The sequence below is a fragment of the Nicotiana sylvestris genome, chromosome 11 (assembly GCF_000393655.2).
Source record: "Nicotiana sylvestris chromosome 11, ASM39365v2, whole genome shotgun sequence".
Taxonomy (NCBI): Eukaryota; Viridiplantae; Streptophyta; class Magnoliopsida; order Solanales; family Solanaceae; genus Nicotiana; species Nicotiana sylvestris.
In genome coordinates, this window is record NC_091067.1 from 6,941,732 (window position 1) to 7,013,820 (window position 72,089).

Here is a 72,089-nt window from a genome sequence, read left to right on the forward strand (position 1 = left end):
ATAAAAAACTTTTTTTTTCAAATTGTAAACAAACTTATGTCCAAATGCTAGCTAAATGTGCAGTAGTTTTGAAATCTTGGGAGCACTATTATATACTCCATATACATTAGAGAACATTTTGAGTGAAGCCCCTAGGTTAAGGGATGAATTTGGACTTCATCATCAAAAAAGTCCCACCTTTCTTTCTGCTTACGGCAAAGGGCCAAATATGTCCCTCTACTTTCAAATATTGTTTATATGTACCCTACGTTATACTAGTGGGTTATCCATATTACTATCGTCATACTTTGAAAGAAAAATACCCCTATTTTGTATGGAGTGCCACGAGACAACACTAGATTAAAATGACTCATTTCCTTTTTTTTACCTAACCCGTTTTACAAAAACCCACAGCCCGAACCATATTTTCATTTTTCAGTTTTTTTAAAGAATTTTCTTTTTGTAAAACTTAAAAAAAAATTGCAAAATATTTTCATTTTTTTAAACAGAGTAGATACTGAAAAGATTTTGCAAAACAAATTGTAAAAACTGAAAAAAATCGTTTTTTTAACAAAATATTTTTTTTTTGTAAAAACTGAAAAAAATTGTAAAAACTGGAGAAAAAAAATTCAGTTTTAACAAAATATTTTCTTTTTTTAAAAACTGAAAAAACTATTTCCAACAAAATATTTTCGTTTTTGAAAAATGTTTTTTTTTTCAGTTTTTTTAAAGATTTTCTTTTTGTAAAAACTGAAAAAACAAATTTGTATAAACTGAATTTTTTTTTTGTAAAAACAGAAGAAAAAAATCGTTTTTTAAAAACTGAAAAAATTATTTTCAACAAAATATTTTCGTTTTTGAAAAATGTTTTTTTTTCAGTTTTTTTAAAGATTTTCTTTTTGTAAAAACAAATTTGTATAAACAGAAAAAAAATTCGTTTTTTAAAAACTGAAAAAATTATTTTCAACAAAATATTTTCGTTTTTGAAAAATATTTTTTTTTCATTTTTTTAGTTTTTTAAAAGAATTTTGTTTTGTAAAAACTGGAAAAATAAATTTGTAAAAACAGAAAAAAATATTTTTTGTTTTTTAACATAATATTTTCGTTTTTTAAAAACTGAATTTTTTAAAAAAAAAACTGGAAAAAAATGAAAATAGGGGTCGGGTTGTGGGTTTTTTAGAAACGGGTCGGGTAAAAAAAAAATGAGTCGTTTTAATCTGCTGCTGCCACGTTGCACTCCATCAAAAAATAGGGGTATTTTTGTTTCAAAGTATGACAATAGGAATATAGATAACTCAATAGTATGACGGTAGGGGTATGGATAACCCAATAGTATAACGAAGGGTACAGGTAAACAATATTTGAAAGTAGAAGGGTATATTTAGCCCTTTTCCGTTCTGCTTAACATGATAAATTAACTGTGCTATTTTCAAAAAGTCAATTATCCAAACTACTAAATCAGCTACATAAATCCTCTGCATTCACTCCACTCTATAATAGTTTTTATTTACGTAAATTTCAATCCATAATAGTTTCTTCTCATATTCTAAAAGATATAGGTATTGTACCATAGCCCTATTTAGAAATAAGTAATTTAAAAGCAAAATGTACAATAAGTTGAACAATGATGTATCTCTCATACTTTGCCTGATTAAATTCGAAAGTCACCCGTCTGGAAACGCTCATCATACAGTTGCCAGTGACCATACCTTTCAGATTCAAACGTCGGAATGTAAAACTGAGGCTTCTTCAAGGTTTTCAACTGCTTCAGATTCGACGAGGCATTTGAAATATCCCGGCTAGTAACATTTGTACATCCAGTGAGATCCAGATGCTCAAGGTTTATACACCCTTCAGATATCAAAGCTAGTCCTTGATTAGTCAAGTCGGAGAAACGAAGCTCAAGTTGCACAAGTTTGAGCATAAATTTTCCAATTGCAGCAGCTTCTGAATCGCCATCTTGAGGACAGGCATCTAGATACTCCCCGGGGATAAAACGTTGTTGTCTGGAACGATCTAACCTATTCGTGAAATTTCGCCTCAGAATTCTCAAATTAGCACAATGATGTCCTATAAGAGCCAAAGACTTGTGAGATATTTGATAGGAGAGGCTGATATCGAGTTCCCTAAGCCAAGGGCACCCATAGGCAATCTTAGACATCGTTTCATCAGTTACGTGTTGACAGCTTTTGATAGAGAGAACTTGAAGGTTTGGGGACCTGTAAGAATATTCATAGCCATTATTCGCTATTCATAAGCACCAAACATGATAACAGATAACATACCCAAACGTAGGAAAAGATCATCTTTTTGAAGCACCAAAGTTATCAGAAAGCAAAACCGTATCTCTGGAAAAACCAACGGGTTTATTTTAAATGGTAGGCGCCAAAAACCAAAAGGAATATCGTATATGTAAATAATAGAGAATGAATCACTACCACCATTAACTACAAACTTAAGGTTGGTGGAAGCAAGTAAAATTTCATTTAATCAGAATAGATCCATGAAGGATGCTTGCATCAGGGTAGCCTGCCTACATCAGATCCTCTTGGGATGCGGCCCTTCCTCGGACCCTGCGCGAACGAGGCATGCTTTGTGCACCAGGTTGCCCTTAGAACATTAGATCCATCAAGTAGAGAGGTTTCAAGTGATACAGCTAACATGAATCTCAGAAATCATCATCCCGTAGTTTCCATGATTCACATTTCACCAGACTAGGAAAGTTAAAATCCAGTCAAGTTCTCCATCTTAAGGAATCAAGAGAGACAGAAAAAATAAAGTCTAAGCTGAAACAAAACTCCATTATTTCTTAAAGAATGGTAGTTTTTTCTTTTTTGATGCATAAAAAGTTAGGCAATTTCTTATCAAACGCATCAGATAACATACCATTTTTTCCAATTTGATCAAATATATTTTAAGATTTAGCCTCCACTGTAAACCACAAGAAAGTAATATCCAGCTCCAACTGCATCAAGTCTTCTTCCTGAGAGGAGTGCTCTAACGTGTGAATTCAGTTTATTCTCCTCTTAAATATGGTTACTTTAATGACACAAACCCCAACCCTGATATCCAACAACAACAATAACATACCCAGTATGATCTCACAGTTGGGGTTTGGGAGGGTAGGATACACATAGACACCCCTACCTTGTGTGAGGTAGAGAGGCTATTTTTGATAGACCCTCGGCTCAAGCCCAACCCTGATACCTACAGAAATTAAACACTTCAGAACCCCAAAAAGAAAAAAAGAAATAAAGTGGTGGTGGCATCCACTGTCATTTTTCACTATTATGGCCACCAATACGACTCTCTTTGCGCTTTAATTACATCAGAAAATAACTTGTAAGCTTTATTATGATTATCCCTCATTGGTTTACGCTCAGTTAACATCCTGAACTTGTCTCCTAGTGTGCTGGACCAAGTTCCAGCCCAGAGAGAGCATAAGAAACAACAATTTTTTAATATAAGTTGATTCCTTTTTTCTTTGCAAAAACATTTCATCACTAATGTTAAAATACCTTTTGTATCCTTTGGTGGTTTCATGAATTCAAAATTTTCTGGCTCTTTTTATACATTGGTCATTGAAACGTCACAGTAAGTGTGGATAAAGCCCAAGTGCGATCTAAACTCTAAAGCAGTACTAAGAAAAGCGAAAAACACAAAAGAGCAACAAAATTCATGAGACTTGAAGCGAAAAGTGAGAAGTAAAACGCACGCTTCTTTTGAATTGAATTAATACTCCTATTCAAGTTTCAGCTTTCAAACGGAACAAACATGACTACACAAGCAGCAGACCTTTTTCACATTCAAAATAATGATTTAAACAGCTAAAACAGATCACCCTACTTGAATGGAAGAAAAAAAACCCCACTTTGTACGGAAGTTACCATAAATCATATTACACCAAGAAATCGGGACAACTGGACCCTTGCAGAAACTTCAAAAAATACCATGTCAAACTGCAAAAGCACTGAACCTTGGATAAACTAACGGAAGGAGGAAAGGAACACAAACTGAAATCGGGTTGTAAATAAGATGTACTATTCTTCTATTTTCTTACCTTAATGTTTGCTATCATATATATGCATAACAATGTTCTATTTCCCTGATTATCTTCTTTATCTATGAAATGACAACATCTGGCCCTTAGTTGATTGACCACAACTTAGCATTTGATCAAATGGACTTGTATATTTTAATAGTGTTGGTTAGATATTTTTCGTTCAAGTCGGATTTGTTTCCAATAGATAATGGAGCTTACATTGTGTTCAATCAGATTAGTCCATGAACAACAACAACAACAACAACAACAAACCCAGTGTAATCCCACAAGTGGGATTTGGGGAGGGTAGTGTGTACGCAAACCTTATCCCTATTTTTAAGAAGGCAGAGAAGCCGTTTCCAGTAGACCCTTGGCTTAGGAGATTAGTCCATGAAAAGGCAATAATTAGCCTTTATTTTCATCCAGCCAAGGTTGTAGCCTAATAGTCAATAAAGTGGGCTAAGAATCATGAGGTCTCATGTGAACTGCTCCTCTTGAGCCGAGGGTCTGTGGAGCCGAGGGAAATAATCTCTCTACCTCCACAAGGTAGGGGTAAGTTCTCCGTACACATTATCCTTCCCAGACCCTACTCCGTAGTAATATACTGTTATGTTGTTGTCGTTGTAAGAACCATGAGATATTAGGTTCAAATACTAGTGCAGGCAAAAACAATAGGTGACTTCTTCCTATCTATCCAAGCCTTCGTAGATAGAGTTATCCAATACCCGAGGTAGTGGATATCATGTGGAATTAGTCGAGGTGAGCGCGAAGAAAAAATTAGCCTTTATTTTCATCAAATAATCTCTTTTGAGATGGCTCAAATACCTATGACCTATCTAAGTTACTTTCAGGAAGCTTCAGTCATATTGTATTTGTTCAAGTTAGATTAGCTTCCTATAGAAAGTAGAGCTTGCATTGTTCAATTTAGTTTTTCCTGTTTATCATACATTCTTATCTGAAACTTCTCAAAACAAAAATATATAGAATAATAATAATTTTTATTATAACACAGTATTTTTAATGTGGATACTTTGATTACCTTTCAGCGACCAAAGCTAGGGAACGATCAGAGCAGTGTCTAACCCGAACGGTAGTAAGAGATCCATCACTCCAAAGTACAACAGATCGAAGCATATTGTCCATTTTGCGCTCGAACTCGGGCGTCCAGTAAAGAGACGACTCAGTGGCCGATTCGAACTGAGTTTCGATGTCGTTTACTGAGTTGAGGTTAGGATCCTTGCAAGCTTGAAACCATGGCTTGCACACAAACATGGCTCCGCGCCATCGGTCTTCGAGGGAGAGGCGAGAGAGGATGTTGATGAGGCATAGCTGAGTTAACTCGGCCCAGTCATGGCTAGGCCCTGACTCGGCTATTTTCTCTTTGTCATCGTCCATTTCTGATGGGAAGTTCCTCTTGAGTTGCTATCAATTTTTAATTCTGGGATTATTAGTAATTTCCCCCAAAAAGAAAAGGAGGAGTGATGCATCTTTACACAATCTAGTATTAGTAGCCGCGCGGAAACTAATTATATCAAATATTTAAGTTATTTCGATTGTATTTAAATCTTAAAATTTACATTTTCTCGGTAAATATAGATAATCATTGGATATTAATTACGTGAAAAAATTAACAATTTCTTTTTTTTTTTAATATCATTCTTGCCGGTGTTATTGGATCCTAAAAATAGTCAGGAATCAAAATAATAACTCATATTTATGGCAAAACAATCAAATATTGAGACAATGAATGACTCTTTGGATAAGACTTAACTCTTTACTACTACTTGAACTCTTATTTGGTGTGTTTATATCTCTTAAAAAATATTTCTTTCTTAAAATTTCAGTTTCTAAAACATTATTTTTCAATAATAATTATTTTTATAATAATGTAATTAAAAATATTATTCTTAATTCAAAACTCATTTTAGTTGGCTATCTAAAAATATAAAGAAATTCTTTAGCTAGTGAATCTTTTTAATCCATTTTGATATTTGACATTAACCATGTTAAATATCCGAGTTATTTGAATTATATGTAAATAACCTTAATATTTAAACCTTCTAAATAACTATAGATAATTGTCAGATATTAATTAAGAAACACTACATGAAAAAAGACTAACATTTTCTCAATTCTCGTAGTGATAATTTTATTTTTGCATTATTCTCATAGGTGTCATTTGAACTTAAAAATAGCCACAAAGTGAAATAATAACTCATATTTATGGCAAAACACAAAGGTTGACACGATATAAACGATTCTTTGATTACGGCGTGACTCTTATACTACGACTTGCACTCTTATTCGGTATGATTTTATCTTTCAAAAAATATTTCTATTTTGAAATTTCAATTTCTAAAACTTTATATATATATTATAATAATGATTATCTTTATAATGATGCAAGTGAAGATATTATCCTTAATTTAAAATTCATTTTAATCGGCTATTTAAAAATTTAAATGATTCTTTGGCCGGATTTATTTCAGTATGACCCCACTTTAAATTTATCGATATCTCTAGACCTAGAATTTGAATTTTTAATACCCTATATATACAAAAAAAATTGTTCTTTAAATTATTAAATGTTAAATTAGTTGATTATTATTATAAAACATTGCATATATTGTCTTAAAATTGTCAAGTAGTTTATTCTTCGACACCATACTTGGCTTAACCTCAATGCAAACTACTTAAATTGCATTCCAATTAAAATTCAAATATCATATCAGTTTGTTAGTAATAGTGACTTTTTAAAAACGACACATAATATAAATTAAAAAAAATATTTTAAGATATCCTTATCTTATAATCTATGTATTTGAGTTGAAAAAAAAAATATTTGAAATCGATGAGATTAACTTTCAAAAATTTTATACTCAACAAAGATGAAACATAAGAAGAAATTTGTAGTCATCTTCAATATTTATTTTCTTTTATCTTTTTTTCATGTCATTATTTCTTTTGTTACAAAAATTAATTTATTTCACTATAAAAGGATGAGTTTTAATAAAAATAATTCTACATAAGAACTTTAATTATATTTTTAGTCTTTGGTTGAAATTATTTCATATTTTTCTTTTGGCTTTATCTAACCAGCATAAATAGGTGCTCGCCCGACCATTTAAATTAGAAAACTGAATGATGTGTAATTTTTATATAATCATGTGTATAATCGTATGTTGTCGGTATATCATTTATTTATATTAGCTATAAAAAGTAAACAATAAATATGGCCAGATATTATGTAAATGTTCCATAAGTTTCGATTTTTTGAGTTTATCCATAATATAAATTCTATTATAATAATTTTAAAACTCTCTACTAATGTTCAAAAATATCTTATATTTTTATTATCTTTGAATTAAAAAAAGTAAAGAGTTTTTTCGAAATAATTTGTTTATATTTTAAAAAAAATATTTCATGTCATACCAATTTGTTTTTTATATATACTCTTTGTTACACTTAAAAGTCACTATAGAAACTATCGGTTAGAAACAAATTTCTCTCTTGTTGAGTTTGAAAAAAATAAATCTTTCACATAATCTAATGATTCCTAACTAATATTCTTTAGCGAAAAAAATATTATACTCTTGCAATATTGGCTTGACTACAGCTAAATGAAGGGGTTTCAGCTTATACCCTTCAATTCCTTGAATGTGCTAAATTCAAATTAATGATAGCAATTGTATAGCTAAAGTTTTGTTATTTGTTTAATGTCCATTTATGCAAATTGACTCTTCAAACAAATTGTCACGACCCAAACTGAAGGGCCATGACTAGCACCCGACCACACTTGCCGAGCACCAACGTACATTTCATCTAACCTTCATTATTATCTTTTAAGGCTGACGAGATCAATATAAATGGTAGACCTAGATCATGGACAACCAGCAATAAAATATGATGGCATGAATATACATAGCAGGGGATGACCAGACAATCAAGAAACTACATGTAAGGTATGAGCTACCACGCTACTATGAAAGACTATACAACAAAAACTAGCCGACAAGGCATACCAAACTATACATGAGCCGACACCTGTCTATGAGCCTCTAAAAGAACATAAGTGTTGCAACATAGCCAGAACAGGGCCCCGACATACCCATAATGTCTATAACAAAAATTGCATACCAAGACCAAGGCAAGTCCGGAGAAGGGATCTCGCCAATCACCGCTGATCTACTGTGGTGGGGGAGCTGTACCTGCCTGTCTATCAGGACCTGCAGCACGACATGCAGCGTCCACAAATAAAAGGACGTCAGTACGAATAAAGTACTGAGTATGTAAGGCAAGGAACCATAAATACGATCAGTAATGTAAGCAAGGATAGAGAATATACAACCTGTAACATCTTAGTACCTCTGAGGGCTACTTACATGAAATGCATGATACATATGTATAAATACATAAACCTTTAAAGCATTCGCCTCTGTGGGCATCATCATCATCATATCGTACCCGGCCATAATAGGCTCGGTAGAATCGTACCCGGCCACGTGGAGCTCGGTAAAACCCAACTGATCAGTGGTTGCACAATAGGTGCCGTACCCGGCCAACTATAGCGTGGCTCGGTAGAGTAAAATAGATACATATATATAATGCATGCTCGACTCATGGAATCACATTCTAAACCTTTCGGAGTGACGTAAGGTCGGTATCCTCTGTACACGTTATTAGGACTAACTCTTCACTATGAACCTTATAAGATTTAGGAAGTACGAACAACATTGATAACATAAGAATAAGAGAAGTAACATTAACATCAATCGTTCCATAAGAGGGAAAACAATGTAAGTACTGCTAGCTTCTAAGAGTAGAGTATCTTTGGAAGCTCGTTCATTACATTATGTACAATCGGAGTCGTGCAAAAGAAGGAAAGGGATAGCCTCACATACCTTGTATATACTGCCCCAATCTCAAGCTATGCAATTGTCAAAACTCCTTAGTCTACAATAAGAGAAACGATACTATCGTTATCATTTAAGCGTCATAACTATTATGTATCGACCACAACCTATTTTACGATGAAACGGACAGCACCTCCCCTATATATATGACCTCACACCATTCAAAACAATCACCAAACAGCCCAAACATCATCAATAATAAACATATTGAGCCTCCCGAAATAGTCCACACACAGCCTAATCACTCCATACATACGACGACCACCGTAGTCGTGTCAAACAACCTGGAAATGTTACGAATAACTATCAGCCCATAAACCTACATATATATGGTGTTTCTCCACACCCTTCCTCCTCCAAAACTCCACAAGATAGTAGTAAAATACGCAGCCCAACAACAACGCAAAACAGTCCACAAAACAATAACACTACTACCAAACCTTTCGATATATATCTCACAAGTTCTAGCTTCAATGGCTTAGCCGCAACTTGGATAATCTTAAATACATATAGAGTAAGAGGTTCCTTACCTTTATACAGAAATAACAACTCCAATTTGACCTTAAATTTCCAAGAAATATCCCTCCAATGCTGCCACAACAACAAAACAATGAAACTAGCGATCAATTAGTGTTTTTCGGCACTAGAATCACTTTAGAAGGCTTGAAATCACCTAGGATTAATATTAAGAACATTAGGGAGTATTTACAGAACATATACCCTTTAAAACAACCTCCCACACGAGTTGGAACGACACAAAAATGAGCAACAACAAGAAGAACAAGAGACTTACTAGCGCCACGGAATTCCCGACACTTGATTTGTGTTGTTTGCCCTTTTTTTGGGTCTTGAATCTTGAGAGAACCTTGAGAGGATGTTCCTAGGGTTCTAAGTTCTGAAAATAGTGAAAAGAAATGACTAAAAACGGGTTGTGGTCATCCTATATAAGTCCAAATATCTTAAACCGACTTAGTGGGCCCCATAGAGAGGTGCTTGGCGCAGTCTCGCGAAAACGCGAATATCTCTCTACTCCGAGATCGTATCGATGAACGGTTTAATGCGTTGGAAACTAGACTCATAGATCTTTAATTTGGTGGGTATATCACCCCGTAATTCCTTGTAAATTATGAGAAAAGATTAGAAACATTTGACCTAATGTTTAAGTAAAATTATGAACCTAAGTTGCGACAACTTTTGTCGACTTTTGTTTCATAACTCGTTTGACTTCAAGACTTATGATACGGATATTATATGATTAAAATACCTTAATAAATGACCTCTTGAGTGTATTAAGCACCGCTAGATTACCTAAAAATACGAGTTACAACATCCTTGATTCGTTTAACTTCTAATATTGGTTAATCACCCTTATACACTCTTGTATCACTTAAGACCAATAGGATTGACTTCTTATCATCTCAAAGATAATTCCTTCTTGGATTTATGTTAACTAATATATGGCATGAACTAACACATGTGGATATGGGTTGTAACACCCTCCCCCCTTAGGAACATTCGTCCTCGAATGTAAGGGTTTATGGGGAGTTTAAATCATCGTGGATTCCAATGGAAATTTCCGATCAATTTTCCCCTATAAAATGGTCACTAGCAAAACTTGCAAGTAATTAAGCCCAACATATGGCTTCACAAGGCTACACAAAGCATTATGCGTATTTACATTATCTACATATCACCATTTTGTATTAAGGAGGAGTATTCTCAAATTATTGCTTACCTCATAGAGCCGTTTCACCTTCCAATGTATCCTGTCTTCCACCAGCATCCTTGTTATCTTCATTCTGGAATAAGTAAGGGTATTTAGACTTCATCTCCTCTTCTGCTTCCCATGTCATTTCTTCCATATTTTTGTTCCTCCACAATACTTTGACGGAAGCTACATCTTTTGTTCTCAGCTTGCGGACTTGCCGATCTAATATCGCCACTGGCACTTCTTCATATGATAGGTCCTCTGTAACTTGTACATCTTTGATAGGGACGACTCGAGAAGGGTCTCCAATACATTTTCTCAACATAGATACATGGAATACCGGGTGGACAAATTCCAATTCGGATGGCAATTCTAACTCATAAGCAACCTGTCCAATCCGTCGAAGAATTTTATACGGCCCGATATACCTTGGACTCAGCTTACCTTTCTTCCCAAAACGCATAATACCCTTCATTGGTGAGATCCTCAGGAAAACCCAATCACCAACCTCAAACTCTAGATCACGACGTCGGACATCAGAATAAGATTTTTGCCTGCTTTGTGCCGTCCTCAATCGCTCCTGTATCACTTTCACCTTCTCAATAGCTTGGTGAATCAAATCTGGCCCATATAATTCTGTTTCACCGACTTCGAACCATCCAACTGGTGATCTACATCTCCTCCCGTATAGTGCCTCGTATGGGGCCATTTTAATACTGGAATGGTAGCTATTGTTATAGGCGAATTCTATGAGTGGAAGATGATCATCCCAATTCCCCTTAAAATCTAGAACACATGCTCGTAGCATATCTTCCAGTGTCTGAATGGTACGTTCAGCCTGTCCGTCAGTCTGCGGATGAAATGCAGTGCTGAGATTTACTTGTGTGCCTAAACCCTTCTGGAAAGACCTCCAAAAGTTAGCCGTAAATTGAGCTCCTCGGTCTGATATAATAGATATGGGCACACCATGAAGCCTAACAATCTCCTTGATATACAACTTCGCATAATCTTCAGCCGTGTAAGTTGTCTTCACTGGCAGAAAATGGGCACATTTTGTAAGTCGATCAATTATCACCCAGATGGAGTCAAACTTATGATAAGAGCGAGGTAATCCAATAATGAAGTCCATATTAATCACCTCCCACTTCCAGGTCGGAATCTCTATATTTTGAAGCAATCCACCGGGTTTCTGATGTTCTATCTTTACTTGTTGACAATTGGGACACTGGGCCACAAATTCTGCAATAGACTTCTTCATATTATCCCACCAATACTGCTCCTTGACATCATGATACATCTTTGTCGAGCCGGGATGGATGGAATATCGGGATTGATGAATCTCATTCATAATCTTCTCTCGCAACCCTGCCACATTAGGCACACACAATCGGCTCTGGTATCTCAGTGCCCCATCTTTTCCGATCCCAAAAGCCATACTTTTACACTGTTGAATGCTTTCTCTTAATCGTACTAAGATAGGATCTTCATATTGTCGTGCTTTTACCTCGGCTACCAAAGATGATTCTGATGTATTCTGTACAGTAACACCTCCGTCATCAGAGTCTAACAATCTGATTCTCATATTGGCTAGCTGATGAAGCTCTTTAATCAACCCCCATCTACCTGCCTCAATATGTACTAAGCTTCCCATTGATTTACGGCTGAGAGCATCTGCCACAACATTGGCTTTACCGGGATGATACAATATCTCGACGTCGTAGTCTTTCAATAATTCAAGCCACCTACGCTGCCTCAAATTCAACTCTTTCTGCTTGAAGATGTATTGTAAACTCTTGTGATCTGTGTAGATGTCAACATGGACGCCGTATAAGTAGTGCCGCCATATCTTCAAAGCATATATTACTGCAGCCAATTCCAAATCATGGGTTGGATAATTCTTTTCATGCTTCTTCAATTGTCTTGATGCATAAGCAATCACATTCCCACGCTGCATCAATACGCACCCCAAACCTATACCTGAGGCATCACAATATACCACATAATCTTCTGTTCCTTCAGGAAGAGTGAGCACTGGTGCAGATGTCAATCGATTCTTCAGCTCCTGAAAACTACGTTCACAAGTGTCAGACCACTGGAATTTGGTAGCTTTTTGTGTTAACTTAGTCAATGGTGATGATATAGAGGAAAATCCTTCTACAAACCGCCTATAATATCCTGCTAGTCCTAGGAAGCTGCGGACTTCTGATGGTGTTGTAGGTCTCGGCCAATTCTTTACTGCATCGATCTTCTGAGTGTCGACACTAATACCCTCATCAGATATCACATGGCCAAGGAATGCTACTGAGTTCAGCCAGAATTCACATTTGGAGAGCTTAGCATATAACTTACGATCCTGAAGCGTCTGTAATACTATCCGCAAGTGGCCCGCGTGTTCCGCCTCCGAACGAGAATACACTAGAATGTCATCAATGAATACAATCACGAACACATCAAGATAGGGCCTGAATATAGTATTCATGAGATCCATAAAAGCTGCTGGGGCATTTGTTAGCCCGAACGACATCACCAAGAACTCAAAGTGCCCATATCTTGTCCGGAAGGCCGTCTTTGGAATATCTTTCTCCCTAACCCTTACCTGATGATACCCTGAACGTAAATCAATCTTGGAGAAATACTTGGCACCCTGGAGTTGGTCAAACAGGTCATCAATTCTTGGAAGTGGATACTTGTTCTTTATAGTAGACTTATTCAACTGTCGATAGTCGATACACATCCGTAACGACCCGTCTTTCTTCCGCACGAATAGGACTGGTGCACCCCAAGGTGAAGTGCTAGGCCTAATAAAGCCCTTATCCAGCAAGTCCTTCAACTGCACCTTCAACTCTCGCAACTCTGCCGGGGCCATTCTGTATGGAGGAATAGAGATCGGTTGAGTGTCAGGCAACACATCAATGCTAAACTCAATCTCCCTTTCAGGAGGAAGGCCTGGGAGTTCATCTGGGAAAACATCTGGGAATTCGTTAACCACAGGGATTGATTGTAAAGTAGGCGGTTTCGCCTCCGCATCCCTAACGCGAACGAGATGATAAATGTAACCTTTTGAGATCATTTTCCTTGCCTTAAGATAGGAAATAAACCTACCTTTCGGTGTAGCAATGTTCCCTTTCCATTCAATGACGGGTTCACCCGGAAATTGGAACCTAACCATCTTCGTACGACAGTCAACATTTGCATAGCATGAGGCCAACCAGTCCATTCCCATTATCACATCAAAATCAACCATTTCTAACTCAAATAAATTTGCCGAGGTTTGACGACTACAAATCATCACAGTGCAACCTCTATATACCCTTCTAGCAATCACAGAATCTCCTATCGGAGTAGATACCGCGAGGGGTTTACTTATCAATTCAGGTTCAATGCCAAACTTATTAGCCACAAAGGGTGTAACATATGATAATGTAGATCCCGGATCAATCAACGCATATACATCATAAGAAAACACAGATATAATACCTGTAACAACATCTGGAGACGACTCGAGATCCTGTCGACCTACTAGAGCATAGGTTCGATTTTGAGCACCACTCGAACTCGGCACTGCACCTCTACCCCTACCACGACCTGTCGACTGCTGAAAACCCCGTGCTGGAGGTCGAACTGATGAGGAAGAACCAGACACAGATCCAGTCGGCTGAGCCATACCATCACCTCCTCTATTAGGACAATCCCGCATCATATGGCCAGGCTGCCCGCACGAATAGCATGCATCAGAACCTCGACGACACAGTCCAAAGTGGGCCTTGCCGCACTGATCACAATGTGGTGTTGGGGGTCTCATCTGACTAGTATCCCTGTGATGTTGCGAGCCAGATGCCCGCGAACTCTGACCTGGACCAGAATAGGATCGATCATATCGAGGCCTCTGAAACTGTGGAGGAGCACTAGCTACAGGTGGCGCCGAACTCCTCGAAAACTGTGGCCTGATGCGGCCTCTGAAGTCATCAGAATACCCTGCAAATCTCGCCCTCTTATGCTGGCCTCTATCCTGCTCCCTAACTGCCCTCTGCTGGCGCTTACGATCCTCTAGGGTCTGGGCATAAGCTTGAATACGGGAAATATCCATGCCCTCCACCAAGGAGGCTGTCGTACACTCATTTATCAGATGTGGTCCCAACCCATTCACGAACATATGCACCCTATCACTCATCTCGGCCACCATATGGGGAGCATACCTTGCCAAAGAATCAAACTGCATACTGTACTCTCGTACACTCATATTACCTTGTCTAAGGTTCAAGAACTTATCAGCTCTAGCTCGTCGTATCTCAACTGGCAAGTAGTGACGAAGAAAGGCCTCAGAAAATTCCTTCCACACAGCTGGAGGAGGGTTCGGACCCCTGGATCTCTCCCAACTATCATACCAGAGAACCGCTAAATCCCGTAGCCGATAAGAAGCCAACTCTACTGCCTCTGTATCACTAACATGCATAACCCGAAGTGTACGATGAACCTGGTCAATAAAAGTCTGTGGGTCCTCCTTGGGGTCTGATCCGGTAAACACTGGAGGGTCTAAATTAATAAAATCACGAACTCTTGTACTAACTGGTTTCTCAGCAGCACCTGTATTCTGCCTCTGAGCCTGAGCAGCTACCAAGCTAGTCAATAACTGCAAAGCACTCCGCATATCCTGGTCTGGAGTGTCAGACGAAGGAACTGGAGGCGCTGGGTGCCTTCTAATATCCTCTGGAGGAGATGGAGTAGATGAGGTATGAGAGGGCATCTCACTTTGAGCCTCACTTTGTCCTGCTCTGACTTGGGGCACCTGACTGGTACCCTCTCCCGCTGCTGTATCAAGCCGCCTACTAATCGTTTGCTTCCTAGTCGAAGGCATCACTGAAAAAAACAAGGTGAATATTAGAGACAAACACTTACGACTCAACTCTACGCACGATCTAGATTCAGGAAGAAGGTAACAACCCTAGATGTCATGTAGCCTCCTGATTATAAATGTGGCGCGCTACACATCCATAATCAAGACTCTACTAGACACGGCTCATAGACAACCCCTAGGACAGACTTGCTCTGATACCAAGTTTGTCACGACCCAAACTGAAGGGCCATGACTAGCACCCGACCACACTTGCCGAGCACCAACGTACATTTCATCTAACCTTCATTATTATCTTTTAAGGCTGACGAGATCAATATAAATGGTAGACCTAGATCATGGACAACCAGCAATAAAATATGATGGCATGAATATACATAGCAGGGGATGACCAGACAATCAAGAAACTACATGTAAGGTATGAGCTACCACGCTACTATGAAAGACTATACAACAAAAACTAGCCGACAAGGCATACCAAACTATACATGAGCCGACACCTGTCTATGAGCCTCTAAAAGAACATAAGTATTGCAACATAGCCGGAACAGGGCCCCGACATACCCATAATGTCTATAACAAAAATTGCATACCAAGACCAAGGCAAGTCCGGAGAAGGGATCTCGCCAATCACCGCTGATCTACTGTGGTGGGGGAGCTGTACCTGCCTGTCTATCAGGACCTGCAGCACGACATGCAGCGTCCACAAATAAAAGGACGTCAGTACGAATAAAGTACTGAGTATGTAAGGCAAGGAACCATAAATACGATCAGTAATGTAAGCAAGGATAGAGAATATACAACCTGTAACATCTTAGTACCTCTGAGGGCTACTTACATGAAATGCATGATACATATGTATAAATACATAAACCTTTAAAGCATTCGCCTCTGTGGGCATCATCATCATCATATCGTACCCGGCCATAATAGGCTCGGTAGAATCGTACCCGGCCACGTGGAGCTCGGTAAAACCCAACTGATCAGTGGTTGCACAATAGGTGCCGTACCCGGCCAACTATAGCGTGGCTCGGTAGAGTAAAATAGATACATATATATAATGCATGCTCGACTCATGGAATCACATTCTAAACCTTTCGGAGTGACGTAAGGTCGGTATCCTCTGTACACGTTATTAGGACTAACTCTTCACTATGAACCTTATAAGATTTAGGAAGTACGAACAACATTGATAACATAAGAATAAGAGAAGTAACATTAACATCAATCGTTCCATAAGAGGGAAAACAATGTAAGTACTGCTAGCTTCTAAGAGTAGAGTATCTTTGGAAGCTCGTTCATTACATTATGTACAATCGGAGTCGTGCAAAAGAAGGAAAGGGATAGCCTCACATACCTTGTATATACTGCCCCAATCTCAAGCTATGCAATTGTCAAAACTCCTTAGTCTACAATAAGAGAAACGATACTATCGTTATCATTTAAGCGTCATAACTATTATGTATCGACCACAACCTATTTTACGATGAAACGGACAACACCTCCCCTATATATATGACCTCACACCATTCAAAACAATCACCAAACAGCCCAAACATCATCAATAATAAACATATTGAGCCTCCCGAAATAGTCCACACACAGCCTAATCACTCCATACATACGACGACCACCGTAGTCGTGTCAAACAACCTGGAAATGTTACGAATAACTATCAGCCCATAAACCTACATATATATGGTGTTTCTCCACACCCTTCCTCCTCCAAAACTCCACAAGATAGTAGTAAAATACGCAGCCCAACAACAACGCAAAACAGTCCACAAAACAATAACACTACTACCAAACCTTTCGATATATATCTCACAAGTTCTAGCTTCAATGGCTTAGCCGCAACTTGGATAATCTTAAATACATATAGAGTAAGAGGTTACTTACCTTTATACAGAAAGAACAACTCCAATTTGACCTTAAATTTCCAAGAAATATCCCTCCAATGCTGCCACAACAACAAAACAATGAAACTAGCGATCAATTAGTGTTTTTCGGCACTAGAATCACTTTAGAAGGCTTGAAATCACCTAGGATTAATATTAAGAACATTAGGGAGTATTTACAGAACATATACCCTTTAAAACAACCTCCCACACGAGTTGGAACGACACAAAAATGAGCAACAACAAGAAGAACAAGAGACTTACTAGCGCCACGGAATTCCCGACACTTGATTTGTGTTGTTTGCCCTTTTTTGGGTCTTGAATCTTGAGAGAACCTTGAGAGGATGTTCCTAGGGTTCTAAGTTCTGAAAATAGTGAAAAGAAATGACTAAAAACGGGTTGTGGTCATCCTATATAAGTCCAAATATCTTAAACCGACTTAGTGGGCCCCATAGAGAGGTGCTTGGCGCAGTCTCGCGAAAACGCGAATATCTCTCTACTCCGAGATCGTATCGATGAACGGTTTAATGCGTTGGAAACTAGACTCATAGATCTTTAATTTGGTGGGTAGATCACCCCGTAATTCCTTGTAAATTATGAGAAAAGATTAGAAACATTTGACCTAATGTTTAAGTAAAATTATGAACCTAAGTTGCGACAACTTTTGTCGACTTTTGTTTCATAACTCGTTTGACTTCAAGACTTATGATACGGATATTATATGATTAAAATACCTTAATAAATGACCTCTTGAGTGTATTAAGCACCGCTAGATTACCTGAAAATACGAGTTACAACATCCTTGATTCGTTTAACTTCTAATATTGGTTAATCACCCTTATACACTCTTGTATCACTTAAGACCAATAGGATTGACTTCTTATCATCTCAAAGATAATTCCTTCTTGGATTTATGTTAACTAATATATGGCATGAACTAACACATGTGGATATGGGTTGTAACACAAATATTCTTCAAGAAAAAGGAAAGAACTTTTTTTTAATATTGACTGATTTTGTGATGTTTCTTTCTCCAGCATGTATGTTTACTTTATTATATATGTAAGTAAACTTTTATTTGGTTCTGTAAACTCTTTTTTGTTATTTAGATAAACATATACGTGTACCCTATATATTACATTTATTTAAAAAAAATTGTTTATTCAAATCTAGCTACAGTGTTCAAAAAACTATACTTATAGGATTTTAAATGTGAAAGAGTTTTATAGTTATATGGAGTAATTTTTTTTTTATTGCTAGAGGCAAAGTAGTATTTAAATAATTAGAAAAAATTACAAAAGTTCCTAACATGATTGCGTATGATCATTAACCGAATTAAGTATGATAACATGATAAAAAAATAAATTTTATTTTTAATTTAAATTCAAATTTTAGAACTTTATCTATAAATTGAAACTTATCTTTTAATTCAAATTCTCTTTAAATTCTGTATATATATATTATATTATATTATATTATATTATATTATATTATATTATATTATATTATATTATATTATATTATATTATATTATATTATATTATATTATATTATATTATATTATATTATATTTGTATTTAACTAAAATAGTCAAATATAGAATAAAGTTACCATATACTATTGACATTTATTAGCTTGCCACTTGGCTTAACCATAATGTCAACTATATATGGTAACTTTCTTGCTTTAATATATATATATATATATATATATAGATATAGATATAGATAGTGGTTCGGATTTTTTTTTTGGCCGGTATATATAAATTATATATTAATTATAATACGTGAATTTATTTAATATATATTATATATTTGTTGGTTCTTTTAGTATAAACAATTGAGTGTGTGGCTATTTGAGTTAATTTAGAAGTTAGGAGTTTAAGTTTTGTACATTAATAAAATAAATTTTTTACACTAACAGGTTAAGTTAACTACAACGACAGGTAACCTTTCATAACAAGTACCCTATAATAGAAGCGGAGCCAAGATTTTAAGCTTATGGGTTCGAGAGTCAAATTTTTTTAAATTACTAGGTTCTAAATTAATACTTAATTTATACATATTCAATAAACTCTCTAAGATAGATACTTGGTTTTAATCAAAGTTACTAGATTCGGTCGAACTCATAGTCGGCACTCTGGCTCCGCCCCTGCTCCATAACAGATAACTTGAAATATAAAGTAACAACATATTATATCAAGTTAAATTGCAGTAACAGGATAACATTTTTCTTATGGTCAGTACATGTAACTTAAATCCTAAAAGTTCAAATTATTTATCTGGTATAACCACTTGTTCAGCCTGTATTTTAAATATTCGCCACAATTTGAAATTTTTTGCAAATATAGCCACTTTAAATAATCCTCGTAAAAGGCTCTAGTTCTGAGAGTGGTCATCCAATAGAAGTTCGTCGTCTCAAGAAAAACTCCTAACATGCACTCAAAGCATGTTTTACTATTGTAGTACTAACAATTTTGGAGACGCTTTGGTCACAATTGAAGACATGTTTTATCTCCGGTTCTGGCGAGTTGAAGTGATTATTATATCGAGTTGTAACCAGTGGCGGAGCCAGAGTTTTCATTAAGGAGAGTCAAAATATAAAAAAATAAACTCATCAAGAAATATATATATATATATATATATATATATATATATATATTAAAAATTACTAAGCTATACAGTGTAATTTTCCGGCGATGGGTGTTTGTTGACACCCCTTTGGTGCATGTAGCTCCGCCACTGGTTATAACAATCAAAAGATATCTCATTTTGAGCATTTTGAAAATTAATTTTATTATCCTGGTTCTAACACTTTTCTTGCTTTTTAACTGCGGTGTCCGAGTCAGCTCGCATACAACTCAACTAATTTCACGGAATACTTGCTATCTCCCAACAATATAGATATCGGGTAACTCTATCCACCAACGCTTGTACCAGGTAACTCTTGTTTTCTAAACAATATTGAAGTATTGTGAGGTAATGAACTCAAAACAGAAGAGGAAGCAGTATGGAGAACAACTAGTCTGAAAGCTTACTAGTCTAAAATCTTTGAGCAATCAGCAATATGTAACTATCATATGCAAATGATATCACACATTGTCACCTTAACAATTCCAGTAGATCCTTTTGATCCTCAAGTTCTACTGAACTACTACCCAAGTCCTTTGATAGTCCCCTCTCTTTCATCATAGCTCGAATTTTCTCCGCGTCATTCCACCTTCCCATTTCACCATATAAATTAGCCAAGACAACGTAATAGGCCGAATTCTTAGGTGCCAATCCGACAAGTTTCCAAGCTGCAAACTCACTCATTTCTTGATTGCCATGAAGTCTGCAGCCAGCAAGCAGTGCACCCCAAACGCTCTTCGTAGGTTCCATTGGCATCTCTTTGATCATCCTAAATGCGTCTTCTAAATGCCCATAGCGTGCTAATAGATCAACCATACATGCATAGTGTTTCACACCAGGTGGAAATCCATACTTCCCATTCATCAGCCAAGAAAAGATTTCTCTACCCTGTTCAACCATTCCGGAATATGCACAAGCACAAAGCACAGCAACTAATGTCACTTCATCAGGGCTGACATTTTCGCGCTCCATGATAAAGAACAATGGTACCGCCTCCTCCCCACTTTTAGCCAATGCCAACCCTCTGATCACAGCATTCCAAGTATACACATTCTTCTGTTTCATTTCTTGAAATACCCAAAAACCATATTCAATTTTCCCACATTTCCCATACATATCTATCAAAGAAGTACCTAATATCACATCCAATTCCCACCCACTCCTCCTTATATAGTCATGTATCCACATACCCATATCCAAAGCACCAAAATTAGCACAAGTAGACAATGCATTCACCATCGTCACCCGATTCGGTGCCACACCCGCATTTCTCATTTGCTCAAACACAACAAGCGCATCATCATACTTCCCACAATCTTTATAACCCATAATCATAACTGTCCAAGAAACAACATCTCTGTGAGGCATTTCGTCGAACTGTTGTTTACACAAATCAATCTTGCCACATGAAGCATACAAATTCAATAACGAGTTTTGAACATAAATATCACAAGCATGACCCCATTTTACGATGTGAGTATGTACAGATTGGCCTAGTTTCAGCTCCTTAAGATCAGACAAAGACTTAAGAACAAAAGGGAAAGTATAATTATTCGGAAAAATGGCTTCTGTATGCATGTGGGCATACATAGAAATGGAGTTTCGTTTCAGTGTAACTTCTGTTTGTGAAAATGCTTGAATGAGAGTGTTGCAAATGAAGATGTGTGGTTTCTTGATAAGTTTGGTGTAAAGGGTGAAAGCAGAGTTTAAGAGACCTAAAGATTGGCAAGCTGAGATGAAGTTATGGGCAATGGTAGTGTTGAAATGGAGATTGTGGAGAATGAGTTGAGTTTGAATTTGGGAAATATGAGCAGGTGAAATACAGGTTTTGTTCAAGAGATGAAGGATTTTTGTTGCTAAATTGTTAAGCTGTTGATATGATTTTGATGTCATTGGAAAGTTTGAGCCTTTACCATTTCTTTCTTTGAAGCATGAAATATGTATTGATTTTTGATCGGCTGCGACATTGGAAATTCAAACTTTTAAAGCCCTTTATTTTATTTATTTTATTTTGTGTTCGTATATCGAGTTTGAGATTAGTGGTGGAGCCAAAAATTTTACTAAAGAATATTAAAATATAAAAAAGTAAGCACCACAAAAAAAATAAGGGGAGCCAACATATAGTATATATATATATAAGAAAAACAAAGTTACACAATGTAATTTTTTAGAGTGTCAGTTGACACCCCTTACACAATTGTTTGAGATTCAACTAATTCGAATTGACACTTTCGGAAAGTCTCACTTTGAGGATAAAGTATTCCTTATCAAAATTGACTCTGTTCCGAGGCTCGAACTCGATACATTTTAGTATGATGGAGTACCTTTATTCTACAACAATCTTTGATGGTAACTTTTGAGCCATGTCTCTTCATCTTCTGGTATTAGTGTTTGTTTGGATTGGCGTATTTTAAGTGATTTCAAAGCAAAATAGTTTTTAAGTCATTTTGTAATATTTGAATAAAATAAAAAGTGCTTGTAAGTACTTATTTTTAAGTTAAAATGACAAAAAATAAATCAAAAGCTAGAATTCCTAATTTATAGCTTATGCTTAAAAGTCACTTAAAATAAGTCCATCCAAACGAGAATGAAACTTGGTCAAATGGAGCGAAATGAATTTTGAGCATTTATATAACTAGCAATAGTTGTTTTTTTCTTTTTTGTTGTTGTTATGTTCGGTTTGATATTTCGATTTAATCCAATACAGCACACCCTTACTTAGGGGTGGCAAACGGGTAAGTTGGATCAGATATGAGCAAGTCGAACATGGGTAACACAAAAATAGATAAATTTTTTGACCCGATCCATATTTAATACGGATAAAAAAGGGGTTAACCGGCAGATAATATGGATATCCATATTATCCATGACTTATATGAATATGATTACTTTTGGAAAAATTCTTAGTCCCCTAAACTTGAGGTATCCAATTTGAGACTATACAAATGTAAAAGTTAAACCCATCAGTTATTCATTGGTATCCATTTTCTAAGTGGATAATATGATTCTTATTCATATTTGATCTGTTTTTTAAAAGTTCATTATTTCACCCATTTTTAATGAATAATATGAGTGGATAATTATTTTCTTTGAACCATTTTACCGCCACTACCTTTAGGGGTCGTTTGGTATGAGGTATAAGGAGGTATACAAGTGGTATAAAAATTTGTACTATGTTTGGTTAGCAAACCAGGTATAAGTTATCTCGGTATTAATTTTAATACCGGAATAACTTATACTTACAGATGGTGGAGTAATTAACACCAGTATAACTTATACCTTCTTCTTAGAAATTATGCAATTGTCATTCTTAATAAAACATACCAAACATTAAATAAATAACAATTCCAACATAACTAATCCCAGCATAACTTGTACCGGCATAAGCCGTATTCCAACCAAACGACCCATTACTCTATTACTTTCACGTGCATGATTCCTAATAGCATGTTTAATTTGAAACTAATATTTTATCTATAAAATGTTTTACCCCAACAAAGTATGACTTACCGTAAAGTAATTATAACTGAAAGAAATTTAGGTAGCTATTCCAAGCCGTAGGAAAATCAGGTAACTAAGATTATTATTAATATAATATTGAATTGTTTAAGATTTGGTACTTATTACTAGTTTATTTAATTTATATTTGTATAGGTTTGGTAATCAAACTCTAAATAGGTTTCCTATTCCTATTAGAAGTGGGTTTAATACTAATACAAATATGGGTAAATAATGAGATTATGAAGGAATGAAATCAAAACAAGTTCATAATTCACAATCCAAACCTAAGCATGAACTCATCGAAGAACAGCTCCTCCGCCGGTAGCATCGGCGGCAACGGAATAATAAACCCTATATACTACGATGCATCACAGGCCAACGCCGCCGCTACCACCGCCGTTTCACTGGCCGAGGATTTGAAACAAAATCTCAATCAAAGCATAAATTCAATCGAGAAAACCCTAGGAATTCTCCACAAGCTTTATCTCACCGTTTCCTCTCAACTTCTCCTTATTCAACGCCTGAATAATCTTGTGCTGGAGCTTGATAATATGGCGACATTCGGAGAAAAATGCAATATTCAAGTGCCTATAGAGGTCCTGAACTTGATTGATAATGGGAAAAATCCAGATGAATTTACGAGAGATGTGTTAAACAATTGCATTGTCAAAAACCAAATTACTAAGGGGAAAACAGATGCATTTAAGGGTTTGCGTCGGCATCTACTGGAAGAGCTTGAACAGACTTTTCCTGAGGAAGCGGAAGCTTATGGGGAGATTCGGGCAGCATCTGCAGCAGGAGCGGACGTAGCGTTTGGATTGCGGGTTCAATTGAATCCATAATTTTCGATATACTATGAATTTCTATGTTAAAAATTACCAAAATCAAGTATTAGGCAGGTTTTTGGACAAAAACTGTGAAATTTCGGGAAAAAGTGGGGAAAAAATTTAAAGTTGAAAATGGTATTTTAAAATTAAAGTTGTATATGTTTGGACATGAATACAATTTGGAGCTATTTTTGAAATCTTATGAGTGCTTTAAATTGAAAATTTTGAAAAATATCTTTTTGGAGTTTTTCAAATTTCGAAAAAAGTTTTAAAATTGAATTTCAAGTGAAATTTGAAATTTTCATGGCCTTTACTGATTTTGAAAAAAAGAATTTTTTTATGGCCAAACGAACCCTAGATTTAAACCCGTAATTTTAATAATATAATGAAATTAATACTACAAAATCTGAAAAGGTGAACCTATTACATTAAAATTCTGAATCCACCTCTATTTTGCAGCGGAAGCAAAACGCTTTGGCCCAAGCACAAAGTATATTACCACCAAAATGTGAAAACAAGATAAAATTGTCACAACAAAAATATGAACAGAGTTAGAGAATGCATTTAATCTATTTACGGTATGTCATCCGATGTTCGATACTCCCTCCGGTCTACAATAAGTAATCTTTTGACATAGAGATGTCAATGGATATTTAAAAACCAACCAAACGATACCGTATCAAACTGATTTTTAGGTTTTTTTTAATTAAAATCGTAGGTTTTTATATAAATTTATAACCGTACCGATAATTAGGGTAGCTTTTTTATATTATGAAAATAAATCGAAAATGTGCTGAATAAATCTAGATAAGAAAATATACTTATATATTACGTTTAAAAATAATAAAGCATTGATTTTTTTTTTTGGACATTGAAATTATGAAAACAGTTACAAGACAACAAGTAATTAAAGTCAAAATCCAAATTCCCAACCTATTAAACTAAACTATTTCCAGCATATTCACTAGTAAGACACAAGGTATTTTAGTGATTATGAGTAGAAAACTACAATGTATTGAATATGTTTTCTTTAGTATGATTTAACTTTATATTTTCGAATATTTAATCTTCTATAAACTTTATTCTTGAGTCTCAACTTACTTAATATCTTTTAACTCGTATGATTTATATTTTTTTTGGCTTTAGATCTATACTCTAGTCATCTTTCATGTTTTCTTAATTCATCACCCTTTAAATAGTAAAATGTCTAGAGAGTTTTGCTAAGTCCTATAAAAGTACGTATGTTATTACATTCTGTTTCTACTAGTGACTTTTAAATGAGATTTAAAAAATAACAAAAATTAATCGAACCGAGAGAGTAACCGATATGATTGGTACGGTTTCTCAAAGTCTAAGTTTGATTATACATAATAGCATAACCGAAAAATTTGTATGGTACAAATTTTATAAAATAACTGACCGAACCGAATCATTGACACCCCTATTTTGACCTTTGGCACACCTCTCAAGAAAATACTAACTCTTAGAAATTAAATAAGTATTTTGACTAAATTACCCTTAATTGAACTTTGTATATTGGTAACTTGACACATTGGGATACATAAATAAGGGCAAATTTAAAAAACAGAGGTTAATTCATTCTTGATTATATAAAAAGGACATTTATTTTGAACCAAAATACAAAGACCAAAAGATCACTTATTATGGACCGAAGGGAGTATCTGTTAGTTTGGCTAATCAATTTAATCAAATCTTCAAAAATAACTTTCCCAAACTTCTCGACCTTTAAAAAAGAAATAAGTGCTGATGTTAGTGTTAAATAGCAATGTTTTAAAAGGCGGGGGCGCGAGGCGAGGCGTTTTACCTCTAACGAGGCGAGGCGTAAGTCCTGAGACATGGGGCGTAAGTCCCACGGATCTTTAATTTTACTAATTTCAAAAATTTTAAGAAAGTATAAAATAAAAAATAATTATAAAAATTACATTAAAATCACAAAATTATAACAAATAATCTATTTAAAATATTTATAAATTATAATTCAACTATGAATAATGCGAAAAGTATGACATATATCATAATATGCAAATTAGCTGCAACGTCGTTACAACTCAAACATCAAAAGTAATGTATTCGATACGAAATCTTATATGTATCTCTTAAGGACGATATTATAATTTTATATTTTTCTTAAAATACTCCTTTTATTTAATATGCTTTCTATTTGAAAGAGAATTTATATAAAAACATAATTCACAATTTAAATATGATTCTCTAGCATCAATTATTTTTAAGTTTCAACAAGTTAATAAAGTGACACATAATTCACCATATGTTACCATGATAACTAATTATTTGTAAATAGTTACTAGCTAATACTGAGCTATTAAATTAATAAGTATTGTATCTCGTAAACATGATAAAAATAATTATAAAAAAATTATGGATCATATTATATAGTAAAGACGTAACAAAAGTTAATAAGTAAATACTTTTTAAAATGAAAGATTTATTTAAAATTAACTATCATAGCAGTCTTAGTGGATAGTGTGTAATAATTTTTATTTTAATTATGACATAAAATACTCTCAACTTAATGATTTATGATTAAGAAAAAAGTAATTTTGAATAGTCAACGATTTATTAAGAAAATTTGAGGATTTATAAGGTTAATTATATACAATTGCATAAAGTTCTATTAGGCGAGCCCAGTACGTTGGGCGTTGGGCGTGTCCGGAGCGTAAGCCCCGATGGCCGAGGCGTAAGTCTCGCGGAACTAAGCCCCACACATAAGCCCAGGGGCGTTTACGAGTGCTCCGCCCCGGGGCGAGTCCCGGACGAGTCCCAATTATGCCTTTTAAAATAGAGTTAAATAGTACTGTAATTTCAAGTTTCATGCATATTGATTAATTTGGTTCTTTTTTTTAAAATAAAAAAAATGTTACGTGCTATTTGTTTTCCTTTTCTTCCTAAAGAATTAATGGTCGCATATAAGATTTTATTAGTCCTGTCATAAATATCAATGAGAAAAAAAATCTCATATTTTGCTGAGAAGAAACTACCTATACTCCAATAGTTGTGTGTTAATGTGCCTTGATTACACATAGGACCTACTAAATACCTAACTAGACTAGAGCAATTTTATTTCCATTTTGATGAATTTCAGAATAAAAAGATCTTCAAGTAAAATAAAGATACAAAATTCCAGTGATCAATTATGTTCTTTTTTGTCCGACTAATTCGAATTCGCGTCAAACAAGTGTTCAAATAACACCGTAAATCGAACCATACTGATAAATTGAGTCAGACGGAAAAAGAAAAATCGATTTAGGTTTGATTTAGTTTGATTTGATGATGAATTCAAAAAAATTACAGTAATTAGTTTGGTTTGGTATATGTGATTAAAAAACTTAATTTCCAACTAAATACTCCCTAGGTTATTAAAGGAATTACAAACTAAAATTTGGTCTTATTTGCTATAATAAAGATGCTAAGATCAAGAGACTATACATATGGAAGCACATCCAACTTATATGTTTTATATTTTATCATATTATTTCCAACTTAAGGGTACTAAATTTAACCTAGATTCACATATCAATTTATATCTAGATTATTGGAGGTTTGACGAAACTCAAAAGTCAAACCAAAATCAACCACTTTTTTTTTTCTTTTTAACCCCTCCCAAATTAGGAGGATCTATAGTGTTTTCACACTTCCCCTCCATGGTGACTCGAACCCAAGACCTAACGGTCGTAGGTGGAGGTGTTTTTACCAACTGAGCAAGCCTCACTTGTCAAAATCAACCACTTTGGTTTAAGGTTTGGGTTGTTAAGTAAGTTAATATCACGCGGAAATGGTAGAATTTTCTAACTTCACGTTAGGTTTTGATGAAAGAAGCAACGATATCACCATATAGAAACCCTAAACTCAAAACCATGAATCGTGAATTCATTAATTGCTTTCACTCTTGATCACACAAATATATGTTACATCAAACAAAATTATAATTCACTGTTACATCAAAATAATAAATATTGTTGTCTTCTATGTAGCATGGGTCATGTTTCGCAAACCATAAATATAATATGGTCGCTCATCTAATATAAAATTATTAAGTGAAATCTCACCTTTCTTTTGCTCCTACCATAGTCAAAAGGATGTGACAGGTTTGATATTGCAAGAAAATGGTGTTAAAGCAACCAACAACGCAATCCTCCTTATTTATAGTAACTTTAAAGGTTGGACAGCTTATTTATACGGAGAAGGGTCATATATACCCTTGTATTATGAAAAAATATTTAAGTATACTCCTCGTTATACTTTCGGTCTATATATACCCCTACCGTAATACTAGTGGTTCAAATATACCCTTCTTCCATTAAGTTTGTCCAAGGTGGACATCCAATCATACGTGGCACTAAGATTTGATGAGGTGGGTGTTATGTGGCATGTCACCTCAACGCACCTAACCCATTTTACCACTCCCTTCTATTTTTTTTCCATCACTAAACTTTCCTTCCCCCTCGAATAAAATTTTAGTAGTGGAAATACAAATATAGAGGAGAGATAAAATGGGTTAAGGGTGCTGAGGAGGCATGTCACGTAGCATCCACCTCATCAAATATTAGTATCACGTAGGATTGGATGTCCACCTTGCACAAACTTAACGAAAGAGGTGTATATTTGAACTAATAGTATTACGCTAGGGGTATATTTGGATCGAAAATATAATAAGGGGTATATTTAAATCTTATTTCATTTTACAAGGATATATTTGGCTCATATCTCCGTTATTTATATAACACCACTTACAAAAAGTTATGCGTACATCACTAATTATTACTATATTACATAAGTGGCTTTGATTGAAAAAACTTTTTGGTACATATTATGCAGAGTGTACCTAATTCATCTCCAAAGTTGAAGGTGATAATATCTTCAACAGCAGTATATATATCAAAATAAGGAGGAAAGGGATGTCTTTAACAGTATCCTTTACTTCCTCTTTTTGTTGGGGGATCATTGAACAGTTGGAGAATTTGGACCAAGCAAATTCAAAATATTTGTACAATTTAATACAATTTGGACCAAGCAAATCATTTGTACAACTAGCTACCGACACTCAAAATATATCTTACTGTGCCTAAGTAAAATAATGGAGAAAATATGTCATGTCAATTCAACACGGGCGTAGACACCGTGCTTGAAGCGATGTTACGTGATTCCGTTTTATGGAAATTTTTTCGTAATCCATATGTATAAATAATATATAAAACTAAAATATTGCATACGAATATAAAAAATGATACAACTTGCCATTACAGTAATTTATTTAGTTGTTCATTTCTTCAAATATTGACACTGCTTATGAAAATTCCTGCATACGCCACCGCACATCGGCATGTGATTCAAGTTATTGTAAGTCTCTTATGCATTATAGTACATAAATTTTGAGCCTAACAAATAGGATAATTACATTTTCCTCATGATATCCTGTTTGAAAAACATAAGATTGCTTCCAGGTTAAGAGGTTATCCCAGGATTATGATTATGGAATTATTAATTAGAGTAATCATTGACGGGTACGAAGTTTAAGAAAAAAAGCATGTGTTCTATAACAAATAATAAGCATTTGTGTGACTGTAAATTATTACATTAATATCAAAAATTAAAAATAATAAAATAAAATTATTTTTTAATAAAAATATATGACAATCTTATTGAAACAAACGAAAAAGAAAAGTATGAAATACAAATTGAGACAAGGTTACCATGCTTAGGAGCTTAACTAAATAGAACTTTGATCTCTCTCTGCACCATAATAGAATCTTTTATGTACCCCTATTTCCAATTCCAACACCATTTACCTAATCTCGCTTTAGAGTTCATAATCATATTCACGACAACAACAACATACTCAATATGATTCCACAAGTAAAGTTTAGAGAACAGGGACGAAGCTACATTATTTGAATGGCCGAATGGTGGTCAATTCACCACCTTTCATCAAAAAATTACACTATGTATATAGATAAAATATTAGAGTTTTAAGGTGTATAACATATACTAAACATCCGTTGTCGGAGATTTTTTTCCACTTCTTTCAAGTTGAACACTAGTAAAAATTTCTTATTTAGCCACTATTAGGGAGGATAGTGTGTACGCAAACCTTAGCCAACCTTATAAAAATAGAGAGACTATTTTCATAGACTTTTCGGCTCAAGAATTGCAGGTAAAAGGAAAAATCCATGTAAAACACTGAAAACTTACATACATTTATATTGCAAGAGTTGATTCAAAACAAGTGACATAGGGTACAATATACATACATAGTTCATGTCCAAATAATAAGTAAAATACAAGCTAAAACAAGACAACCACAACATAAGGATCAAGCAAGAGTGTCATAGCGATCACTTGGTGCTTCAGTCTCGGCAAAGATGATTATATAGAGAGCATAAATAATTCCAGGAACATAGCCTAATATGGTCAACACCAAGCAAATCAACAACTCCAACTGCAAAAATTTCAACAACAAAAAATAACACCCATATCAATAATTCCCTTAAAATAATCACCCAAAGCAAGTAAACTAACAAAATTAAAAATAAAAAAAAAGATCCTTTTTTATTCGCCTTTCCCCTTTAATTTATGTGAATTTATTAGACTCGATACGGAATTTAAAAAAAAATGCTTTTGAAACGTAAAGTATAAATCTTTTAAAACTTATGATGTAAAACATGACAAACCATTTGTGCTCCCGAGAAAGCTTCTCATTAAGAGTAATACACCATCTGATCGATATTAGTTGGCATATTTCTCTTTTAGGGACGTAATACACCATCTGATCGATATTAGTTGGCATATTTCTCTTTTACACGTCCCTAAAGAAACGATTAATAGAAGAGAATTGTTACTACAATACCCTTACTTATTTCTTTAATCATTCAACATATTAATCTCTCATCAAAATGTTCTCTTTATTTATGAATTTCTACTCTTCCACTTAGATTTTTTTATGCTAGCTTTTAATTTCATTGACACTTAATACTAAGGATACAATGGAAAAAAATGATAAATTATACATTAATGTTTTAAATTGACAATTATTTTGGACCAGATATATTTAGTAAGGAGTACAACTATTATGGATAGGAGGGAGTATTAAAATCCTAAACTAGGAGTTTCTTTATTAGGAAACGATTTATTCTTTTTAAAATTAACTAAAAAAATAGATTCACATAAATTGAAACAAAGAAAAAAGAGGAAGCGGGGGAGGGGGGATCTTACAGTGCAGCAACCACGGCGGAGGCAAACACCAAGAGGAGGAAGCAAGATTGCTAGTAAAACTTCACAGACAATTGCACATCTTGAGACCATTTTTTTGGGGGTAGGGGGGTGGGGGTGGGTGGGTAGGGGGGTTTAAGAAACGATGAGTTGATGGAATGCAAGGCAAGGATAGTCTGATATTTATATGCAAAATAGTGTGGCAAAAAAATGCAAAATATCTAGTGGCGTAGGATATTTCTTAAATCATAGTACTATTTTTTTTTTAGTCTCTATTTCATGAGCTTCCACGTGGAGCCCTGTCAATTATTATAAAACTTAGTATATTAGAAGATAATAAATGTTTAACAAAATAAATAATTTAGCACATTTTCCTATATAGTGTACAAACGCTACAGCTCTTTGGATGATATGTCTTCTTTTCTTTTCTTGTTTAAGGTTAAAGCAATGTAATAGGGATAGAAAATAGAAAATGAAAATTTTGTAAAATTTCTTTTGGAAAGATACTAAATCTTAATGAACAAATAAAAAAGAAAAAAAGAAAAAGGAAAGAAATGCAACAAAAATGTACTTTGTAGATATTAAAAATTTCAAGGAGAAAATGGCCTGAGCTCTTAAGGCGCATGTTAAGTAGGAAGCTAACGTACACACAAAGACGATGGCCCGACGGAAATCACAGCAAATTGCACCGCCTACAATACCGGAGACGGACGATGGAGGTAGAATGGTAATACCGGAATCAGGAGTGCCATAAATGATAGGTCAGATGCAGCTGGTTCACTGGATGACTGGGATGGGAAGTGCACCAACAATCATGCAAGCTTCGAAATGTATCGAAGAAGAGAATCCCAAACCAGCAGAGGTAGATGCCAATACTGCATCGAGGAAGCTGAATTTTTCAGTGCAATGAGCAAACCCTAGTCAATCAGAGCCAACTCTAGCTAATGTGGTAAAAGGAAATCGAGTTCAGCAACATGGGATGAAATTGGAGTACTATCTACCAACAATGAAGGAAGGAGTGAAGATTGTTCGATTGAATCAGGCTAAAGTAGCAGAGCAAACCTAGAAATGGAAGAAAACTTTAATTGGCTATGTACTGGGCGGAATTCCCTCTTTCAAAGAAATGTTAAAATTTGTATATGGGGTGTGGAATTTTATCACTGCACCTCAAGTATTCCTACATGATGATGGGTATTTCATATTCAGATTTAGATCTGAAGATGATAAGAACATACTTATACAACAGGGCACATATACATACCATAATAGACCCATGATTCTGAAGCATTAGGAGCCAAATTTTCAGATGAGTAAAGAGCTGACTCGAACAATACCAGTATGGGTCATATTCCCAGGATTCCCTATCCTATTTTGGACACAGGAGAATTTGGGGCGCATAGCCAGCTACTTAGGAAAACCTATATGTTCAGATAGACTCACAGCAGAGGGGGAGAGGGTTTCCTATGCACGTATGTTGGTGGAAATGGATGTATCACATGAACTGCCAGATACAATGTTCATAGAAGAAGAAGATGGGAAATACAGAGAATAAAAGCTGGACTATGAATGGAAACCAGTTTTTTGTGAGGAATGTTTTCAAATAGAGCATCATGATGAGAAATGTGGGAAGCCTTTACCAATAAGGCAACAAAAGCAAACCAATGCCAGTAATGGTATTGTGGAAAAAATGGGGAAACAGCAGCAGAGGCAAGGGAAAGAAGTTAAACACCAGAACAGAAAGCAATGGAGGGTGAAACATGTTGCTGAGCAAATACCAGTGCAGAAGGCACAGATTCCTGAACAACAATGGGAACAAAAGGATGGTCAAGTTCATGAAGAGCTAACGAGTGAGCAACCACCAATACAGAAGGAGCAGATTCCTGCACAAGTAGAGAAACAACAGATTAGTCAAGTTCATGAAGAGCAAATGATTGAACAAGAGACAATGGAGATGCAGTTAGTTCAGAAATCTAGAGGCAAGCAAAAGATGAAAGCTAAAGAAACTACACAACAAAAGGGAGCTGATAAAGAGTTAATGAATATGCTGAAAAGAAACAGATATAGTCCACTAACAATATAAGAGGATAGCAGCACTGAAAGAGTGACTGAAGGGATTGGCCTCAATGAGGAGAATCCACTATGATCATTAGTTCTAGAGCTATCAATATGGGCCGGGCCGGGCTAGCCAGCCCAGCCCACGTGAGCTTTAGCAATTGACGGGCTGGGCTAGCCCACCATTTTGATGGGCCTTATAATGGTCAGTCCACCCCAGCCTTATGTGGGCCGCGGGCACCCACGGGCCGGCCCATCATTTTTTAAAATATAATTTTATATTTTTTCTTTAAGTTCTTACCTAAAAAAAGATAATTATTTAAAAGTTAAAAAATATCTTGTTGGAAAAAAATCGCAAAACTTAATAACTTTTTATATTATTCCAATATATCACAATAAATACTAAAAAAAGTAAATGCCGGGACTATATTTCATTCACTAAAAGTCAAAACTTAAAACAAACTATTCAAGAGAACGTTCATGATGCTTATGAGATATCCAATACATTATCTTCATCAAACACATTTGAATCTGCTTGTGACAAGGTTGTCTTAACATCTTCACTTTCATCTACAATTCATATGCAATATTAATTAGTTAGATATTAAAAATAATTAAATTTTAAAAATTAATAATATTTAAATTCACATAAAAAAATATTACCAGTTTGAGTTCGGGAAGACCTGTGCAGCCAATTTCAAGTAGTAACAAGTGTTTGGATATTTTCATAATAAATACAACTTCTGTACTTTGTAAGAACACGCCACCAATGCTAAATATTGATTCCGATGGTACAATGGTAATAAGAATGCTAAGTACATCACGTACCATCATTGAAAGATGAGGAAATTTTCTAGAATGGTCCTTCCAATACATGACAACATCATCTCTTGAAACTTCTCAAGATCAAGTTTTGGTTCCTCTTAGTCAAGATCCAATTCTGACTTTTCATCTCTAAAGGCAGTATACTTTTTATTTTTTATATATTTTATTAGGCCCACGGGCAGCCCGGCCCAGTCTCAGTCAAGCCTCACGGGCCACGGGCTTACTCGGGTCGGGCTTAAAAGCCTCATTTTTAAACGGGCTCCAAAAATTCTAGCCCAGCCCTGCTAAATCACGGGCTGGACTGGGCTGACCCAACGGGCCAAGCCCATATTGACGGCTCTAATTAGTTCTTGGAATATAAGGGGGTTGAACAAGCCCTACAAGCAAAAAGAACTCAAGGGCTTTTTTCTTAAACATAACATAACTTTACTAGGGTGCCTTGAGACAAGAATAAAGCCTAGAAGTGTTAATAAAGTTAAAAGAAAGTTCAGCAAGGACTGAAAAGTGCATTTAGATGAAGCTATAAGTAACAATATGAGAATTTGGCTATTTTGGGAGGAAAGTATGGTGCATGTCAATATACATTTGGCAACTCCTCAAATGTTACATTGTCAAGTGAAGGAAAAGGGATCAAATTTCTCAGGATATATAACATTTGTATATGGGAAGAACAAAATCCATGAAAGAAGGGAACTATGGGAGCAACTAAGAATACATGGTAATATGCAGGAGGCTCGGCTAGTTATAGGTGATTTCAACAATGTTCGATTTGTTCATGATCGACTCAATGGACAACCTGTGCACTAAACTGAACTGGTGGAATTTTAAGACTGCATAAAGGATATTGGACGGGGGAAATTGACAGAAAAGGGTGTCAATGGTCATAGTGCAACAAAAGGGATGCAGAGGATAGAATCTATAGCAATATTGACTGGGCTTTTGGAAATGCTTCTTGGCTTACTCATTACAGTAGTATAGAAGTAGTTTTTGAATTGTCAGGAGTCTCTGATCATTCCCCGATCATTATCAACACCGATGTAGCTAAAACTTATTTGCCAAAACCATTTAGATTATATACTGTGTTGCTGAATCAGAAGGAGTTTGATGGGGTTGTTCATGAGGTATGGAATCAAAGAGTTCAGGGACATACCATGTTCTCAATTTGTCTAAAGTTACAGAGGTTGAAGGATAAGACAAAACACATGAATAAGGAAATGTCTTCACTGGACAAAAAGATTGGCCAGTTCAGGAAACAACTGGAGAATGCTCAAGGAGAACTTGATGAAGACCCATTCAACATTCAACTAATAGTCAAGGAAAAGGAGCTACTATTGCAAATTGAAAAATGGGAAGGAGTTAATGAACATGTTCTGACACAAAGATCCAGAGCAATGTGGATAAAGGCAGGTGATCAAAATTCTAAATTTTTTCATGCTCATTTGAAGGCCAGACAATCGAGGAATAGAATCTCATCCATATTCAATGATCAGGGAGATAAAGTGACTACTCATGCATTGATAGACCAAGAGTTTAGAGGATTTTTCCAAATACTTTTGGGCACTGCAGCTACTGAACTACCCTATATTGATATTGAGATAGCTAGAGATAGTCATGGTCTTACCAAGGAACATCAACAACTTCTCAATACACGAGTAACAGAAAAGGAAATTGATCAAGCTCTTAAAGACTTGCCAAATGACAATGCTCCAGGAACCCAGCTGAATTTTTTAAAGCATACTGGGATGTAATTGGAGTAGAGGTTAAACAAGCTATTCAAGATTTTTTTTTACCAATGGGAAATTGCTGAAAAGTGTTAATTGTACCACAGTAACATTGGTACCTAAAGTTGCAAGCCCAAAATCTGTCAAGGAGTACAGACCTATAACATGTTGTACTACTCTATACAAGCTCATCTCAAAGATTATTACAACCAAATTGAAGTTGGTGGTGGATTCTATTGTGGGACCTGTTCAATCAGCATTCAATGAGGGAAGGAACATATTGGATAATATCATTATTGCACATGAACTGGTCAAAGGATAGGGTCTCACCAACATGCTGCATAAAAGTAGACATAAGGAAAGCTTATGACTCAGTATAGTGGCCTTTCTTAAGGATTATATTGCTTGAATTTGGAATGCCTGTGAGGTTTGTTCAATTGATAATGGAATGTGTGACCACTGTCAGCTATTCCTTGCTATTGAATGGGGGCTTAACAGCTAAGTTCCAAGCAAAGAAAGGGCTAAGACAAGGAGACCCAATGTCTCCTTACCTGTTTGTATTGGTGATGGAGTATCTAAATAGGTCGTTAAAGAGGTTGAAGCACAATCCATACTTTTAACTACCACCTAAGATATTCCAGAAATAACATAACACACATATGTTTTGCTGATGATTTGATCATATACTGTAGAGCAGACAAGATTTCAATAAGCTTGTTACCGGATAGATTCACTTACTTCTCTGAGGTTTCAGGTCTTAAGGCTAACATGGAGAAGAGTCACTATATATTGTTGGGGTTCCTAGAGAGTTCAAAGAACTGATATTAGAAGAAATGCAATTCACTCTAGGAGAACTTCTATTCAAGTATCTAGGAATGTTATTGTTTTCCAAGAAATTGTCTATACAATAATGGATGCCACTAATTGAGAAGATTACTGCAAGAATCAATTGTTGGACAACCAAATTCCTATCATATAGTGGGAGACTTCAGCTTCTCAAAAGTGTGATCTTTGAAATGCAAACATACTGGGCATAGGTGTTCCTATTGCCTAAGAAGACCATCAATTTAATAGTCACAACATGTAGAACGTTTCTACGAACTGGCAGTAATGAACCATCTAGGAGGGCCTTGATATCTTGGGAAACCATCTGTATGCCAATGTCAGCAGGTGGACTCAATGTCTTGGATATCTACTACTGGAACAAGGCTGCACTCTGCAAATTATTGTTGGCTATAACTTTAAAGAAGGATACTTTATGGATGCAATGGATCCATAGCTTCTATATAAAAGACAGAAGTGTCAAGATTATGAGCACTCCTAAGCAAGGTTGTTGGCTTGTCATGAAGATATTTGATGCTAGGGAATGGTTCAGTCAAAAAAGTCTCATTGATGATTTGAATAGCTACTGCAAGCAGGGAAATTCAGCATTAAGAAATTCTACAATGTATCAAGACCTCAATATCAGAAGAGTTCCTGGAAAAGATTAACTATAACATCCAAAGCATTGCCTAAACATCAATTCATTCTTTGGTTGGCATTACATAGAAGATTACCCACAGTTAAGCGACTACGAAAATATCAGTATCACAAGATTGTGTACTGTGTGGAAAAAACATTGAGGAGACAAGAGAGCAACTGATATTTGAAAGCTTATGGGCTACATTGTTGCAGTGGATAGGAGAAAAACATCAAATAGGAAGCTGGGATGAGGAGATAGAATGGATAACAAAAAGGGTTGCCAGCAAAGTCAAGGGAGAAATGTTAGTATTTCTATTTGCAGCAGCGGTCTACCACATATGGGCAGAAAGAAACAACAGAAGATTTCAAGGAAAAGAGACAACATGCAGCAAGAGAACCAAAGAAATTGTCCTGGATTTGCACATTCGAGGGTAGACATAAGCTAAATGGCAAAAAGAGTTAGAAAGGCTAAGTAGGTACCCTAACTAATTTAAGTCAAAGTCTAGACATAAGGAGCTAGGTACTCTTTGTAGCAACAAATGTTTTTGATCAATTTCAGTTGGTTTTTGATCAGTTTTTTTTTTTTATAGAGATATTGTATAGGATCTAGCTCTAGAGTCTATATGAGCTAGCGGATATAAATATTATACTTGGTTTAAAAAAATGACAGTTTAACCAAAAAAAAAACCTATATTACGTTCTCTTGTTCCGCAATTTTATTTCTGAAAATTTTACATATTGTTCTTCAAGTTTTGTTTTACAAATCTCTATGTATTTTCCTTACATGTGTATTCAAAAGGCAAAATTTATATGGCGTAATAAAGTTGACAACAAATATGCATGGGAAGTACGTTTACTATTAGAATATTTAAATAAGCGTTTCAATAAAAATTGTTGGTAACGAAAAAATTTTATTTGGAGGCGAGATAATGAGAACTCTACAAATAAATGGTAATATATGATACAACATCTTTTATAACAATATTTCTCTTGTCATATGCTGAAAATAGTATGCACGTCTTTCCAAGAGAAAAATAATTAGAAGTAGTTGTTGCATCATCCATCTTTTGACATCCAAATCACTCCAAGGCCTATGTATAAATTCAGAGGCGGATCTAAGATTTAAATTTTATGGGTTCAACTTTTAAAGATTTTATCATTGACCTCATTATATTTTTAAAGTTATGGGTTCATATCTACTATATTTATGATTTTAATAAATTTTTACATATAAATTTTTATTCCGCATCAAAAGTTATGAGTTCAATTGAACCCGTAGATAATGCATTGCATCCGCCCCTAATGTATTTGTCTGTAACCTTGTATCTATCTCGATATTAAGAATTCATGATACAACGTTGATTGACGATCTGATAAGTAAAATCTCACAATCATCATTGCTTATACTCCTAAATGAAGCGACTTGATGAATAGCCTGGTTGGCCAAGCTATAAAAATCAACTTATTTTGAAAAATATTTTTTTCAAAAGTGCTTTTGAAAAAGTACTTTTAAAGTAAAGCAGTTTGTATTTGGCTAATCACTCCGAAAAACACTTTTGAGTAATAATTTATATTTGGACACTTTTGAGTAATAATTTATATTTGGCCAAACTTTTCAGAAAGTGTTTTTAAGTATCAAATTACGAATAAGGATATGAATAGATTTACTTAATAGTTAATATTTAAATAAATAATCTCAAAAATTTGTTATTACAGGCAATAATTAAAATCTTTTCATTTTATTTAAAAAAAATGAAAATAAAATTAAAAAGTACTTAATTCTTTTAATATAAGTTAAATATATTAAAATTCATTCAACAAATATAAAAGCATTCACCCCAAAAGTCACTATATATTTTTAAGTTATCCTAAAAATAAGAAGAAATACTTATACATTAACATCCTAAGTATTAGGTTTAACGGTTATTTTGGTATATACTGTACTATATTTTGTTAAGAGTATTTTAGGCAAGAAGAAAAGTCAAAATTGTTTCTGCTTTTGGAAAGAAACGCCTTTTTTCTGCTTCTTCCCAAAAACATTTTTTTCCCCAAAAAAAGCTTTGCTAAACGCCTAAATTAGGAAAAAAAGTACTTTTGAAAGAAAAGAAGAAAAACACTTTTAACCTCTTGAGAAGCTTGGCCAAACAGGCTAAAAGTTGGGAGGAGTGACAATCCAAATTACTGCAAATATCATTTGGTCATGAGTCCATCTACAACTCTATTGAACGATGTGAAAACAAAGACTTCTTAGGTTCATCATTACTAAAAGAAGTCAAAGTTGACAAAATATTTCTATGAAGATAACAAGAATTCATGATACAACGTTGATGGACGATGCAAGTAAAATCTCACAATCACCATCGCTTATAGTCCAAAAGAGCTCACTAAATCCCCTTTTAGATAAATGGATGCAAATTGACGCTCCTCGACAGATGAGCCTAAACTGTAAGTTACAACGCTCCTTAATACACCAACCTAACGCAAAACTCCTCAAAACACGAGCTAAATCTTTAAACTTATGCTCCCCAACGCACGACCTTAAATTGCATGGTATTGCGCTCCTCAAAGAACGAACATATACTTCATGTTACACTTGATTGACATGAATATATACTGTGTATCAAAAAAATAAGAAGGCAAGAAACAAAAGTTTGCTAGGTTAAAACAACAACAAGCCCTGTAAATGACAAAGAGACTATTTCCGATAAACCCTCGGCTGAAGAACGGACGACAAAAAAATGGCCTAGGCAAAAAATTAGGTTATATAACTACATACACATATATTTAGGCAACACCACAGTTTAGGCAACACCACCACGTTAATCTTGAAATACTGTACAACTAAATCAGAAAGCAAATAGCTAAATAGATCAAATTACTATAATTAGGAGCTTATATAAATAGAACATTGGTCTATCTCCACACCAAAATAGAATCTTTTATGTACCCCTAATTCCAACAGATTGACACTAAGATCTAATCAAAACAATGAGAAATCATATAAACACCTCCAAAAAATAAGGGAACCAACAACAACAAAAAAAAAATCCAGTATAATCCCACAAAGTAGCGTATGGGAAGGATAGTATATATGCAAACCTTACCCCAACCTTGTAAGGGTAGAGAAGTTGTTTTCGATACACCTCGGCTCAAGGAAAAAACTGCAATAAGGGGACCAATCATAAATTTAAACTTTAACAGTTGATTCAGAACAAGTGACAACAACAATAACGACCCATTAAAATCCTAATAATGGGGTCTGGGGAGGGTAGTGTGTACACAGACCTTACCCCTACCCGAGGGAGTATAGAGGCTGTTTCCGAAAAACCCTCGGCTCAAGAAGATGAAAAGAGACAATATACCAGTACCATCAACAGAAGCCATAGGAATAATAAAAGCATCATAAAAACTAGAAAATAGATGAAAAAGTAATAACCAGTAAATAAACCCGGCACTATGAAAAAGGGAATTCAGGACAAGTGACATAGGGTACAATTCATCCAAAGTTCAAGTCTAAATTACAAGCACAGAAGTAAAGTACAAGCTGAAACAAGACAACAACAACACAATATGAAATTTCAATAAGGCAAATGAAAAAGATTAACAATTATAGTGAAATTTTAAGCAAGATCGCGATAATGATCATATGGTGGTTCACGGTCAACACAAAGGATAGCATACAGCGCGTAGATAATTCCAGGAACATAGCCCAATATGGTCAACACCAAGCAAATCAAGAACTCCACCTGCAAAATATTACAATTTTTTTTTAAAAAAAGACCACATCACTAAATCCCAAATAATTGATTCATTTCTCAAATACCCTTTTCAGTTCATCCCCTAAATCAATCACCCAAATCAAAGTTTTAAAAAAATTGAATCTTTTTACATATTTTGGATTTAACTACAAAAATTAATTAAAAAAAATCACTTCACTTAATTCCCTAAAAAATTGACTCATTTCTCAAATACCCTTTACAGTTAATCCCCAGAAACAATCACCCAAATCATAGTTTTTAAAAAATATTTACAAAAAAAGTTGAATCTTTTTCATATTTTGGAAAAAATTATAAAAATTAAATATAAAAATACCACATCATTAAATCCCCTAAACAATTGACCAAATCTCAAATACCCTTTTCAGTTCATCCTTAAAAACAATCACCCAAATCAAAGTTATAAAAAAATACCAAAATATTGAATCTTTTATCAATTTTTTGAATAAATAGAAGAGAAAAGGGAGATCTTACAGTGCAGCAACCATGGCGGAGGCAAACACCAAGAGGAGGAAGCAAGATTGCTAGTATAACTTCACATAGAATTGCACATCTTGAGTCCATTCTGGGGCATGTTGGTGGGGGGGGGGGGGAGTTGAGAAAATTATGACTCGGTGAAATTGAAGGCAAGGTTTGTCACTAATGGGTGATATTTATATTATCTGAAACAATGTCTGAAATGAGTTGGCACTTGTCATAGGAAAATTTCTTAAATTCTGATTTTTGCTTCTAAATTAAGAAAATGCAAAAGTAATGGGAATTTCTTTATTGCTTAAATAGGAAAATTAGTATATCTATATATTTTTTTCTTTGCTTTACTATTCGGTGTACTCAGGGTTTACCGGAAACAATCTCTCTGTATTATTAAAGACAGGAGTAATATTTGCATATACTTTAATCTCCCCAGACTCTACTTATAAGACTACACTGAATATGTTGTTGGTTTACAATTCGGTATCTCAACTAATCAAGACTCGCACCAAGCAGTGGCGAAGCCACATGATGATAAGGGTGGTCAACTGACCATTCTTTGTCGAAAAATTGTACTGTGTACATAGGTAAAATATTACGTTTTAGAGGTATATAAAACATATTGAATATTCATTTGGAAAATTTCTAGCTTCGCCACTAACACCAAATAAGGTCTATTAAAGAAAAAATAGTCTCTGTAAAAAAATATTATTTCTAAAGTTCAAACTCGAAACCTCTGGATACTGAACAACAGGGGTCATATTCAAACCACAACAGCTTTTGATGATAATATATTCATATGATAAGGTTTAATATGAAAGACATGGTATTTTCATATGTAGATTGACCAAATATTAGAAGGAAAGGAAATTAATGTGAAGGATAACGACATGAATTTTATTTTTTCAGTAAGTGGAGAGGAAGTCACTAAGGTCTTTATAATTTGTTCACACATGATCTTTCACATGTCTTGATCTGCTATATAATATTTACAATTTTAATGAACAATTATAAATAACTTAGGAATTAAAGAGAAGTGAAATGGTTATCACTTATCCCCTAAACTTTTAATTCTGGTTACAATTACATACTAAATTGTATGTTATTGGTATAAATGATTTTATTTATATCTATAAATATAACTTAATTTCAAAAAAGGAAAAAAAGACAACAAAAATTTCAGATATCTTAGGTGGGCGTTTGGACATAAAAATCGTAAAATTTCAAAAAAAAAGTAAAAAAAAATTCAAGTGGAAATGATATTTGAAAATGAGCGTTGTGTTTGGATATGAATATAATTTTTGGTTGTTTTTGAATTTGTGTGAGTGATCTTAGTGAAAATTTTGAAAAGTAACTTTTTGGAGTTTTTTAAATTTTCAATTCCAAAATTCATCCAAACACTGATTTCTAAAAAAATGAAAATTTTTCGAAAAAAGTGAAAAATTTCTTATGTCCAAGCGGACTTTATACTCAGTCTCATTTTTTATTTGAAAACATCCAATTGACTGTGTTTTCATTTTTTAGTGGGAGAATCGACAGCAAATATAATGGGAGTATTTGCATCTATACCCGCTTTTTGGGTCACGTTTTAACTTGTGTTCGCTTTGCAAAAAATATTGCAAGCGTACCCGCTTTTTCGCGTAACTTCAGCATACAGGGCTGAAGTAGCAAAGACAATCACGCAAACTTCAGCATTCTAGTAGACAGGCCTGAAGTAGCAAGTGTGCTGAAGCAAATGTGCTGAAGATTTTGTTTGTAATTGTTGAACTTAAGCATAGCTGCTGAAGTTTTGTTCTCTATTTGCTGAAGTTTTTGTTTGTAATTGCTGGACTTAAGCATAGTAGCTGAAGTTTTGTTCTCTATTTGCTGAAGTTTTTGTTTGTAATTGCTGAACTTAAGCATAGTAGCTGAAGTTTTGTTCTCTATTTGTTGAAGTTTTTGTTTGTAATTGGACTAAATAAGCTGAAGTTTTTTTGTCCTGGATTCATTAGTTTTGTCATTAAGCTTTTTCAAAAACTTCAGCAGAAGATGCTGAAGTTATTTAGTTCATTTATAAAAATTTCAGCACTAAATAAGCTGAAGTTTTTTTTGTCCTGGATAAGCTTTTTCAAAAACTTCAGCAGAAGAAGCTGAAGTTATTTAGTTTACTTGTAAAAACTTCAGCACTAGAAGCTAAAGTTTTTTTGTCCTGGATTCATTAGTTTTGTCATAAAGTTTTTTCAAAAACTTCAGCAGAAGATGTTGAAGTTATTTAGTTCATTTGTAAAAACTTCATCACTATATAAGCTGAAGTTTTTGAAAAAGTTTTCTAACATACTAGATAAATAATTAGATTGCCAACAGTATCTAAATCATAAATTTTGGAAACAATAAACGTGAAAAGAACAGAATTATCATTGTCTACTAACTTACGTACGTGGAAATATTCACAAATTATTGTCTACTAACTTACGTAATTATTTATAATTTATTTTTCAATAATCTGATAAATATATTTATGGCAATCATCCCATGAACTAAAGTTTCATAGCAGCACCAACAGCAGCAGCAGCAGCAGCAGCAGCAGAAGAAGAAGAAGAAGAAGAAGAAGAAGAAGAAGAAGAAGAAGAAGAAGAAGGAGAAGAAGGAGAAGGAGGAGGAGGAGGAGGAGAAAGAGGGATGAAGTTGTTTAAAAAGTGGGTACAAATTAAAACTTTTAAAAAAATGGGTATAGGTTAAATGGGGGTGGCCAAATAGGGTGCCCCGTGCAATTTTTACAACGTAATGCATTGATAGTCGGTGCAACCAAATTTATGGCCCGTTTAGCCATAATTTTTTTCTTTTAATTCGATTTTTTTTTTACTTTTTTCGAAATCAGTGTTTGATCATAAAATATTCTATTATCACTTGAAGATGAATTTTAAAATTTTTCGAAAATTTGAAAAGCTCCATTACATTTTAAAATTTTCACTCCAGATCACTCACAAATTCAAAAACATCCAAAAATTGTATTCATGTTCAAACACAACTCTAATTTTCAAATACTATTTTCACTTAAAAAATTACTTTTTTGAAATTTTACAATTCTTATGCCCAAACGCCCACTTAATACTTATATATAAAAAATTATTAAAAATTTTATCACTAAATTTTTTAACAAAATATTAAATTCTAAACTTGTCTTTATAAAATTACAATAATTATAATGTTAACAACTTTAAAATTTTAAATTCTTTAAATTTAAATTTTAAATTTGCTTTCAAAAAATGGAGCAGGAAAGTCAATGAAACATATATCTTGATTACGGAAATTTCCATTTCATGACACATGTAAATAGATCAAGGTGTTACTTCTAAATTCGGGCACGATCATACTCATAACAGGATCATTGGCTAAAGATGACATAAATGATGGAGTTTGGTAGGAGTATTTTTTTTTACACACCCATTTTTTCGAAAGGGAGACTTGACGTAATTGGTAAAATTACTGCTATGTAATTAAAAAGTTATGGGTTCGAGCCATGGAAACAATCGCTTGCAGAAATGCAGAGTAAGACTGCCTACAATATACCTTTATGGTCCGACCCTTTCCCGAACCCCACGCATAACGGGAGTATAGATAGTGGTTTAATGCCAAGGCCGACGACGGAAGCTCGGGACGGAGCCGTATGAGGCGGAAGTCTCACGTATGGTTCTCTAAGAAGGGAGTGACTACCTACAGGAGCTTCGACCAAGCACCACCGGTCAATTCCGCTTTGGGGCCACCCCTGACTCTACCATTATTATAGGAGTATGGGGTTCTGGATATTCCTCAATGTCCTGGCTATTTACGGAACGTGAGAAGCAGATGATTAATCATCTGCTTCCGGAAGAAATCGAAGAATTTCTTGGGAATCCTACAAGAGGTTTACTTATCCCACTCTAGTGCTGGTAGGAAGCCTCCTTTCGAGTAGTCTCATAGATCAGACCGGTTCCAACCATTCTTGCTCCGCTCCCGAAAGGATTCCTATGGTTAAAAAAGTAAATCCTAAACTAATAACCCGATAACTCCAATAATCCAATTGTTGAATCAATTGGGACCTGTAATAATTTTTAGCAGAAAAAAAAGAAGTATTTTGTAAAACATTTTCACCCAAGAAAAATGACTCGTTTAAAAAACCATTGCTCTTATAAAAAAGCTGTCTGTTTTTTCGAAATGTAATCACTAGAAGTGCTACTGATAATAATGATCCTCGATCTGGTCATCCAAAAATATCACAAAATGATGAAGTTGATAGGAACAACAAATAATTTTAAGCTCTCGTTTGGACATAAATATTTTTTTTCAATTTTTTTTTTTTAAAACATTGGCTGTTTATAGAATTTGATTAGTTTTTGAATTTATTTTTGAAAAATTTTAAGTTCCAAAAACTAACTTCAGTTTTTGGGTGAAATTTTTTCTTACACTTACAAAACTTAACATTTTATACAAGTAAAATACATGTTCAAACACAAGTTTAACTTCCAAAAACTACTTTTTAACATAACTTTAAATTTTTTTCGTTAATTTTCAATTAAATCTATGTCCAAACGCATACGTAGATTAATAAAAAGAGAATAGCAAATAGATCGAGGTACTCGTGACACAACTATTTGGACAGCAAGAGACCATGCAATATTAAGTTAGAATAATAGAGACATGCCAAAGATTGTATTAATTTGAAATTAAAGAGCCAAGTTTATCGTCTAACTAGTGATTTCTCTAGATCAAGTAATCTAGAATTATTGTTTTCCTATTATTCAAAATCAGAAAAATATAGGAGAGAAAATATAAATGAAAAGAGAAAATTAAAATAACTAGGCAGTGAGAGGACGCCATTCTTCATCTTGGTCATGACCACGAACCACAATAGCATAGATTGCATAAATAATCCCAGGAACATACCCTAGTAGGGTTAATATCAAGCAGATCAAGAACTCACACTGCAAATAAATAAATAAATAAATAAATAAATAAATAAATGTTAGTCAATTTCGTACATTGACATAGTTTGAATCTTGAGAAACGAAAAATGATTCATAATTTGGGTAGAATGGAGTAGGTTTTTACAGATATTCTAAGCTTTTTTTGGTCACTAAGCATGATGCACTAACTTAATACCTTTGTTCCAGTTTATTTATCGTAGCTTAACTTGCCATAAAATTTAATAAAGAAAGAAATATTTTAGAAATTTTGGCCTTAAACAAATCATTAAACCCTTAAGAAGTAAAAAAGTAATCTTCAAAACAATGAAAAAGGCGTTTACATCCCTCTTGAGAAAAGGAATTAATGTATACTTATAGCATGTTTGGTCAAGCTTCTTTAAATTTAAAAATATATTATTTTTTAAAAAAAATACGTATTTTTTTTAACAAAGTTAAAGTGTTTGGTCAAGCTTTTAGGAGGAAAAAAAATATTATATTTTTGAATAGAAGCAGAAGGAGCTTTGGAGAAGCAGAAAAAGTAGCTTCTCCTAAAAAATACTTTTTTAAAAAGTATTTTTATAAAAAATACAATTAGAAACACTTTTTAAAAGTACTTCTGAAAAAAATATTTCTCAAAATAAGCTAATTTTAAAAGTTTGATCAAACATGCTATTAGTCATCTGCCTAACTTATGTAATGCCAATTTATTTATGTAATGAACATCATTAAATCGACTTGTGCACCTAGACTGTTAAATCGGGTACCAAATAACTCAATCAATTAATGTTTAGACAGATACGAAGAAATCAATTTTTATCATGACCGCGAACAACAATAGCATAGATTGTATAAATGATCCCAGGAACATAACCTAGTAGTGTCAAAATCAAGCAGATCAAGAACTCACACTGCAAAATCGAAAAATAAATAAATAAAAATCTGTTAGCCAATTTCCTTTGTTGACAGAAAATCGAATCATTTTCTTATAATCATGGTCTTTGAATGAGGTTACGAGTATCTCGATTAATTTTATAGAATATTTAATACCTACTACCAGTATAAGTACCAAGTAACTCTATAAATTCTAATGACCCTAAAGAGAAATGTTTTAGCTATTGGCTTTCTTTTTTGGTTGAAAATTATTGGTTTAAATAAATTGAAAAGTATGTCCTTGAAAGCTTAAGATGTAAAAGAATAATGTTCAAATACTTAGGCATCTTCTTTATTTATTTGAAGAAGGTTAGTAAAACACTCCACATGCTATTTTTGTCGGAAGTGTGAAAATAAATACACTCATGTTACTAAGTTTCCTCTTTATATTCCGTTTTCGCACATCTCGACTATAAAATTAATATTTACTATTTTCCGCCATCACGAGTGTCGAGTGAATTTGAACCCAGATTTCGTATTTTCACCTACTTTATTGACCGCTAAGTCATATCCTAATTAGGTACTGTACAACTTAACAATACATGTCATAACTGATAATACTGAAGTTTAAATAAATTAAAAATAAAAGAGATTGTGTGGAGGTGGGGGGTGGGGGAGCTTACACTGCAGCAACCATGTCTAAAGAAAACTCCAAGAGGTGGAACTAAGATTGCAAGCAAGATCTCCAAGAAAACTTCACATCTTGAAGCCATCTACAAATTTGTTTTATGAGAAAAGTTCTGAAAATTAACTTCAATAAACTTGAAAAATTGGAAATGTAGAGAGAAGTTTTTTTGTGCCAATATTGTTATAAGTATATGAAATTTGGTTTTGCTGGTCTTAAGGAAATAATTTATTCAAGATTCAAACCTACGATAATGTAGGATCTTCAGTCTTAATTCCTTATTCTTCTACTTTGATTTATATATATATATATATATATATATATATATATATATATATATATAATGGGTTGGATATAAAATAAAGTCTTTGATATAGATTATAATATAAGACGGTAAGGTCTGTCTTTATTATGACTATAATCTTCTTCTTAGGGTATGATTGATGATATGATAATATTGAAATTATCAAATGCAGTTATTTTCTATATATATCTGAACAAATACTATTATTTTGTTGTAGGTATATAAAATGTACGGCTAAGTCTATTATCGAATAAAATCCGATTTCTACGTCTAATTTAAACTCTTCTAAACTTGAGGTAAGGCTTCTAGCAAATATTTCTGGATGCGTATAATTATTAAGATTAATAGACATTAACAATAAAATTATTTTTTGTGATTAAACTCTTATGTTGTAAAAATCCTACCCTCTCTCTCTCTCTCATTCTATAGACCTGTATTGTTACAGTATTATCTAAATTATGAACTGAAATTACCCCTTTTATACTTTTTTTTAATTACTTCACTCTGTTCATCTCTTCTTCCCAATCTTTTAAAGAAATAAATCTATTCTTAACTCTCTTTTTTCTTTAACCTTTCTTAACTCTCTTTTTTCTTTAACCTTACCCTGGCCACGGTTAAACACGTATACCCATTCTTGATTATTGTGCTTCAGGACCCCATAGTAACAACAACGAATGTGCTAAACTATTAGCAGGAGTAGAAACCGCGACAGTTAAGAAATTGCAGCCTTCCAAATAAGAACTGGCCAATCCATGGGTATACCATGAAGTTACAAAGGTTGTACCTCTGAACCAACCCCCTACAGCGAAATAGGCACTTTCGGGTTTTACTTAACCGGTTTCTCCTAGGAATTTACAGGTTAATCCATCAAAATTATTAAGAAATTGGAAAGCTAACCATATACTAGAGTGATGTCTGATTATTATCAAACTAATAATTGAGGAATAATAAATATAAAGTTGTACAAAATAACATAAAACTGAAAAACAGGGGTAATATCTAGAAACATAATTTAGATAAAGATGAGTAACTGAGAAATAGATGATGGAACTGAAAGTACGGTAGAAGATAACGATACTGAATGTATGAATATCGAAATAATACAAGACGAATTTGAAGTAGACATAGCATTAGAAAAAGCAAGGAGACTAGTTAAAGAAAATGAAAATAAGACTTTCCAATGTAAAGGATGTAAACTTGGAAGATTAACCTTAAGCGAAGTAGAAGAACATTTTAAGAAATGCGAATTAAGAATAGATAATTGGGGATATAGAAAGGAAAATATTTCACAGAAAAAATCGTATAAATTTGATCAAATTTTTGAAGAAATACAAGATAGTTATGAAGAAACAGAAACAGAATCTCTAATAAGTCTAAGAGAATTAATGGAATCAACTAGTTCTAGTCCCAATCCATTTCAGAGAACAACTCATCAAAGTACAATAGATACTAACACAGGAAATGTACCTGGAAGAAGAGTATATAGAGTAGATCAAGAGACAGAAATAGAAAATGTAAAATCATCGGGAAAAAGGATGCCTATAGAAGAACCTATAAGGTTACAGGAAGGAGGAAGTAAGGGTAAACTACTAAATATAGGAGCTCATGACCCACAAATGTGGAACTCGGTAATAGACCTATGGAAAGGAATAGTAGTAGCAGACTTTATAAAAACTTATAATGACACAGACGCAGAAACAATGTATAAATATATGGAGACTTTCTTAGGAGAATCAACAAAGGGCTTATGGGAAGCCTATAAGTCATAGTTTCCACAAGACTTTCAAATCTTAAAAGCAATGAGACCAAATCCTTATAATTTTGCAAATAAAATACATAGCTTAATCACAGACGAAGATCCAAATAGTGGATTAGTAGTATTACAGAAGAACGCTTTAAGAAAATTAGAACAATTAAGTATAAGCAATTGGTTTCATATAAAAAAGTTTTTAAATGATTATTTTTATTATTGTACTATTAGTGGAAACGCTTTATATATATCCTTAATTTGTTTTCCTTTTATTTTCTCAACATAATATGACACAAATATTGTTGTTTACCCTAAAAACGGATAAAAATTAAATTTATAAGTGATTTTAAGGATATGTGGATTAATTCAATACGAATGATAAATTGCGTTAAATTAAACAGATAAAGGACGTGATAAATTGTCAAACCAATTATGGGGAGTGAACCCGGACTCAGTAACAGCTTTAATTTAATGTCTGCCTTCGATCTCGGGCTCGTAATAATGAATAACTGATGAACAATAGTAAAAACTTTGAATAGCAGAGAAAATAAGAATAAAATTGTTTTGGTATGCGTGTTACAATGGCTCTAATGAATAATCAGGCTCCCCTTTATATAGTAGGAGAGTTTGACCCTAAGTACAATTCCATAAAAGGTAAAAATCTTCCGTTTTACTAACCACTAATCCCCTACCGATAACGTGCCGAGATTCATGCCATGATACCCAGCTGAGCACAAATATCACGGCCTTTTGTTAATCGTGCTCGATTATCTGATAACGTTTTTCGAAGTCCAGGGATTCGAATCGGACCTGGGGGTGTGGTTCCGATTCCTCCGAGGGCAGGTGTTTGCTTGGACCTCGACTCGAGGGGCTCCTTGCCTCGATTCCGATTCCTCACATTTACATTTCTGCTCTGTTTACTTCATCAAGAACTAATGCATCTAAAGGGCTTGGCTTCACCCGTATACAGATGGTCCCCTTGTTTCTCGGAGAGTAATTTTACACAAACGACGAGAAACGACATATACGCTATGGCAGAAACGATAAAGAACCCGAAACGTCCCGTTAGTCATGTCATTGTGATTTCAAATGCATGTCAGCCACTGGCTGGCCATCACTGGACGCGAAACGTCGTGAAGCCTCTATAAATAGTCCCCTCATTCGTTCATTTTTTACCTTATGATCAAACTTCTACCCTCGAGCCTTCAGGATTTCACTACCCTTCTTCATACTCTAGTATTTTTACCTCCGTTCTTCAAGATTTCTCAGTAAGCCGTAAGTTTTTACTTATTCTGTACACAAACTAGCGCACTTGACCTTCCATCTTTCAACCCTTCTTCATATAACTAAAATCCTTTCTAGATAACAATGTCTAAAACTTCAAAATCTGTGTCGCACCAAGTCACTTCTTCCTTCGCAACCTGCCGCGCCCCCTTTTTCCTTCCGCGGAATCGGGTTCATGACATTTGGTTGGGGCAACTCTTTCCTTTTGGAAAAGGGTTCTTGCAATTTTGGAGAGTCGCTATCAAACGATTTTAAGGTGCGTTAGGGCACCTATAAAGTTCATCTACAACTACCTTTTGGCAATGAGAGATAGGGTAATGGCTTGAAATTATCTAAGGGGAAGGTGTTAGGCACCCCTCAGGATCCACTAGTGTGGTTCCCGGCCAAATAATTTTTGTGAATTTGTGCAATTAGCAAATAAACAAGTATGGCTCAAATAGTAGGGGATTTGAGTTTAAATACACAAATGTTTGAAAACAATTAGTGAAAGGCGAAATTTTGAAAAGAGTTACAATCTAAAGCATGCCTATGAATGTAAAGGGGGTGTCCTAGGTTTGTTTGTAATATGGATCACATCAATGCAATATCTGATATGACACTCCTCAAAGAGGGGCTACACGTGGTATTAACACAGGTTATCATATTCATATCTACCCTTTCCCGCCCTGTGAAGGTAATTAAAGCGAAGGTTGGTCTCGACACCCTATTGCATGCTGTTACCCGTCCTTTCCTATTAGTCTCGGAGGAATTTAGGACTCCTATCCTAAAAGAGGGGGTTCTAGGCAGACCCTCAGGTTTAAAGGCAGAATACTAAGTGTCACACCTCCTTTTTCACCTACACCCCGTAAGGGCATAAAGGAGTTTTTCCAATTAAAGGACAATCGGAACAAGATTTATTATTATTATTCAAAGTCGCCACTTGGGAGATTAATGGTGTCCCAAGTTACCGGTTGAATCCCGAACTGAGGGAAAATATGACTCTGTTAACAGTCCGCGAACCAGAAATCCGAGTAAGGAATTCTATTAACCCGGGAGAAGGTGTTAGGCATTCCCGGGTTCCGTGGTTCTAGCACGGTCGCTCAACTGTTGTATTTGATTTTATCTGATTTTAATACATACTAGCTTATGTGCTTTTTATTCGTAAACCACTTTTGTTATTATTTTAAAAGAATTGCAACGTCATGAAAACGGGTCTCGAACCACGTCGCAATCAATGCACCCGTGGTTGTTAACACATTTTGACTTCGTTGAGATTTGGATTTGGGTCGCATCAATGCGCACCCGAGTTTAAGAAGATAATTTTATTAAAATCGTGCCTAAAGAATCTAACGCATATTTATTTTGAGGAAGGCCGTGAAATTCGCAGAACGACCCGTCCCGAATTTCTAAATATTTTTTAGCTTTTACTGAGGCCCGCAATTTTATATTTCATTGGGCGAGGCTCGTCTCATTTTATTAAAAAAAAACAACCTAAAAGCAACTATATTCTTCTATTTTTATTTGTCTCTAAAGGCCCTAATTTATTAGTTAACCAATCAATTATCACTAGAAGCATTCAAAGAGGCCCAAACCTTAGGGCTATGATTCAGCAGCCCAATGGGGTTTCAGTCTGTTGGGCCCCAGTCCGATTCACAAGAAGCTCGAGCTTCATGGCCCAAACATACGCCAGCTTTCAGTTCTTAGCAATTAAGTGATCAGCAATGGGTCTTGCGCTATTCTGGCAGGGCTTCACGCCACTAGGCCAAAGTGAGCCCAGAAATATGGCTCAAGTTGAAACAGGCCACAATACTAATTATGAAATGAAATTGAATTCAAATGATCACCAGGCCACAGTCCTTTCACATCATTGGATTAACATCTATAATACACTACTTTGACATTCAAAACCGTTCAGGAATATGAAGCAACAATTCGATTTTTAGAAAACAAAACTGGAGACTTATCGTCAATTTCAAACCCTAGTGGGATTGGACAGTAGTTTCCTCACTTATGAATCAACATGCTGAGACTCGAACTTAAATCCAACATTTAAACCAACGTATTCATCTATGACTATGATCTACTTAATTATAGATTGAGAATATGAAAATAACTTGTAGAAGTTCTATCTCGTACTGAACCGTCTGTTAATACAGGGGCATGAACCAGCAAATAGGGAATTAATTACAACTAGTATGGACTTATTCTATGAAATTAATTACAACTAGTACTTAACACGTGTATGCATCAGCTAATAGGGGACTAACTACAACTAGTAATTAACTCGAAAAATAAAGTCACATGAATCTGAGACATAACAGTTTACAGTCCCATTAATACATAACCAGTCAGTTCAATTATGCATTTCGAATTTGATAACAGTGTACAACCACCAAATCACGACAAACTATCTCAAACATAACAAGCTAACAGATCTACAACAGAGAATTTGCTTCAATTTCATTTCAGGTTGTCAACATGGAATGATACATCGAAACAGGTTCAAAAACATGTACCTCGAAATCAGAATATCAAAGGAAGAAGGAGAAGTTAGCAACAGTAACAGTTCCAGGGAACCAGTGATAACCCAACAACAGTCAATGAACGAGCACAACAGCCCAGAAAGGATTCAGCAGTTCAAAAATGAATTGAAGACCAAGCAGAATCAACGAATTAACCCAAAACTATATCAAACAACCAGAAAATGAACCCAGCATATCCACACACTTAACAGATCACATAGTCAACTCGATTTAATCAGACTCAATGCCCAGCTGACCCAAATTACCTTCAGACCTCAAATACCAAATAGAAACAAAGGAATTCAAACAGTTTTGGATCCTAATTGATCTAGAAACTTGAATTAAGTGCTGGAGTTCAAAATAGCCTAAGGAAAAGCAATATAACAATTGTTTTTTCGAGTTTTCTATTGTTTTTTTTATTTTCTACTGGATTTTTCGAAACTAAAATCTAGAAGAGGATTTTTGAACTTCCATTGAATTGAAATTCAAATTTTAGGCTCAGATCTGCATAGAGGGTTTTGGGGGAAATTTTTGGGGTTCCAACCTCTTTCAACAAAGCAATAAAGACTGTCTTTTATAGGCAAAACTAAGGGGAAGCTTCAGATTTTCAATTGCCTATTAGTCCCTTGTTTTCTAACTTATTACACAAGTTAACACCCTCATTTCCTAACTTGTTACTCAAGTTACTGCTTCTAAAAACTGAAACTTACACCAAGGCCCCCTTCTAGAAGGCCCTATGGTGTTCTTCTACTTCTAGAATACCTATACTACCCTTATTTTGGTTTTGAAATTACTATTCTTAACAAAACAGCCCTTCTCCATGCCTAAACTACCCCTGAACTTAAACTAAAATTACATTTATAACCAAACATTTTCCTAAACTCTACATCTATCCTGATTTAAACTCTTATTGAGTCTAGCAATTGAACTCAGAATTAATGACCAAACTAAACTATCAACTATAACCAAATTCAACAAATCATAATGATTAATTAAACTGAAACTGAACTAATTAGTAATTAACCTAAACTAAAGGAACACCAGAAATTAATTCAAGCAAAACTTAGTAAAACTATTAACAAATTATCAACGGCTTAACTAAAATCAAACTAAGATCAGGAATTGGAACATATTAAAATCAAACAAACAACTAGACTTAATCACAAAAAATCAGGACACAAGACTAGAACAATATTGACAAAAATTTAAAACGCAAATTAAACTAGACATTGACCATGGAATTCACACAATCAGAAAAGGAAAAAGAAATTAAAAATAAAAGAAAATACCAACAAGAACTCACTAACAACAAAGAGCTCCGGCTAGTGGTTGTTTCTCCAAATCCCCCGAAATTTCTTACCCGTAACATCCTTAACCACGCGTTTTCATAAGAAAACACCTGGTTAGGGTTGTTAGGGTTCGAAATCATGGAGATTTTGCATTAGGGTTTTGGTCGGAAACCTTCGATTTGATATTCGAGCTGTTCCATGTAGATTTGAGAGACATGGCTATGGGGGTTGGGTAGAGGGGGCCCTGGCGGTCACATGGTGTTAATTTGGTGGTGATTGGGTTACTTTGGGTTTTGGCCGGAGAATCTTTGATCGAGGATTCGACGAGCTAAGGCTGGATTTGAAGGAAACGGGTGGTGGATTCATGATGAGGGAGAAGAGGAGGTCTCGTGGTGTTATTTTGGCGGTCGATGGCATAAGTGGCGTTCGCCGGCGGTGGGGTTCCGACGAGGTAACAGGGGGTACGAGGAAGGTGAGTTATGTTTTAGGGTTAGGGAATGTTTCAGACATCTTTATTAAGTAAACAAGAAAGCACCACAGCCGTTGGATTATGGAGAATGAAGGGCTAGGATTGATTTGCTGTGAAACGGCATCGTTTGGGCGTCTCTGGAGATGGGTCGTTTGGACCGGGTGGGGTTTGGGCCTGGGTCGGGGAAAGAAAGAGAAAAAAAATGTTGGGCCTGGGTGAATCAATTGAAATGGCCCAATTGTGAGCAACCCTCTTTTATTCTTTTTGTTTTCTTTTTCCTTTTCATTTGTTTCTTTTATCTAATTTTTGTATTTTATCGTGTATATTTTTTTTTGTATATGTTTTTAATTTTATAAAATTGCAACAATTAAAATGTAGTCCTAATATATTTCAAAATTAAACTAATTGATTTCTAAAATTATTTTAAAAACTATTTCGGGACGAATTCACAATTAAACAATTAAAAATGCAAAAGTGAATAATTTTTGTTATTTTCTTCATATTTTGTTCTAAAACAAATTAACCCCTAATTAATACTAAAATATGAAATTAAATCCTAAATGCAAATGCATATTTTTGTATTTCTCATATGAATTAAAATACACAGATAAAATGCAACAACTAACTGAAAATGACACCAAAATTCACAAAAATTGTAAAATAATAAAGAAATTATTTTGGTTTGAATTTCTGGGAATAATTTGCTTTGGGCAAAAATCACGTGCTCACAGCTGCCCCTCTTTGCCCGGAAACACGAAGAGTTTTTGTGCAAAGATAAGTGAGCGGAAATGAGCGCTTTTTGCCCGTTTAAATATTCCGTGTGAAGAATTTTTTGAAAAAGTTGACCGCACCCTGCTTCAGAGGTTGCCTACATATCCTGGGCTAAACAAGAATCAGGTCAGTGTAGTTCGGGAGTGTCTGGTAGCTGGGACTACCAGGAGCTGTGATTTCACTACGATTGCTGCTGCTACTGCTTGCTGACCTTCCTTATTACACCACGTCAAAATAAAAGAAGCTAAACTAAACTATGACCTATGAATTACAAAATCCTATCTAAATTCTTCAAACTTGTTGTTGTACTTCCTCGTTGCCTTGTTGTCTTGTGTTTTCTTGGTAAAATCCCTTGTTGCCATTGCAAACTACAAACTGAGGTGTTGTTCCTTTCTTCAAATTGCTGAACTTGAATGTATTCCCTTATTGTACGGGTGGGCTCCCGATTACTGAAACTTGAACTGTATGTCTCTGTTCTCCAGGCGGACTCCTGACTTCTGAATCTTGAAATTGAATGTATTCCTCTGTTATCCAGGCGGGCTCCTGACTGCTGAACTTGAACTTGTATGTATTCCTCTGTTATCCAGGCAGGCTCTTGACTGCTGAACTTGAACTTGAATGTATTCCTCTGTTATCCAGGCCGGCTCCTGACTGCTGAACTTGAACTTGAATGTATTCCTCTGTTATCCAGGCGGGCTCCTGACTTCTGAACTTGAATGTATTCCCATTCTATCTAGGCGGGCTCCTATCTTCCACACTTGAAATGTATTCCCTGCTTTTCAGGCGGGCTCCTGACTGCTAACTTGAAATGTATTCCCTGCTCTCCAGGCGGGCTCCTGACTTCTAACTTGAGATGTATTCCCTGCTCTCCAGGCGGGCTCCTGACTTCACCAAAGACAAAACAAAGAATTTGAAATCTAAAACTTAAATTGCACTCCCTTGTTCTCCAGGCGGGCTCCTGACTGCTGTGCTTGAAAGTATTCCCTGCTCTCCAGGCGGGATCCTGACTTCAAATAGACAAAAAAAGAAAATTTCTACCCCAGTTTGGTGGCTGGGGGCAGATGTGATTGTAAAACTAAACCATATTACCAAGTATTACTAAGGATTTGAAAACTAGGTCTCATTATTCAGGGGGGTCCTGACAACTCTTAACTAAACGTCGGATTACAATCTAAGTTATGTCTTCTACAGGTGTGACTTCTCCTAAATCTTGCTATCTAAGAGGATTTTTAAACTACTCCCCATTATCCAGGAGGGTCCTGAAAATCAAAGGTCAAATTTTATCTTAAGGGTGACAACTTCATGTCTGAATTATACTACCCTACAATAGAGTTTACGCTAAATGTTGTTATCTAATTGAAATCTTAAAGCTAAGTCCCATTATTCAGGAGGGTCCTGGAAACTCCTAATTGAATCCTGTCTCGAACATGCACACTTCTAAGCCAACTTATATTCCTTTAGGATACATTTATGCTAGATTATGCTATTTTTGAACTTTAAACTAGGTCCCATTTTCCAGGAGGGTCCTGAAAATCAAAGGTCAAATTTGTTTGTTGATTGCCTTTCTCCACGGAGGATTCCTCTAAAACAAACGAACTTTTCTGCCCCTGTTTTAATCAAAGAAAATTTGTCAGTTCAAAAATGGTGGTTAGTTGGTGGCATTCTTGCTGGAGATCTTTCTGCTGCATTATTTTGTTCCGACTGGCTTCCCGAACTGGTCATGAACCGCTTTGACTTTCTGACTGATCTTCGAACCCCTGACTCTGACAAACCGAGTGTTCTGTACCCATGTTGTTGTTTCACACCTCTGACCTTTTTTCTGAACCTTTGCACTTCCCACGACATTTCCCAATCATTCCACCGATTACATTTCCAGTGACTCCCTGTATTCCACCTTTCATCCCATTGTTTTTGACATGCTCTGACCACATCGCGCTTTACACTTTCCGGAATCTGGTAGTGAGTTTTGAAATCCCTTTCCACTTGCTTTGAACAAAACTAACATTGAAACATTTTAGACAGATAAAACCCCCAAAGAAAATGAAATGCAATGAGTTTACGAGTTAAGGATAAGAAGAATCCAAAACTGGATGACTGTTAAAAAGAAAAAGGGAAAGAAACTTATCTGACCGGAACAGCTGGTACCAATGGTCATGACATGCATTTCGGACTAGTCGGCCCAATCTGCCCAACTAACCAGCTCTTGGTCACCACACTTTGTTGTCCCAGAATTTCCATCACTTGATTACTTTACCCAAACCTTAACCTTGTTCATCCTGTGGTGCCTCGAAACAATTTTCCACCAACAGACCTTTCTTCATTAATCATTCGTCAACTCACTTTCACCTCAAGGTGCCCGCGAGGGTTTTCACCAATAAGACTCTCTCATTTTATTCTTTCTCTCAACTCCCGTCTCCTTACGGTGCCTGTGCAAGTTTTTACCAATAAGACTCTCTCATTTTTATCTTTTTGCTTTTCTTGCTTGAACCAGAGTGTTGCCCCAGACATGAATTACATTTACCTGCTTGACTTGGCATTTCTCAGAGATTGATCAGAAGTTCTTTCTTTGGACCGTAATGTGGGTTTTGGACGGGGCTAGAAAGAAAGGGTATGAAAGTCTCAAAATAATTTCAAAATGGGTTAAAATTACAACTTTCGAAATCAGATTTCTTACAACAACCACGACTTCTGCCCCAGTTTCTTACTTGGGGACTTTTGGGTTTTATTTTGGTATGACTGAACCTCAGAGAGGCTGCCTACGTACCCTTTCGGGATCAAGTCAAACGTAGTTCACGTCATAGAGACTACGTTGTTGTTTTTTTCTTTTCTGCTCTTCTTTTCCTTTCTTTTCTTCATTTTCTTTTCTTTTCACTTTCTTTTCTTCTTTTCTTTTCCTTATGTCCAGCACCTGCGTTTCTTGATTGTGTCGTTGATTTCGAAAGAGAGGTATGAACGAAAATAATTAATGCTCAAAGGGGATTACAAAGGATAAAGTGTTTGGATAGCAGAACAAAACGCCTTCGTCATTTCAATCTTTAAAAGGTGCCAAATACAAACAAGTACAATCAAAATAAAGAAATCATACATAGTATCTCTTGACCGCATCGGAATTAATGGCCATTTCTACACATTTTCCTTCTATGTCTGTCAAATATAGTGCATCATTAGACAACACTCTGGTTACAATAAATGGCCCCTACCAGTTTGGGGCGAACTTTCCTTTTGCTTCAGCCCAATGAGGCAAAATACGTCTCAGCACTAACTGTCCGACTTCAAACTTCCTCGGACGCACTTTCTTATTGTACGCTCTTGCCATTCTTTGCTGGTACAGTTGACCATGACACACTGATGCCAATCTCTTCTCGTCAATCAAACTCAACTGCTCAAGGCGACTTTTCACCCTTTCATCATCATCAATCTCAGCCTCTACTATGATTCGGAGAGACGGGATTTCCACTTCTGCGGGTATCACTGCTTCCGTGCCATACACCAAAGAGTAAGGAGTTGCCCCCACCGAGGTACGAACAGTGGTGCGGTATCCCAATAATGCAAAAGGTAGCTTTTCATGCCACTGTCTTGATCCTTCCACCATTTTCTGGAGTATTTTCTTTATATTCTTATTGGCTGCCTCAACCGCACCATTTGCCTTAGGGCGGTATGGAGTAGAATGACGATGAGTAATCTTGAACTGCTCACATGTCTCCTTCATCAGATGACTATTAAGATTAGCCCCATTGTCTGTGTTAATCACCTTCGGTATCCCAAACCGACAAATAATGTTCGAATGCACAAAATCCACCACAACTTTCTTGGTCACAGACTTGAACGTCTTGGCTTCCACCCATTTGGTAAAATAATCTATAGCTACCAGAATAAACCTGTGCCCATTTGACGTTGCTGGACCAATTGGCCCAATAACATCCATGCCCCAGGCAACAAAAGGCCATGGTGCGGACATCGTATGTAGTTTTGATGGCGGAGAATGAATCAAGTCTCCATGCATTTGGCACTGATGACATTTACGTATGAAACTGATACAATCTCGCTCCATAGTAAGCCAATAGTAACATGCCCATAGGATCTTCTTTGCCAAAACATATCCGCTCATATGCGGTCCACAGACTCCCGAATGTACCTCAGTCATGATAGATGTGGCCTGCCTCACATCCATACACCTCAACAGTCCGAGATCTGGGGTTCTTTTGTACAACACTCCTCCACTAAGGAAAAACCCGTTTGCCAACTGTCGAATTGTTCGTTTCTGATCACATGTGGCCTATATCGGATACACACCCATCCTGATATATTCCTTGATGTCATGAAACCACGGCTCACCATCAAGTTCCTCTTCCACTACATTACAATAAGCGTGCTGATCGCAGACCTGAATCTGCAAAGGGTCCACGTAAGCCTTATCCGGATGGTGTAACATCGATGCTAGAGTAGCCAATGCATCAGCCACTTCATTATGAATCCTTGGAATGTGCTTGAATTCTATTGACTGAAACCGCTGACAAAGCTCATGTAAACATTGTCGGTACGGTATAAGCTTTAAGTCCCGTGTTTCCCATTTTCCTTGAATTTGGTGTACCAGTAGGTCCGAGTCACCCATGACCAAGACTTCCTGGACACCCATATCTACAGCTAATCTCAACTCCAAGATACATGCCTCATATTCTGCCATGTTGTTCGTACAATAAAAACGAAGCTGAGCTGTAACAGGATAATGCTGCCCTTTTTCAGAAATAAGCACCGCTCCTATTCCCATGCCTTTCATGTTTGCAGCCCCATCAAAGAAAAGTTTCCATCCTGGCTTTTCAACTTGTTCCAATTCTTCAACATGCATCACCTCTTCATCAGGGAAATAAGTCTTCAAAGGTTTATAATCTTCATCAACCGGATTCTCGGCCAGATGGTCTGCCAAGGCCTGTGCTTTCATCGCAGTCCGAGTCACGTAGACAATGTCAAATTCTGTGAGCAGGATCTGCCACTTTGCAAGCCTCCCTATGTGCATAGGATTCTGAAAGATATACTTTAACGGGTCCAAACGAGATATGAGGTAAGTAGTATAAGATGACAAATAGTGTTTCAGCTTCTGTGCCACCCAAGTTAGGGCGCAACATGTCCTTTCAAGATGAGTATACTTAACCTCGTAGGGTGTGAACTTCTTGCTAAGGTAATAGATGGCCTGCTCCTTCCTTCCGGTGATATTATGTTGACCCAATACACAGCCGAACGAATTGTCCTGTACCGTTAAATATAGAATCAAAGGTCGCCTTGGTTCTGGTGGAACCAACACGGGTGGATTTGACAAATACCCCTTTATCTTATCAAACGCCTCCTGACATTCGTTTGTCCACTTGACCACAACATCTTTCTTTAACAGCTTAAAGATAGGCTCACAAGTTATCGTGAGCTGGGCGATGAACCTGCTGATATAATTCAATCTTCCCAGCAAACTCATCACCTCGGTCTTGCTCCTTGGAGGTGGCAATTCATGGATGGCCTTGATTTTTGATGGATCTAGTTCAATACCCTGGCGGCTAACTACGAACCCCAACAAATTTCCAGACGGCACCCCGAACGCACATTTTGCATGATTAAGCTTGAGATTGTACCTGCAAAACCTTTGGAAGAACATTCTCAGATCCCTGACATGGTCAAATTGCTGTCTAGACTTTACAATCACATCGTCCACATACACCTCGATTTCCTTGTGTATCATATCATGGAATATTATTGTCATTGCCCTCATATAAGTTGCCCCAGCATTTTTCAAACCAAACGGCATGACCCGATAACAGTATGTTCCCCATGGCGTGATGAATGCCGTCTTTTCTGCATCTTTCTCGTCCATTAAAATCTGATGATAACCCGCGTAACAATCCACAAAAGAATCAATTTCATGTTTGGCATAATTATCAATCAATATGTGGATGTTCGGCAGCGGAAAATTGTCTTTTGGACTTGCCTTGTTAAGATCCCGATAATTGACACACACCCTGGTCTTGCCATCTTTCTTCGGCACAGGCACGACATTAGCTAACCAGGTGGGATATCGTGTAACCTGAATGACCTTCTATTTTCTTGGTAATCTCTTCTTTGATCTTTACACTTATGTCCGTTTTGAACTTTCTCAACTTCTGCTTGACAAGAGGGAATGTCGGTTCAATGGGTAATTTGTGAACCACTAAATCGGTACTTAGACCCGGCATGTCATCATACGACCATGCAAAAACATCTTTGTACTCAAACAATGCTTTGATTATCCCCTCCTTGAGTTGTGGCTCCAGATGAACACTTATTTTAGTTTCATGAACATTGTCTGGGTCCCCTAGATTAACTGATTCTGTGTCATTTAGGGTAGGTTTGGGTTTTTCTTCAAAGTGACTTAATTCTTTACTAACTTCCTCATAGGCCTTGTCATCATATTCCACCTCATCATGACACTCGATTTCTTCCATTATTATTTCTGAATTAGATTGGCTTTTAAAACTGGGCCGAAGATTCCTCATGCATGACATGTCATCGATATCAGCATAAAAAGAACTGTACAGAAAGAAAAAGAAAAAGAAATGGAAACAAAATTAGGAATTAAGAAAGAAAAGGAATTGCATTTCATTGAATGTAAAGATAACAGGGTTTTAACTCATCCAAACGGACGGAACATAGCAACTAAATTACAAACCCTGGAATAATCCAGGTGAAAAAAGGAAAACAAAACCCACTACCGTGACTCCCTCTGAGATGGAAGAGGAGTGACTTCCCAGTTGTTGACATTAGCACGTGGCCCGATGTACTGTATATCTGCTTTACTCGAACCTTCCCCGGCCTCAACCATGTTCACCTCAACAAATACCTTCTCAAGCCCTCTCTCCAAGTTCCCATCCGCACCAATCAGTGGACCCGACACCTTTACCAATAATTGCTTCCCGATACTTGGCCTGACGAAGGACCTAGACAGACGTGGAATTGGTTTGGGAAGAACCCAGCCTCTTTTCTTCATCTTGTGGGCTCGTCTTACATCCGCCGCCGTAGGCTTGAAACCCAGCCCAAATGTATCCAGATTCTTGGGCAAATAAACTGGCTGAACAATACCTTGCAAATCAGCACCCAACCCTTTGCCTGGTACAAACCCGTTTTTCAACATTTCAAAGGCTACCATGACAGTTGCAGCTGTTATTCTGGGGACCGGGATGCTTTTCCCTTCAGGAACCTTTTCTACCGAGACTATATCAAAAACCTGGTAAACCCACGGCCCTTTATCATCATCAGTCTCTATGAAGGGTACGATGGTATCACTTACAATGCTCATGTTGTCTTCCCCATGTACTACGATCTCTTGTCTATCCCACTCGAATTTAACCATCTGATGTAGTGTAGAATGCACCGCTTTGGCAGTGTGGATCCATGGTCGCCCCAACAGAAGATTATAAGATACCGCCACGTCTAACACCTGAAACTCCATGGTGAACTCGACTGGACCAATTGTCAATTCAAGTATGATGTCACCCACTGTGTCTGTACCACCACCATCAAACCCCCGAACGCAGATGCTATTCTTATGAATTCTGTCATCATCAACCTTAAACTTGTTCAATGTAGACAAAGGACATATATTGGCACTGGACCCATTATCAATCAGTACTCGAGTGACCACTGAATCTTCACATTTCACGGTCAAATAAAGAGCCCTATTATATTCTGTACCCTCTACGGGCAGTTCATCATCAGAAAATGTCACTATGTTTACCTCAAAGATTTTGTTCGCGATTTTCTCCAAATGATTCACTGAAATTTTATCGAGGACATGAGCTTCATTCAATATCTTCATCAGAACCCGACGATGTTCATCCGAGTGGATAAGCAACGAAAGCAATGAGATTTGGGCTAGCATTTTCCTTAGCTGCTCAACAATAGAATAGTCTTGCACTTTCATCTTTTTTAAGATCTCTTCTGCCTCTTCCTCCGTAATAGCTTTCTTAACTGGCGCCGGATTTTCCTTGGGAGCCCTAGCCTTTCTCAATTCTTCGGGGGCAAAACAACGTCCCGAGCGAGTTAAACCTTGTGTTTCACAGACTTCCTCTTTGATTTCCTTCCCCTTGAATGTCACAATTACCTGTTCATACTTCCACGGAACGGCTTTACTGCCAATTACTGGTAATTGGATTACTGGCTTTATAACAACTGGTTCTATGTGAGCCCCCTTCACGACTGCCGCAGGTGTGCTTGATACTCCCCGAACCACTACCTTGATCGGCTCTGGTTTCTTCGCAACAATGGAAGATCCTTTCCATATCACCACAACTGGCTTGTTGTCTATTCTTTTCAACTGGACCGATGGTTTCACACTACTGACTTTTCATTCCCTTTGGCTTCACTAGAACGAATCAACATGACTGTCTGTGAGGGGTTTTTAGACTCTGCTCCCTTATGTATCAGTTCAATCATGTTGGCTTCATGATGCGCCGGCAATGGGTTTTGGTTGATATTGGGCGCCTCCGTGGCCTGAACCTCGATTCTGTTTGTGTCAATAAGCTTTTGCACAGCAGTTTTCAATCTCTAACATTTCTCAGTATCATGTCCGGGAGCCCCTGAACAATACTCACAGCTCACTGAATGGTCCAGATTTCTAGGAAGGGGATTTGGCATTTTGGCCTCAACCGGGTTCAACAGGCCTACCTGCCTCAGTTTGTGGAAAAGAGTGGTGTAGGATTCTCCCAGCGGAGTGAATGTTTTCTGTTTCTGCATTCTCTCGTTTCTGAAAGCTTGGTTTGGGCGGAAGCCGAATCCTGGCCTATAAGCCCTCGGGTGTGTATATGTGTTTTGTGGAGCTGGGTATGTGTTTTGGGTAGCCGACGCACGCCATTGCGCGTGAGCCGGAGGCTGGGTATAAGTTTGGGCATGATGGACAGAAAAGTGTGGCTCTGGTGGTGGATAATAGTGTTGAAGAGGGCCATATGGGGTATACGGATAATTTGGGTGGTGGGGTCGGGGTTGGTTGTAATAGGGTGAAGGGCTTCTAGACCTGGACCATACTCCGAATTCGGCAGTTGCAACCTCTTCTTTCTTCTTCTTCCCAAGCACACCCCCAGTGCCGTTTTGAATGGCTTGGGTGGTTGCTTTGATTGCTGAATAACTCATGATCTTATTGGATTTGAGTCCCTCCTCAACCATGCCTCCCATTTTCACGACTTCATTAAAGGACTTGCCCACTGCTGACACCAAATGACCAAAATAGGTGGGCTTCAAAGCCTGCAAGAAATAATCAACCATTTCACTCTCTTTTATCGAGGGGTCAACCCTCGCCGCTTGCTCTCTCCAACGAAACCCATACTCTCGAAAGCTCTCACCGGGATTCTTCTCGATCTTTGTCAATGACAGTCGATCTGGGATGATTTCAAGATTGTATTGAAATTGACAGGCGAAGGCTTGGGCCAAGTCATCCCAAGTGTACTACCTGTTGTGGTCTTGTCTAGTGTACCATTCCAACGCCGATCCGCTCAAACTTTGGCTGAACTATGCCATCAACAACTCATCTCTCCCTCCTGCTCCTCTCATCTTGCTACAGAATTCCCTTAAATGTGCTACTGGGTCACCATGCCCATCATACAGATCAAACTTAGGCATCTTGAACCCGGCCGATAACTGAACATTTGGGAACAGACATAAATCTTTATAGGCCACACTTACTTGGCCCCCTAACCCCCTCATGTCTCGGAATGATTGCTCCAGGCTTTTGACCTTTCTGATCATCTCCTCCTGCTCAGGGTTTTTGGGCAGCTTCTCGGTGCCTACCGTGAGATCAAGATGAGGGGTATAAGAGTAGGGTTCTGGTACTTTGAAGGTAGGCTTATGGGGATAATACTAGTTGTCATGCGTCTGGAACAGAGGTTCATTGGGGGATCGGTATAGGGTAGCAGGCGGAGGTGCTACAAAAACAGGAGTGATTGGTGGAGGAGGGTATGAGACTTGTTTAGATGGAGGAGCCTGTGATGTATGAGAAGTGGTGCCTTGGCATTGTTGGTAGAGGGGAAATGCTGGATATGAATTCACAGTGGGTGACTCCTAAGGCTGAGCCAATAGTGGGATATAAGCGGGGTTAGTGGGATAAACTGGCGGTGGATGCCCCTTCGCCCAGGCTTGGTACATTTCAGCCATATGTTATTTCAACTTATACATTTCCTCCCTCATTGCATGAACGTCCATTTCTTCTACTTCTTTCGATGTGTCAACAATACTCGTATCAGATTCTGGGCTAGTCAAATTCACTTTATCCTTAGACCGGGTGTTGTATGGATGAGTTACCAGAATGCCAAACAACTAACCACCTACCTGGACTCACACATTTAGACAACAATTCCGTTAGCGATTAGGCTTTAACAGATTGGATAACCGCACATTGGGCATGAATGCACCTATACAGTTAACCATTTTTATTATGCATTTGTTCGACCGCATGCGTCATCCCGGCATTTCCTTAGTTCCAACTGTAAGCTTTCTCTTTTCTTTTTGTTTTCTTTTCTCTTTTCTTTTCTCTCTTTCTTTTCTCTTTTTTTTCTTTTTCCTTTCCTTCCTCCTTTATTCTATTCCTTTCTTGTTTTTCCGCTCTTCTCTTTTTTTTCTCTTATTTTCATTCATTTTTTTTCTCTTATCTTTCCGCTTTTCCCTTTCTTCTTTCCCTTTCTTTGTTTTATTTTCTTTACTCGGTTACGGTCGAATCCTATGAAGATTGCCTACGTATCGTGACCCCGCACGAATCAGACCAGGCGTAGTTCGTGAAACTAAGTGCCAAAATAAAGGAACAAATTTTTGGGAATTTTCAAATTTTTCATTACCTCAACATTCTATTACAAACTAAACATTATGAAATGGAAAATAACAGACTCCAACTAAACTCAAATACAGACTCTGAACATACTAGCATACTTTGACGCAAAAAGAAAACAGACTGACAAACAACAGACTCGATCTATGAATACATTAGTGCTTCAAAAGTGGGTGCCCGCGGGGCATCGTTCGGCCTCGCCGCGGGCTTAGGTGCCAAATCACTTTCAAGTTGCTCCAGCTCATACATGGTTCGCTTGACATAAATCATCACTGCCTAGAGGAAGGTAGTGCGGGTCATGTCTTCACATGCCCAACATCTCCTAAGGATGGCGTGGGCAATGGTCTCAATCCTGTCTATTGTTCGACCCTTTTCTATAAGCAATCGCCTTACTTGATTATTGTGAGCCTCCAACACATGAGAATCCTGAAGATGCTGATCCTGTACCTGCTGTATTTCTACTTCCATTCGGGCCAGTAAATCATAGCAGTGTCCTCTTTCGGTCTCGAAAGCTTTAGCTTGCTTAGCTGCTTTATCCTCAAGGGTGACCACTTTTCTTTTCAGACTAGCAATGGTTTTTTCATAATCCTTCTCTAATTGTTGCATGTAATGGGTGCGTCCTTCTGTTCTTTTTACCCACTGTGCCCGGAGTCCCGCTATGGTGCCTTCGGATTTTTTCAGCTCATCCTGACACTCACTAATTTCCTTTTTCAGCCCCTTTATCAACCGCTCGTCCGACCGGCTCCTTTGTTGGTTATTGGCAGCTATCCTCATTTGCTGGATTTGGGCCCTAAGTGCCTCATTTTCTTGGGCCAACCTGTTCTTTTCTCCCTGATCAGCAGCAACTTGCACACTGTTCTCAAATTTCAGAGCTCTAATCTGTTGTTTCAGCTTGCCGATTTCAGCCTGATAGCCTTCTTCTTTTGCTAACCAACCCCATTGTTCTTGTGATGATTCAGTGAAATCCTAGATGTAGGGTCTTTTAGCTGGCCTCTGATGCTCAAGCTCTCTTATGTACCATGCGAGGTATTCTGGCGACATTTCTCCTTTGGCCCGATCCTGCACACAAGTATCTGCTTGTAGATATTGACATTCATTCCAAATCTCGCGGACTTTTTCTTCGGGAAACTATCCATCAGGGCTAATCTCAATTACTTGAGCACTAAGATCTTCCTTCCGTGGCATTGTTTGGCATCTCCCGAGTTGTCTCAGAACCCGACATGGAGCATAAGGCTGGATGCTCTTAAGTCCCATCAAAAGAAAATGCGACCTAGATGTTGGCATGTATATGATTTCTTCAACAGGCAACCATCCCAACGTCCATTGTATCTGACTGTCTGTGAGAGTACAAAAGTATGATATCCACGCTGTTACTCCTTCAGGCAGACTAACCCCGTCAATCCTTGTGTAAAACTCTCCTATACAGGTTTTGTCAGACGAACCATAACTCAAGAGCCGGGAACGGTGGCATAGATGCTCGGTCATCCACATTTGTAGCAACAAGTTACACCCCTCAAAAAAGTTGCCTCCGGCTTTGCAGGCAGTGAGAGCTCGAAAAATGTCAGACACGATCATAGGCGCAAGAATGCTTTCATCTTGAGCAAGCAAGGTATTGACATCAATATTCTTGTCTTTCCTTGGGAACACTAAGAGGCCCAAAAAAGTTATCATGAAAGCCACCCGGTTGTGCTCATCCCATTTTTGACGGTTATTTTTACTGCATAGCTTGATGTCCGTCTTGTTAAACCCTCCCACGTGGCCGTACCTGTCGTATATGAAGCGCAGAGTGCAGAAGCCTTTTGCCAAATCTGGATTATGGACTGTCCTGGGTATCTTTAATGAATCTAAAAACCATGATGGCTCTTGGAGCAACCAGATATTTTCCTCTTAACGGAACCTCAGCATTTCCGATGTACCCGACTATTTCCTCCAGAGTTGGGGTGAGCTCAAAATCTGAGAAGTGGAAGACATTGTGCGCTGGGTCCCAGCAAGTGACCAATGCTCTTATAATATCACCCCGAGGCTTGATTTCCAATAAACCCGTAAGACCTTTCAGATATTTCTTGACTTCGTCTTGTCCTTCTTTGCCTAAATCGTTCCACCATAGCCGCAACTCGAAAGGGATTTTAGTCATTATTGAGAAAGGTTCGTTTTGCATCATGTTCATCCTGCACATTTATTAAAGTGATTTAAGCAAAAACAAAACTTTTATTTGACTCAAAACAAAATTAACTATTTCTTTTTCCAAATTTAAAATGAAAGACTCGGTTTTCAAACACGGCCTTTCAGCACTCCCAAGGACGAAGATATTAAGGCTGTGAGAGTCAACCGGTCAAAAATCAAAATGACCAAAAATGGTCGTCTTTGCAAAGTCAGCCTTCCGGCGTCTCTTTCGGGAACATTCGGCTATTTTTGACAAAAACGGCATCACCTAACTTATTTATGACTCTTTTTTTTGTTTTTCAAATTAAAATAAAGACCCGATATTGCAAACACGGCCTTTTAACGCCTCGGGGATGACAATTTTAAGGCTGTGTGGGTCAATCAACAAAAAATCTAAAAATGACTAAAGATGACCGTTTATGCAAAGTCAGCCTTTCAGCGTCCCTTTCGGGAACATTTGGCTATTTTTGACAAAACGGCGTTACCCGACTTATTTATGACGAAAATTAAAATTTTGATATATATATTTTTTTCTATTTTTTGCAAAGGGGAGGTTGGACCCGATGAGGGTTGCCTACGTATTCCACACACTGTGAGAATCAAAACGGTGTAGTTCAGGCAAAGAACTAACTATATTTTTGAAAACAAGGCTCTTTCTTTTCATCTTCCATGGCAAGACAAACTATTTTTCTTTTTCTATTTTTGAAAACAAGACAACATAACGACTCTCCTTTTCTTTTTCATTTTCAACAAACAATAAACAACCTATTTTTTCCAAACTAAAACAAAGACTCTTTTTCTTTTCTTTTTCAACAAACAACTTTCCAAAAATAAAAGACTTTTTTTTTCTATTTTTCCTTTGCTTTTTAGTAAAACAAACTATTAAAAATAAAACATTTTCCTTTTTCCATTTTCTCAAAATTTCGGTAGAGTTTCGGCAGTATTTGGTCATTGGTTTTTCTAAAATAATCAATTAATTCCCTAACTGCTATTTCTCTCTTTTTCTCTTTTCCTCTTTTTCCCAATTTTCCAACATTCCCGAGATTCAAAAGTCGGTCAACATGCCAGTTCGAAACAAATATATGTATAGAACAAGTAGGATGCATCAGGATGGTCTTTTCATTTCAGGTTGTTATCCCTAGACGGACCCAACCCCTATGTTGAGTCCCCTAAGTCAAATGCAGCATGATGCAATTAAGCGCTCCTACTAGGGATCCGGCATGAAGTCAAGTTATTCTAGGTTCAAAATCTGGGTATGTGTTCTAAACAGTGCACTCGACGGACAACTCGAGTCGAGGAGGGGGCAGCGTACCGGGGACCCGCGAGATCGTCCGGCTTTGCAACTTATCCGAGCCTCTTTTTTATTTCAGGATATGACATTAACAGAATAGGGAGTCTCAACCAGTAAGCACATCCCCGGAGGTGAGAAGAGAAGGGTTTCGGCACAGTTTATATACAGTTCGGATAATATCAAAGCGGTAAAGCATTTAGCACTTTTAACATGACACATGTACGGAGATCAGATAAAGCCAACACAACAAGTATTCAAAGCTCGAATTCTTAAACCCTGAACCAGAGATTCTGGGTTTGCGTCCCCAGCAGAGTCGCCAGAGCTGTCATACCTCCTTTTTCACCTACACCCCGTAAGAGCATAAAGGAGTTTTTCCAATTAAAGGACAATCGGAATGAGATTTATTATTATTATTCAGAGTCACCACTTGGGAGATTAATGGTGTCCCAATTCATCAGTTGAATTCCGAACTGAGGAAAAATATGACTCTGTTAAAAGTCCGCGAACCAGAAATCCGAGTAAGGAATTCTATTAACCCGGGAGAAGGTGTTAGGCATTCTCGGGTTCCGTGGTTCTAGCACGGTCGCTCAACTGTTGTATTTGATTTTATCTGATTTTAATACATACTAGCTTATGTGCTTTTTATTCGTAAACCACTTTTGTTATTATTTTAAAAGAATTGCAACGTCGTGAAAACGCGTCTCGAACCACGTCACAATCAATGCACCCGTGGTTGTTAACACATTTCGACTTCGTTGAGATTTGGATTTGGGTCGCAAAAATGCGCACCCGAGTTTAAGAAGATAATTTTATTAAAATCGTGCCTAAAGAATCTAACGCATATTTATTTTGAGGAAGGTCGTGAAATTCGCAGAACGGCCCGTCCCGAATTTCTAAATATTTTTTAGCTTTTACTGAGGGCCCCACAATTTTATATTTCATTGGGCGAGGCTCGTCTCATTTTATTAAAAAAAAAACCAACCTAAAAGAACCTATATTCTTCTATTTTTATTTGTCTCTAAAGGCCCTAATTTATTAGTTAACCAATCAATTATCAC

General features: G+C 36.2%; 6 protein-coding genes across 6 annotated transcripts; 2 read left to right on the forward strand and 4 right to left on the reverse strand.

Annotated features, from left to right (window-relative positions):
- Nucleotides 1-1,459: 1,459 nt before the first annotated feature.
- LOC104246476 (F-box protein SKIP1-like) lies at nt 1,460-5,501 on the reverse strand. The gene is made up of 2 exons (XM_009802287.2): nt 5,061-5,501; nt 1,460-2,198 (listed from the first exon to the last, which is right to left on the reverse strand). The coding sequence occupies exons 1-2, from the start codon at nt 5,414-5,416 to the stop codon at nt 1,631-1,633; spliced, it is 924 nt and encodes a 307-aa protein (XP_009800589.1). The 5' UTR covers nt 5,417-5,501; the 3' UTR covers nt 1,460-1,630.
- A 14,698-nt stretch (nt 5,502-20,199) lies between these two features.
- On the reverse strand, nt 20,200-21,943 carry LOC104218209 (pentatricopeptide repeat-containing protein At4g21065-like). The gene has a single exon (XM_009768648.2). The coding sequence runs from the start codon at nt 21,913-21,915 to the stop codon at nt 20,494-20,496; it is 1,422 nt and encodes a 473-aa protein (XP_009766950.1). The 5' UTR covers nt 21,916-21,943; the 3' UTR covers nt 20,200-20,493.
- Nucleotides 21,944-23,807: 1,864 nt separating this feature from the next.
- LOC104218208 (mediator of RNA polymerase II transcription subunit 10b-like) lies at nt 23,808-24,455 on the forward strand. Its single transcript, XM_009768646.2, has one exon. It carries the CDS (start codon nt 23,814-23,816, stop codon nt 24,363-24,365), a length of 552 nt encoding a protein of 183 aa, XP_009766948.1. The 5' UTR covers nt 23,808-23,813; the 3' UTR covers nt 24,366-24,455.
- Nucleotides 24,456-35,039: 10,584 nt separating this feature from the next.
- Nucleotides 35,040-37,686, forward strand: LOC138880698 (uncharacterized). The gene is made up of 6 exons (XM_070160874.1): nt 35,040-35,223; nt 35,305-35,444; nt 35,570-36,219; nt 36,663-36,791; nt 36,889-36,943; nt 37,234-37,686. The coding sequence occupies exons 1-6, from the start codon at nt 35,040-35,042 to the stop codon at nt 37,684-37,686; spliced, it is 1,611 nt and encodes a 536-aa protein (XP_070016975.1).
- Nucleotides 37,687-41,078: 3,392 nt separating this feature from the next.
- On the reverse strand, nt 41,079-42,056 carry LOC138882154 (UPF0057 membrane protein At4g30660-like). Its single transcript, XM_070162563.1, has 2 exons — nt 41,908-42,056; nt 41,079-41,403 (listed from the first exon to the last, which is right to left on the reverse strand). Exons 1-2 carry the CDS (start codon nt 41,995-41,997, stop codon nt 41,278-41,280), a joined length of 216 nt encoding a protein of 71 aa, XP_070018664.1. The 5' UTR covers nt 41,998-42,056; the 3' UTR covers nt 41,079-41,277.
- A 4,457-nt stretch (nt 42,057-46,513) lies between these two features.
- On the reverse strand, nt 46,514-48,552 carry LOC104222111 (low temperature-induced protein lt101.2-like). The gene is made up of 2 exons (XM_070162564.1): nt 48,380-48,552; nt 46,514-46,844 (listed from the first exon to the last, which is right to left on the reverse strand). Exons 1-2 carry the CDS (start codon nt 48,467-48,469, stop codon nt 46,719-46,721), a joined length of 216 nt encoding a protein of 71 aa, XP_070018665.1. The 5' UTR covers nt 48,470-48,552; the 3' UTR covers nt 46,514-46,718.
- Between the last annotated feature and the right edge of the window lie 23,537 nt (nt 48,553-72,089).

Bases quoted from the DNA above. Each gene is read 5' to 3' on its own strand.
- LOC104246476 (XM_009802287.2), bottom strand. From the start codon at position 5,416: ATGGACGATGACAAAGAGAAAATAGCCGAGTCAGGGCCTAGCCATGAC. The intron at 2,199-5,060 runs GTAATCAAAGTA...ATATTCTTACAG, and splicing joins CTAGCTTTGGTCGCTGAAAG to GTCCCCAAACCTTCAAGTTC.
- LOC104218208 (XM_009768646.2), top strand. From the start codon at position 23,814: ATGAACTCATCGAAGAACAGCTCCTCCGCCGGTAGCATCGGCGGCAAC.
- LOC104218209 (XM_009768648.2), bottom strand. From the start codon at position 21,915: ATGACATCAAAATCATATCAACAGCTTAACAATTTAGCAACAAAAATC.
- LOC138882154 (XM_070162563.1), bottom strand. From the start codon at position 41,997: ATGGACTCAAGATGTGCAATTCTATGTGAAGTTATACTAGCAATCTTG. The intron at 41,404-41,907 runs GTAAGATCTCCC...AATATTTTGCAG, and splicing joins TCCGCCATGGTTGCTGCACT to GTGGAGTTCTTGATTTGCTT.
- LOC138880698 (XM_070160874.1), top strand. From the start codon at position 35,040: ATGGTGCATGTCAATATACATTTGGCAACTCCTCAAATGTTACATTGT. The intron at 36,220-36,662 runs GTAATTGGAGTA...GACCACTGTCAG, and splicing joins TTTTTAAAGCATACTGGGAT to CTATTCCTTGCTATTGAATG. The intron at 36,792-36,888 runs GTTGAAGCACAA...CATATACTGTAG, and splicing joins CTAAATAGGTCGTTAAAGAG to AGCAGACAAGATTTCAATAA.
- LOC104222111 (XM_070162564.1), bottom strand. From the start codon at position 48,469: ATGGCTTCAAGATGTGAAGTTTTCTTGGAGATCTTGCTTGCAATCTTA. The intron at 46,845-48,379 runs GTAAGCTCCCCC...ATTTATTTGCAG, and splicing joins TTAGACATGGTTGCTGCAGT to TGTGAGTTCTTGATCTGCTT.